At 34.0% G+C, this 71,777-nt stretch overlaps 7 protein-coding genes and 1 pseudogene across 8 annotated transcripts in view; 4 read left to right on the plus strand and 4 right to left on the minus strand.

The window, feature by feature from the left end:
- The window catches only part of LOC140834143 (sulfite reductase 1 [ferredoxin], chloroplastic-like), a 4,396-nt gene extending 488 nt beyond the window's left edge, over window positions 1-3,908 (minus strand). The window contains exons 1-8 of the mRNA XM_073198813.1: window positions 3,627-3,908; window positions 2,077-2,859; window positions 1,690-1,986; window positions 1,377-1,574; window positions 821-955; window positions 566-682; window positions 312-470; window positions 1-29 (exon numbers count right to left, since the gene is read on the minus strand). The exon at window positions 1-29 is cut by the window's left edge and continues 488 nt beyond it. Coding sequence (XP_073054914.1) covers window positions 1-29; window positions 312-470; window positions 566-682; window positions 821-955; window positions 1,377-1,574; window positions 1,690-1,986; window positions 2,077-2,859; window positions 3,627-3,809 — 1,901 coding nt within the window. The 5' untranslated portion in view covers window positions 3,810-3,908. The remainder of the gene's footprint in view (window positions 30-311; window positions 471-565; window positions 683-820; window positions 956-1,376; window positions 1,575-1,689; window positions 1,987-2,076; window positions 2,860-3,626) is intronic.
- A 3,293-nt stretch (window positions 3,909-7,201) lies between these two features.
- Window positions 7,202-11,899, minus strand: LOC140834144 (dicarboxylate transporter 1, chloroplastic-like). Its single transcript, XM_073198814.1, has 4 exons — window positions 10,612-11,899; window positions 9,024-9,245; window positions 8,173-8,688; window positions 7,202-7,278 (listed from the first exon to the last, which is right to left on the minus strand). Exons 1-3 carry the CDS (start codon window positions 11,725-11,727, stop codon window positions 8,326-8,328), a joined length of 1,701 nt encoding a protein of 566 aa, XP_073054915.1. The 5' UTR covers window positions 11,728-11,899; the 3' UTR covers window positions 7,202-7,278; window positions 8,173-8,325.
- Window positions 11,900-14,856: 2,957 nt separating this feature from the next.
- LOC140835461 (uncharacterized) lies at window positions 14,857-19,896 on the plus strand. Its single transcript, XM_073200954.1, has 5 exons — window positions 14,857-16,978; window positions 17,072-17,275; window positions 18,017-18,342; window positions 19,141-19,665; window positions 19,777-19,896. Exons 1-5 carry the CDS (start codon window positions 14,857-14,859, stop codon window positions 19,894-19,896), a joined length of 3,297 nt encoding a protein of 1,098 aa, XP_073057055.1.
- Window positions 19,897-27,634: 7,738 nt separating this feature from the next.
- Window positions 27,635-30,616, plus strand: LOC140834146 (aldehyde dehydrogenase family 3 member F1-like; annotated as a pseudogene).
- An 829-nt stretch (window positions 30,617-31,445) lies between these two features.
- On the minus strand, window positions 31,446-35,721 carry LOC140834147 (E3 ubiquitin-protein ligase BIG BROTHER-like). Its single transcript, XM_073198815.1, has 9 exons — window positions 35,560-35,721; window positions 34,982-35,073; window positions 34,612-34,767; window positions 33,844-34,081; window positions 32,902-32,936; window positions 32,744-32,788; window positions 32,539-32,666; window positions 31,830-31,938; window positions 31,446-31,754 (listed from the first exon to the last, which is right to left on the minus strand). The coding sequence occupies exons 3-9, from the start codon at window positions 34,750-34,752 to the stop codon at window positions 31,704-31,706; spliced, it is 747 nt and encodes a 248-aa protein (XP_073054916.1). The 5' UTR covers window positions 34,753-34,767; window positions 34,982-35,073; window positions 35,560-35,721; the 3' UTR covers window positions 31,446-31,703.
- A 7,458-nt stretch (window positions 35,722-43,179) lies between these two features.
- LOC140834148 (uncharacterized) lies at window positions 43,180-47,422 on the plus strand. Its single transcript, XM_073198816.1, has 6 exons — window positions 43,180-43,340; window positions 43,465-43,604; window positions 44,716-45,068; window positions 45,644-45,740; window positions 45,830-46,117; window positions 46,242-47,422. The coding sequence occupies exons 1-6, from the start codon at window positions 43,193-43,195 to the stop codon at window positions 47,223-47,225; spliced, it is 2,010 nt and encodes a 669-aa protein (XP_073054917.1). The 5' UTR covers window positions 43,180-43,192; the 3' UTR covers window positions 47,226-47,422.
- Window positions 47,423-48,212: 790 nt separating this feature from the next.
- On the minus strand, window positions 48,213-51,612 carry LOC140834149 (ADP,ATP carrier protein, mitochondrial-like). Of its 2 annotated transcripts, none has more exons than XM_073198818.1 (4): window positions 51,481-51,612; window positions 49,469-49,983; window positions 48,994-49,368; window positions 48,213-48,681 (listed from the first exon to the last, which is right to left on the minus strand). In XM_073198818.1, the coding sequence occupies exons 2-4, from the start codon at window positions 49,961-49,963 to the stop codon at window positions 48,385-48,387; spliced, it is 1,167 nt and encodes a 388-aa protein (XP_073054919.1). In that variant the 5' UTR covers window positions 49,964-49,983; window positions 51,481-51,612; the 3' UTR covers window positions 48,213-48,384. The 2 variants fall into 2 exon arrangements, with proteins under 2 accessions (XP_073054919.1, XP_073054920.1); XM_073198819.1 differs by having other exon boundaries at window positions 49,469-49,990; window positions 51,481-51,609.
- A 12,504-nt stretch (window positions 51,613-64,116) lies between these two features.
- On the plus strand, window positions 64,117-67,068 carry LOC140834150 (zinc finger protein WIP2-like). The gene is made up of 2 exons (XM_073198820.1): window positions 64,117-64,910; window positions 66,434-67,068. The coding sequence occupies exons 1-2, from the start codon at window positions 64,332-64,334 to the stop codon at window positions 66,869-66,871; spliced, it is 1,017 nt and encodes a 338-aa protein (XP_073054921.1). The 5' UTR covers window positions 64,117-64,331; the 3' UTR covers window positions 66,872-67,068.
- Window positions 67,069-71,777: the final 4,709 nt, after the last annotated feature.

Raw genomic sequence — 71,777 nt, forward strand, 5'->3', positions numbered from 1 at the left:
TCTACCATCTCCAAAAGCTTCTCCGTTCCCTGGTCAAGTAGTTCATTCAGATGCTTGAAATAGCAATCAATTCATATTCAACAGAAGAGACGAGAAAAAGTTAAATTCTTCCGAACGACTAGCATATTTTCATGTATTATATTATATTATTATTATCAACGTTGTTGTTGTATATACAAAAATATGACTTCACTCTCTAAAAAATTTCAATTTTTCTTCTGGTTCGGCCACCATGCAATAAGCGATCAGCAGGTTCTTGAAAATGTTTAGAGCTAATGTAGTTTCATAACCTTGTATTTATCATGACTCACCATGCGAACTGTGAAGTCGCCAAATGATTCTTTAGAGACTCGTTGGCGTTTCCAGTGGTAAAATAGAGGTTCGAGAACTTCCTCAAGACTATGAAGCTTAACCTTATCCTTGAATACTTTCGCTAAAGAAGTTTGGTTTGGATTTCCACCAAGCCAAATCTGTACCACAGATGGAGCAGTAGCACTTGTTTATGTTAAAGAATTTCAATTAGTTCGAGGAGTTGTAAAGCGATGATGTGGTTATTTCTGTTTACCTGGTAACTATTTGGTCCATCACCAACCAACCCAAGCTCAGCCATATACGGTCTAGCACAACCATTGGGGCAACCTGTTATCCTTATTACCACGGATTCATTATACTTGAGACCAACCTGAAAAGGAGATTTTTTTTTTTACAAGCCTCATATGACAACTCCAATTGTATATCTTGTTGAACTGGAGCTTCTGTGTAATGTCGGTTTAGTATTTGTGGAAAGAAAGAGGTGGAAGATGTCAGTGGAAGATGTCACCTTCTCAAAAACAGCTCGAATTCTCTTCAAGATGTCAGGAATTCCTCGTTCAGCTTCTGTAACAGCCAAAGGACAAAGAGGAAATGCAGGGCATGCCATTGCTGTCAAGTTGAGAGGATCTACAAACCTTGGTTGCTGTTCCAAAAGGAAAAAAAGTTAGCGATATATAGCCTCCTAAGAACTCAAGAAATCAGATTTCTAGAAAAGAATAGCAGCATAAACTTCAAAATAAAACCAATGCAAAAATTCCAATGGAATAACTTTTTAAGGTATTGCAAATTTTGAATGCATCATTTTCCCACTCTCTCCTTCCTGCAGCCCCAAAATTTGTTTTTAAATAAAATACCAACAAGTGTAGATCCTTGGGAAATACTAATATATTTTTTAAATCTTAATTACAATGTTCAAATACAGCTCCTGCAACTGAAGCTGGTTCGCTCGTGCATTATGCGATTTCCAAAAAATGAGACAAGTAGCTCTGTTTTTGCCGCACACAAGAAGAATACTCTCAAAAGTTGCAGAAATTTATAAAATCTAAACTCTAAATATATTTTACCAGCAAACCACCCTGAGCAAGAGCTATAGTGATAGGTCGCTTCCATGCTTGTCGGACATCGCACAAGATAATATTTTGGTTTGGCGTGATCCGCATATTCAAGTTATACTTCTCAATAATTTCCCTTAAAATCGTCTTCATTGTTCCCTTGATTCTGCCATTATCCACATGAAGACCACAAAATAAACCACCATCTCCCTGCAAAACAAGCATTTGAACAACCAATTGCAGAAAAGGCCAATCGCATAATAGATGGATTAAAAGATCAAAAAGTTTCGGGGAAGAGCTTCATCTCATAAAATGTCAAGCCAACCTGCTCGTGCCATCCGAGATAGTTTTTAAATTCCCAATCGGGTAGCTCATGGCAAGGTTTAAACTCCTTTCCATAGTATTGTTCAACCACACTTCTGAACTTTTCAATCCCCCACGAACTAAGTAAGTATTTCATTCTACTATACTTTCGGTCATCTCTCCTTCCATTTTCTCTTTGTGTGACAGCGATAGCCTTGACTGCATATAGTATATCATCTTTCGGCACATAACCCAATGGTTCTGCCAATCGAGGGAAAGTAGATTCCAATCTATGTGTTCTTCCCATCCCACCACCAACCTGCAAATATTATCATGTACAACCACCAAATCTCATAAAATAGCAGCTGAAAATTTATGGGGGGAAAAAGAAAAAAAGAAATGTATTTACATATATGTTAAATCCCTGTGGCTCTCCATCAGCATCAGATACAACAACAGCTCCAATATCATTAGTAAAAAGATCCACCGAGTTGTCTGTGGGAACAGTGACTGCAATCTTAAACTTTCTTGGCATGAACTGCGTTCCATATATGGGCTCAGGTGAATTGGGAAAATTTGTACCATTGGAGTTATCATTTCGGGCCTTCACTACTTCTGGGGATTCAGCAGACATGAACTGTTCTCCATCCACCCACATATCATAATAAAACCCTGACTGTGGAGTTAAAAGTGCAGCAATATCTTCTGCAGTTTTCTGTGCTAAAAGATAATCCTTTCGAACAAATGGTGCCGCCGGGGCAAGAACATTTCTGTTGAGATCACCACAAGCACCAAGTGTCGAGCCCATGCTCTTGATGATCGCACTCATAACTGTCTTAAGATCTTTTTTTAAAACGCCATGGAGCTGAAACGTTTGCCGAGTCGTCAAACGAAGTGTTCCAATCCCGAACTGATCAGCTAGATCATCCATAACAAGATAGAGTTTGTTAGAAACCTTTCCACTCGGGTTCTTTGTACGAAGCATAAATGAATAAGACCTAGTGCCACGTTCATCTCGGTTATACTGTTGATAGCTACCATGGAACTTGATTATTTGTGTAGCAGCTTCATTAACATTTGGAGAATCAGTTAATAACTCCTCATTGAGAGGATATCTTATGAAGTTACTGTGCTCTTTGATGATTTCAACCTTACTGCGCTTAAGCTCGACCGAGGTATCGGATTTAAGAGGCTGCAAAAAAAGGTAGTAAAATAAAAAATAAATGTGTCAGCAGCATAGAAGTCAAATTGGTTACAGGGAAGAAACAATGATCCAACAAACAAGGTTGGATAAGTCACATGGAACAAATAAGTTGCAGCACAAATATAACCAATAAATTGTTGACTACATGAATCAAAATTTCTTGAAATGCAAGTTCTCTTGCAATATTGACCATACCATCATGACAATAGCAATCATATATTTTATATGTAAAACGTCTTCATGTTTATGGCAACACAGAAATAATCCAATGTTGCACCCTCGCATGGCCGAAACATCACTACATCGTGTCTTAAGAATGGCAATGTTCTACTTCAGTAAAATTAAACAAATTGAAAATTTTTCTCATTGAAGTATGGGGCGGCAACATCCCCTGCTCCCGAGTTTGACTGGCAATGTAATTATTCTCACTTCCATCTACCAAAAACACAAATAACTGCACGCATTTTCCACCCCCTCCCCCAACAAAAATAAATTAATTAATTAATTAAAAAAACGTATTTATTCGATAGACTACAGAGGCATAACATCCAACTTTCGTTCATATTAAAAAAAAAATCAACTCAGTCATTAAAAAAAAATCCAACTTTCAAGGAATTTGTTTGCACAAGCTAAGAATACTATTCTTTTGCCATCCTCAATCCGAAGAAGCGAGGATGACCAATCTATAAACATGGGGAAAAAGAGCAACTCTCTGCAGAACAATGACAATTGAGAAGCGAAAATGGAAGCGCTACCGTGGAAACAGCTCTAATGGCAGTGGTCGAGCCCACATTCGAAGCAGGGGATGATGATGCGCGAGGGAATTTCGTAAGCAGAATCAAACTGGACACATTCTTCAAACCACTAAAGCTTCTGGCAATCTGCAGCTTCGGATCCTTGACGATTGCTGCGTTCGCTACCCCGAACGAAGTGGTCATGTTGCGGAAAAACAGCCACAAAAATCCTCGGGGGAGCTAGGGTTTCGATCGGTCGATAGATATCTTTGGCCGATCAAGAACTGGGAGGTGATGTGAGTTGAGTGACTCTAATACATGAATCTGTCACGTGGCTGACACTAGAATCGCATTTTGTTTCGTCGCACCTCCACGCGCTCCATCGACGTTGGTCAGCACGCTCCCGAAAATTCAAGAAAACTAAAAATCAAGTTACCATTCCAATATCATCATATCATATATAATATCATATATAATGACTTTCTTACCATTAAATTTCGAATTTGAAAACTAGTTTTAAATTTAGGATTTTAGTATATATTTTTTTTTGAAAGTATAACAAATTCATTACTTCAGAATATCTTGATTTACAATACTGAATAACCAAGCTACTATATCACCAGAATACCAAACAACAAAAGAAAAAACATCAGAAGCTTCACGATCTAATCGATGAATAGCCTTGATAGACAAGAAAACATCCGACTTCAGCATATTCAGAATGTCGATTTTGAGCACTCCACTCGGACCTAGATCAACTAGGGAGCTGCTAATGGCTTGTACATCAATTAACGAATTTGAGAGAATAGTAACATCATGAAGACAAGATTCAAACAAAACTCCATTCCGAACCCGATGGCACATAACTCCGCATCTTTCACCGATCCCGGATGACGAATAAATCATGTCGAAGCTCCTAAAACTCTATTATTATTATCTCGGATCACAGCCCAAACATTAGTATGATATGCATTTTAAGTCAAATCGAGTCTTTATCGTACTAGTTTAGTTTTGAATGAAAAATTTGATTGAAATTAAATTATTGAAGGTGTTAATAGGTATTTTTAAGTTCCGATTATGTATAAAAACTTCGACAAAAAATTTGTTTTTCAGACGTTTTTTTGGAATACTGACCAAAAAAAAATGAAAATATTACTTTAAACAAAAAAATAAAAAAATTGGAGCGCGTGACGTGAAGAACACGTGTAGTAAGAGTCAAAGACGTAGTAAAAGGAGAAATTGAAGAAGGCATCAAAGACTTGGTGCATTGAACTTGGACATATCCATCTTTTCTTTTTATTTTCTGTTCAATATATTTTAAGTTCGAAAATTATTCCAACGAGATTTTTTTAAAAAAAAATTTGTTAGTTTGATATTCAAATTATATATATATAAAGGCAAAAACTTGTGTGAGACGGTCTCAAGGATCGTATTCATGAGATGATCTCTTATTTGGATTATCCTTGAAAAATTATTATTTTTTATGCTAAGAGTATTACTTTTTTTGTGAATATGGGTAGGGTTGACTCGTCTCATAGATTAAGACCCGTGAGACGGTCTCACATGAGACCCACTATTATATAAAAACTATTAAGTGGTGAATAATTAATATTTAAAAAAATATGACCATATGCTTTCATAACTTGAGAATTTATGTATTGCACATATATAATATAAAATATATGAATATTATATATTGATTTATGATTAAAATATTGAGTTTTAAAAAATTATTTATTTACTTATTATTTTGTAAAAAAGTTGAGAAAAAGATGAAAAAAACGAGTGTAGGATGTCAGGGGCAAACATATCAGACAAAAATTTGTGTGAGACGATATATTTATTACCGTGAAAATGAAAGGAAAGCAGGAACCTTCGGCTCTTCTTATGGGGCGCTGGCCTTTGGTTACGGGCAATGGCTGCCAATACAAACAAGACGAAATATGGAAAACCAAAGTCCCTCAAATTTATTTAAAAAAATTTAATAAAAACATTTATTTAAATTATGGGGAAATACTTAATTATATTTTTATATGAGGAACTCGATTTCATTCTCATTAATCATTATTCGTCTAAAATCATAGGGTTTTGGAGATTATATTAATAATTATAAAAAATATCTATTTTGTATTTACTTTTTTTCCATATTTGGAAATGCATACGATAATTCCTCGGCGTCATTTACCCAATAAATACATAAAAAGGACATGGAAATGGCTTATAAAATGTATTTTTCAAATTATTTTTATGTATAAAATAACATTATATTACTAAAATTATATATATATATATATATATATATATATATATATATAAAGTAATATGAAACCAAGCTAGCAATCTTTCCATTTGTCATTTTGGTAAAAACATGTATCAATATGAATAGGCCTCCAGTAATTCATTTTGGGTTTTTTTTATTAAATAAAATACCTCTATCCGACATAATTTTGTTTTAACGTGGATTCAAATTCATGTCTTAAAATGAATCCAAATTCATATATCGTCTCCACTGAGAGAAATTTATGTCACTATATCACAAAATGTTGACATAAAATCCGTGGTTTAAGGTAGTTAGTTGTGAGAATTTTAATAAATAAGCATAGAGGAAAAAAAAGAAAAAAAGGAAAGATAACATGGAAAAAAAGATATAGGCAAATTTTGTAGAATACTTGTTTTAAACCCAAAAATAGATTTTAAGGAGGTATATAAAAACGATCAGCCAAAAATTTATTTTGAAGTTAAAATGCGCTTACGATATACCAATAAATGTCGAGCTTCGATTTCAATATTATCATTGGATGTCGTTTCAATATAGTGTTTTTTTATTTTGAATTTAAACAAATGTTCAACATAAAAGTTGTAGATTCGAAAAATAACCAATAAGTTTTGCGTTTGTATCTTATTCATAATGGAATTTAAGATGGTATCCTATCAATCCGAATACAATTTAGTATTAAATTTCCTTTTGGTAAATATATAATAATTATATTATTATTATTAATATTATAGGAATTAATTATGATTTGGGTTTTGTCAACAAAAATAAATACCGTGAGTAACCGAAGTACGGAACGATTATATGTACAAACCAATTTAACATTTGATTTGGAAAGTGAGTGAGTCTCATGTAAAACCGTTTCACGCATCCTAAGTTGTAAGACGATCAACCCTACCAATATTCACAATAAAAAGTAATACTCTTAACATAAAAAGTAATATTTTTTCATGAATGACCCAAATAAAGATCCGTCTCACAAAATACGACCCGTGAGACCGTCTTACACAAATTTTTGCCTTAATGGTATAGACTTATCTATGTTATCCCGAAATTTAAAATTTTAAAATCGTAATACGTATAAATAAATTAGTAGTTTAAACTTTAAAACTACAACATTGGTATTTGTTAGAACATTTTAGTTTAGGCAATTTTAACAAGGATGCTAATTCAATGAATAAAAACAGAGCTTAGTCGAACTGAATTAAGAAAGAAAATTGATTATTTATGAGCATCTCTGTTTCTGAACCAAAACTTTTAACCAGACTCTACTGACGCCTAAGCAAAACTGATGCAAGTCTATTAGCTGGCTAAGGATTCCTTCAAATCTCTCCTAAAAGTATAAATGTACTTAATTTAATTTGGAATTTGACTTTGTTCCATTACAAGAAATCTCACCTTACACAGAAGCCCAGCCCATTTTTTTTAATTTAGCGACGGTTTTAGCGACGGTTTTTGATAACCGTCGCTACTTTTGCGACGGTTTTAGTAAACCAGTCGCCGATGTGGATCAGCGACAGTTTTATCAAAAACCGTCGCAATTATTAGCGACGGGTATTGCTAAAACCGTCGCTATATTATTAAAAAATAAAAAAAGGTGGATCGGCGGTTTTAATTAGCGACGGTTTATTCAATAGAACATCATTACCACTTTGATGTTTATAATGCAGCAATAGATTTCATTTTGATGGAGTTAAATACTCGGTTCAATGAGTCATCGGTGAAACTTCTTTCTCTTAGTATAGCTTTAGATCCTAAAAATTCATTTGACTCATTTAACAATGATGATATTTGCAAGCTTGCGAAGAAGTTTTATCCTGGAGATTTCACAAATCAAGAAATTGTTGTTTTGAAGTATGAATTGATACATTTATAAACTCGATATGATGCAGAATTTAAAGGTTTCTACACTTGTTGAGTTGTGTCAGCAATTGACCGAGAGTGGACGGTCAAGTGTTTATGTTATGTTGACTAGATTGATTTATCTTGTTTTGACATTATCTGTGTCTACTGCCACTATTGAACGGGCTTTTTCAGCAATGAAGCATGTGAAGACGGCACTTCGCAATAAAATGGAGGATGACTTTCTTGCCGATTGTTTGACACTCTATATTGAACGAGATTTAGCTAAACATATTGATGTAAATTCTATTATTGATGAATTTTATGTTTTAAAATCCCGTAAGGCACAACTTCGTTGAACGATATAATGTACTTTTTTTTTTTAATAATATATAACTTATCATATTGAGTTCAAGCCACCCCAACTCTTATTCCTGGATCCGTCCCTGCCTTACACATTAATCTCGCCTAAACTTCTGAAATCTTTGGTTCAAAGAAGATGAAGTTCGAAAGGTGAATGCCCGCGACGGCAAACAAAACAGTAACCGATCGAAACAGACCAAAATTTATTGTCCGAGGGAGAGTTCATCTAAGGAGCTGGTTCTACCACAAGCCTATGGCTTTCCACCAAGCTCCACCCAGCCCGAGCCATATAACAAGATTAACCACGGAGATCAAGAATCCGTAGCCCCACCATTTCGCGAGTGGCACATAGCCAGCTCCATAGAAGATGGGTGCTGATCCAATCCCGTAATGAGTAATGCCACCCATAAGATTTGAGAGGAAGGAAAGGACAATGGCACCAAGATATGGTGGAGTACCCAATGCACTTGCTACGGATAGAAATGCCGTAAACATGGCCCCGATGTGTGCAGCCCCACTTGCAAAGAAATAGTGAGAATAGAAGTACAGGAGAACGAGAATACCGAAAGATAGTTGCCACGAAAGGCCCAATCCGCCAACAAACTGTAAATGAAGGGGAAAAAATAGAGAAGATACATCTTAGAAACAAACGAATTATATAGAGTAGAGGGCGGGAAGAAAATTAAATCTTAAACTAGGAGCTGCATTAGGCTACTCATAGATAAAGACGAAAACATAGATGTAAACCCGAACATCAGTTGCACCCAAAAACATGCTTGTGTTAACAGTAATAAAAATTATAAAACTCAAATATTTTAAGTTTTGCAAAAGCTCGATACTACGCTTTAAAACTGTGCTATACAGGATGCCAAGGTGAATAGAAGGGGGAATCGTTGATCCCCATCTCTAATGTAAGATGTAGTGAAAAGTGAACAAACCTTAACTACAGTTTGGCTGAACCAAGAAATGAGTCCATATTTGTTTAGATATCCAGCCATTGCTATCAGTGCTGCAAACCATGTAAGGGTGTCCCAAGCAACTGATTCAGCCAGGCATTCTTTCCATGTGACGACTCCGGTTATGAGGAGGACGGATAGTCCAAGAATTGCTGCAGTAACGGCATCGACATTCAGCTTGCTTCCAAAGACCCATAGCCCTACCTGATATGCAGGGAAAAAATATTTACAAAGTCATCGTTTTGAATAAAATCAGGCAAATGAAAGTCATGGTAATTTCTAGAAATTTATTTATCGAAAAATGCCATCAAGATATTCTTTTGTCTACATAATACTATCCGCTGAAAAATGTGAAGGTGTCGTCAAAGTTCTGAATCTGTTATGGGATGTGGTTTCGGAGGGAACAACATCCTGTTTCGTAAAATTTGAGGCGATGTTGCTAATACAGACTCGGATACAGTTGTGAAAGATTAAGGCAAGGGATCAGAATTAAGAGAGCCATGAAATTGAAGTGAATTGACGAATCAAGAAATAAGTAAATCAGATAACGAAGTATCTCAAGTAGCAAAAAGCGAAATGACTTGTAAAATTAGAAATAAGTTTTAAATTTACCGAATGACAATAATTATTAAACAATTTTGAAAAACAAGCACTGACCTTCACGTTTCTCCATTTTTTTACTATTCTTTCATAGGCAGATATGGGTTCGAGCCATTTAAATGCAACCATATCAGTTATCTTAATAAAGTCAACCACAAAGGCATCATGACAATGTCTACTTGAAAATTACGGGTGAAGTTCATTGAATAGAAAGAGTAAATAATATCAATAATTTTGTTGAAAAGATCAGGATAGGAGCACACAAGTAAAGAAGTGAAATATCAAACTTAACAGTGCCCCCCAGCCATGGATGAAAGACAACCAATTCAAACAAGAGCCACATTTTGGACACTGCGAACGGAAAACAGCTTTGCATAAACTAGAATTAGTCAGAAAAACTATATAAAAAAAATTTATCAAATTAATTTTATGGCATCTAAGTACGGGATCACAGAGGAATGGGAAGTTTGAGAGAAACCATGTTATATACATGCTCATCTACTGAATGATTAATGATTAGCAGCTCTTTCTTTCCCTTCCATCACATTTAAACAAACATCTAGATTGCAGTTATATACATGTGTGTTTGTGTGTGTGCGTGCGTGGTGAAGTTTTATTTCAGTTTACATTGAAAAGTGAATCTTAACATATTTACTTTCCATCGTGTACTAAAATCTAATGTTGAGAATAGATGACAGGTGTAATGGTGAAAGCATATAAAGCTTCTGACATTATCCAATTTAACATGAAATTAGCTGAAAATATGCTAGTGACATCTTGGGAATTCGAAGAGCCAAAAGCTTTGTAACACTTGAATGAACCAAAATAACACTCCCTAACAAATTACACATCCAATTAACAAAAGTTGTGACTAACTAATAATGTAAACATAGTATTAGCAGCATAAAGGAAACAAAAAGTAATTAAACGAAAAATTTATAATCCAAGTTAGATTTTTAAGTTGCAATACCGTGAGTAGTAATGTTCCAGTCATGATTATCTCATTCTTAGTCATAGGCCCCATCTTCTCCAACCTCTCCTTAGCCAGCTTCGGGGCGTCCGGGCTACTCTTCACCGTAGGTGGATAGATCAAATACAAAAGAAATGGCACCACAATCAACGAAACCAATCCAGGCACTATCGCGGCTTTAGCCCAATCCATCCAACCAATGGACATATTAATAGTACTAGCTGTCAAGTTAGCAGCCAAAGGATTTGCAGCCATGGCTGTCAAAAACATAGATGACGAAATCACTGAAGTTTGGAAACATGTAAGCATTAGCCAAGATCCTAACTTGTTCTCAGTCCCATCACCAACACTGCTACCACAAGCAACGCAAAGGGATTTCACCAAAGGCAAAAATATGCCACCGGCTCGAGCAGAGACAGAGGGAATAGCCGGGGCTAAAAGGGCTTCACTAAAAACTAAACTATAACCTAATCCTAAAGAAGAACTCCCGAATAAAGACACGAATTGGTAAGCAATCCTGTTACCCAATCCAGTTTTGATAAACCCGCGTGCAAAAAAGAAAGCCAATGCAATCAGCCACGGAATGGGATCGCCGAAGGCTGAAAAAGCAGCAGCAAAGCTAAGCGTTTTCGTCAGAACAGAAGCGCCGAGGCCCATTAAAGCTACGGCTCCCAAAGGCAATGGCTGCGTTATGATACCAACTATAGTGGCCAAAAAAATGGAAAGCAATTGCCACGCAATTCTCGAAACCCCAGAAGGCGGCGGAAGGAACCAGATAATAACACCCGTAGCTATCGAAGCTATGAGTGGTTTAATGGCAGCACCCTGCCACGGCTGGGGAGCTGGCACTGCCGGCACCGCGGAAGTGGAAGCGGACACAGTTGAAACAATCGGATCACGTTTGATTAGGAATCTGTGATTTTGCTTAGCGAACTGGACTTGATCTTCCTGTCGAGTAAAACCACTAAACGGGTTGTTCTTGGAAATGTCAGCGGATTTGGCGACAATAGATTTAAATCTAGTGGAGGGATACACGGCTTTCGGTGTTCGGGATTTAGGGGAGGAGCGGAGGGGAAAGTGAAGGCTTAAAGAGGTGGTAAGGGCCAAAGACGCCATCCTTTCACGGCGTTTAGCGGCGGCGTGGTGGTGGTGGTGGAGGTTTGAATGTCTCGCCTCCCTGCGTGTTCGTGATCAATGATTCAATTCTACGTGGGAGATAGAGGTGGGGTGCAAATACGCCATTGGAAATGTTTAGAGTGAATCTCAACCGTCGGAATTGAATCTAACTGTGGGAAAGGGATCGAAATGGCCAGGTGGAAGTTGAAGTAGTTTGTCCTTGAAAAATCCGACTGAGATTTGCATTCTCCGCAAAAGCATTTGGACTAAGCAATTTGTCGGAAATTATGACAATTAACAAGGTTTTTTTTAAGAGTAGGTTTCTTGTGAGATGGTATCATGAATCTTTATCTGTGAGACGGATCAACCCTATCGATATAAAAAAAACAATATTTTTAGCATAAAAAATAATAGTTTTTCATGGATGACCCGAATAAGAGATCTGTCTCACAAAATACGACTCGTGAGACCGTCTCACACAAATTTTTGTCTTTTTAAAGTATGAGAGTGTTCATTATTTTTTTATTTAAATTATTAAATTTATAGATCGTGGAGAAGCTAATATCTAATATAAGTTATTTTTAATAAAATACAAAAATAATTAAAAGAGTAGTGTCAAAAAAATGTTATATATTCATAAAAAAAAATATCATGATCACTTTTAAATGTTCTGAATCATGATGCCATCTTTTAAATTATGATTAAATTAGGCCGAAATATATATATATATATATATATATATATATATATATATATATATATATATATATAATATATATATATATATATATATATTAAAAATTAAACATTAACCTGTCGATCATTTTGTTTCTAACTCCCCGATTTGACTTCTATATTATATATCAATCACTATTGATAACAATTGGGTTTTATTAGATATTTTTGAGGTATTAATTTCACACTATAAATGAAAGATATTTAACCAAAATTTTGCACTATTTGATTATGATTTATCACCATTGAACATTATTGAGGCATTATTAAATATTAAATGAGTACATTTTTCCCAAATTATCGACTTAACTTTTCATAGTAATTTTGTATTATCTGATTAAAAAATATTCACAATAATTTTCTCTCACCAAATAATTTCGATTGGGTTAGAAACACAGAGATTTGATTATTGTCAGTTGGATTCTCTTCGATAAATCAATCAATATGAACTATAGACTGACTGATATTGTTCAAATAAATGACTTATCAAAAAAATCAGTTAAAATTTACTGAATTGTATTTTAAAGTATAGATAAACTCTTTAGTAATTAATGAACTTGGTTTCCACTCTTCATCATCGGATGCTAAGAATCAACCAGGCAAACAGAAGTTGTGGAATCATGCTCATGCCCAAACAATATCTTGAATGTCAAGATCTAAAATTTTTTAAAACTCCCGCTGCATTTGGGTGTGTAGAAAACCGAGATCCAACAGTTATCATCTCCCAAACCCCCGTAAGAGATAAAATTTTCATATGGATAAATGTATTTGTTAAATGAAAAATATAAAAAGGTGTGCAACGATCGGTTCGATACACAAGTGAATTCATTTAGCTTATTTGAATACACTTGTAATACTCTTATCTAAACAGCCGAGTTTATAGATTTATGTTGCGTGTTTGAATTGATGTATTTCAAATTTTTTGACTTACTTGGATTGACAAAATTGAAGCAGATGTCAAATTAATCATATATAATGTAATGTAATTTTAGTAGTAATTATGATGATTTCAAATATTTTCAAGATATGAGTTATTTGAAATATAACCCAACCTTCATCAATTATTCCTTTCTTGGATTGAATCTTTTCATCCAAATAAGGCCGTTCTTGGGTGAGAAGATTTGAAGTCGTGTACAATTTGATTGTTTATGTTGCGCTTTGATTCATGGATTTGAAGCTAAGAATTTGGACTAAGCAATTTGTCGGAAATTATTACAATTAACAAGGTTTTTTTTAAAGCATGACAGTGTTCATTATTTTTTAATGAAATTATTAAATTTATAGATCGCGAAGAAATGAATATATAAGATATTTTTAATAAAATACAAAAAAAATTAAAAGAAGAGTGTCAAAAAAATTGTTATATATTCATTAAAAAAAAATATAATGATCACTTTTAAATGTTCTGAATCATGCGACCATCTTTTAAATTATGATTAAATTAGGCCGAAATATATATAATAAAAAAAGACTAAAAACTAAACATTAACTTGTCGATCATTTTTGTTTCTAACTACTCGATTTGACTTATATATTATGAAAGGAATTTTATTCCTTGATTTTTTCCTTGATATATTTTCCTTATCAATTACTTTCCTTTTGATAATATCCTTAGTATTTTTGCCTTTCTGGAGTATGATTTCGTGTGGACTCAAAAGACTCAAGATATTATCTATAAGATATAGTATCCTTATTTTCCATAGAGTTTTTTCCTAATGAAATTGGTTTCCATGTTTAATAGGAAAAAGGATGAAGTGGGTATAAATAAGAGGAGAAGATATTGAACTCGGGGCTGGTGCTTTTGGAGTGAGAGACGAATTGATACGCAGAGACGTTTTCCGAGAATAGCAAATCTCGTGTCGTTGAAAGCTTGTTGCTGTGAAGTGCTGACAACATCTGAAGACAACACCTAATCACTGTTTTGATTAGAGTGTTGAGTTTTGAAGATTTTTCACTTCTCAGTTGATGCATCCCATATTGTTTTGATTATACGGTTTGTTAGAGGTTTAGGATGCAATTTGTTACTCACCTTCTTGAGGGAGTTGTTTTATTCTTTCACTAGTATTGGTTTTTGTAAACTTACAAGTTTTTCTAGTGAATTATTTTGCTCTAAGGCACCGCACAAGTATTTTATACTTGTGCATAATTATCTGACTCGTCTCTCGTATTACTATTGTTCCAGTTACATGTTAGTGTGTTAAAAGTATAATTTCCGTTGCATGTTGTCGTGGGTGTTACAACACCTTCGAACAACACCTACATTCTGATACACACAACATTCACCCTCGTCACGTTCACACTGTGGAAACTCAACTTTCAATTGGTATCAGAGCCTCCACTTGACGTTACTAAGTGAGATTCTGTTTTGTTTTGTTTTCAGAGTGAAAAGGAATTATGGAAGGATCAACAAATACTGTTTTTAGGCCTCCCGTGTTGGATGGATCAAACTATGCACTGTGGAAAGTTAAGATGAGGGTTTTTATTAAATCCATTGATGAAAGAGCTTGGCAACGTGTACTTGATGGTTGGAGTCCACCGAAACTCGAGGATGCTGATGGAGACACACGGCTCAAACCTGAAAGTGCATGGACTGTCGATGAAGTGCAATCTTCAAACTACAATTCCAAGGCTCTCAATGCGATATTTTCATCTGTTGACACAAGGATGTTTAATTTAATCACCATCAGTGTATGCGCCAAAGATGCTTGGGAGATACTCCAGAAACACTGTGAAGGATCTGCAAGTGTGCGAAAAACTAGGCTAAGAATGGTGACATCAAAGTTCGAAAGTTTGAGAATGGAGGACAAGGAGTCCATCCTTGAGTGTGACTGCCGGTTGAGACAACTCTCAAATGAATCACATAGCATAGGAGATCCCATACCAAACGAAAGATTGGTAAACAAGGTTCTGAGATCTCTTCCTGAGAGATTCAATGTCAAAGTTTGCGCCATTGAGGAATCTAAAGACACTTCAAACATCAACCTGGATGAACTCATGAGTTCCCTAAGAACTTTTGAAATGAATCTTGATCTGCAGAAAAAGGATAAAGGGAAGACAATAGCCCTTGAAGCCTCAACCGAATCATATGATGAAATTCTTCAACTATCTAAAGAAGTGGATAAGTCTGATTTAGGTGAAGAATCGATCTCTCTGTTTACTAAAAAATTTGGTGATTACTTGAAAACTATGAGAGAAAAGAAGAGAATTGGGCAAAAATCTGAGCTGCCCAATAACACCACTTTTACAAAAGCTCAAAAATTTACTCCTATGAAAGGACAGGTTCGACCAAAAACCGAAGTGCAAAGTCAATCTAATGTCAGGAACCTGGACTCAGTGCAATGTAGAGAGTGTTCGGGATATGGACACTATGCCAATGAGTGTGCCAATCGTCTTAAGAAAAACAAAGGCATGACTATCACCCTGAGTGATGAAGAATCTGAAGATGATCAAGGATCAAATGAATCTGAAAATCACACATCATTATCTACTGTGATCAAGGAGAAACGTTCAATGCAAATCAATCTTTTGGGTGTTGCCACAGGTGTTGCAATACCTGGTCGCAACACCGCTTCGAATTCTGTATGTCTTAATTCGACAGTCCTTGGGGAGTCAAGTCAGTCCGAAACACAAGAAGTTGATGACGATGAAGTCACCCTAGAAAGTGTGCAGTCAATGTACGAAGAACTGTATGAAGACTGGATCAAAAGAACAAAAGAAAATGCAATTCTCTCCAAAGAGAACGTTGAGCTGAAGTCACAAATATCACGACTTGAAGTAATCTTGAGCAAGAAAGATCTGGAATTATGCAAAGTCAAGGAAGAACTTAGAGAAGCAACTCAGGTACTTGCCAAGATGAATTCAAGTTCATCCAAACTTGACTCACTTTTGATGATTGGACAGAATGATAAGGCTGGACTTGGTTATTCGAATAGTCTGTTCGAAACTGGAGAATCTTCCAATGCAAAGGAAAAACCAACTGTTTTTGTGAAAGGAAGTGTTGAAACCCCCAATACCACACATACTGAAAAGAGTGCTCCATCAAAAGTGCGAATGTCTATCAAGAAGTCTAAATCTAGAAAACGCCACTTTATCTGCCACTACTGTTTCAGACCTGGACACATCAAACCCTACTGTTTTAAACTGAGAGAGGATTACAAGAGATGGGAATCTGAACAGGTGTCGTCACGGGTGTTGTACAACACCCGGCGCAACACTGCCAACAAAAAACCGATGGTAAAAAGGGTTTGGGTACCAAAGGCACAGATTCAATGTTCTGTTATTTATACTTCATTAAAGACTAACATTGCAGGAATATGGTACTTTGACAGTGGCTGCTCGCGCCACATGACAGGTTCTAAAGACCATCTGATTGACTTTGTTGAGCTTAGGAGTGGTCATGTGACGTATGGTGGTGGTGTTAAAGGAAGAATTGCTGGGAAAGGAACCTTGAATGTTGATGGATTGCCTAATCTACACAATGTGCTCTATGTTGAAGGGCTTAACTCAAACTTAATAAGCATAAGTCAACTTTGTGACGACGGTTTGCATGTTAAGTTTGATAAAGACAATTGTGAAGTGTTTGATAAGACTAATACTCGCATTTTGACAGGTACTAGGTCTGCTGATAATTGCTATCAACTTGGAGAAGACATAGTGAGCAATCATTCAAAGGTGAGCGAATTAAACATGTGGCATCAAAAATTAGGACATGCAAATTTCAAGACATTAAAGAATCTTGGTAAGTACGATGCTGTGAGAGGTATGCCTAATCTATCCTCTGGAATTCCGTATGTTTGTGGTGCATGTCAAAAAGGTAAGCAAACACGTGTTCCCCACCAAGTGTTGCAACACTTTGGGACAACACGGTGTCTTGAACTCTTGCACATGGATCTTATGGGTCCAATGGAAGTGGAAAGTCTTGGAGGTAAGAAGTATTCATGTGTTTGTGTAGATGATTTCTCTCGCTTTACTTGGGTAAGATTTCTTAGAGAAAAATCCGATACATTTGATGCTTTCAAGAAACTACATGCTAAGATTACTAATCTACATAATCTGAGGGTTGGTAAGATAAGGACCGATCATGGTAAAGAATTTGAAAACTCACACTTTGTATCATTTTGTGATAAGAGAGGGATAACTCATGAATTTTCGGCCCCTAAAACTCCTCAACAGAATGGAATAGCCGAAAGAAAGAATAGAACACTGCAAGAAATGGCTAGGGTCATGTTAAGCTCTAAGAATATTTCAAAGAGATTTTGGGCCGAGGCCTTGAACACAGCATGTCATATTTCAAATCGTGTGTACTTAAGGAGTGGTTCTACTATGACATCCTATGAAATCATCATGGGAAAGAGGCCGAAACTCAAGTATTTTCATGTCTTTGGGTGTGTATGTTATGTTTTGAATGATCGAGACCATCTTGCAAAATTTGACTCTAAAAGTGACAAATGTTTATTTCTTGGTTATTCATCCAATAGTCGTGCATATCGCATGTATAATCTGAGAACAAGAACGACTATGGAATCTATTAACGTTGTGTTTGATGATCTTGCAGATCTAACAGGAAAAACAATTGAGGATGAAGTTGATGGGCTCCTGAATACAAGTGAGACACTGCCTAACACAGATGTTGGACCCGGTGTTGTGACACCTGAGACAACACCTGCATTGGCAGAATCAAATGTTGAACCAGAAGAGAATACTGAAAATGATGATGGTGTAACCAATGATGGGATTGACATTCCGAGCAAGATTCAGAAAAATCATCCATCATCTCAGATCATTGGAGAAACATTTGAAGGAATGCAAACTAGAAGAAAGGAGAAGGTAGACTATCGGAAAATGATGGGACTAGTATGCATGACTTCCGTGTACTCTCAAGTAAGTCACTCCTGTTTTGTTTCACTCGTTGAACCCAAAAATATAAGTGAAGCCTTAAAAGATGAATTTTGGGTTGATGCGATGCATGAGGAACTTGAACAATTTGTTAGGAATGATGTGTGGGATTTGGTTCCCAGACCTAATAATGTGAATGTTATTGGAACCAAATGGATTTTTAAAAACAAAACTGATGAATCTGGAATTGTTGTGAGAAACAAAGCAAGGCTAGTTGCTCAAGGGTATACTCAAATCGAAGGAATTGATTTTGATGAAACGTTTGCCCCTGTTGCTCGGATTGAATCGGTTAGACTTTTGCTTGCTATTGCGTGTCACATGGACATAAAATTGTATCAAATGGATGTGAAAAGTGCCTTTTTGAATGGCATCTTGAAAGAAGAAGCTTATGTGAGCCAACCGAAAGGATTTGAAGATCCACACCACCCTAACCATGTCTACAAGTTGAAGAAGGCATTGTACGGGCTTAAACAAGCTCCACGAGCATGGTATGGCAAGCTTACTGAATTTCTGCTTGACTTAGGCTTCAAACGAGGTGAAGTTGATAAAACTCTATTTATTAAAAAGTCTAAGCATGATATACTTGTGTGTCAAGTTTATGTGGATGACATCATATTTGGTGCTTCTTCTCAAAAGCATGTTGATGATTTTGTTGAGTGCATGTCTACCACATTTGAAATGAGCATGGTAGGAGAATTAAGTTTCTTTCTTGGATTGCAAATCAAACAAATGCACGATGGTATCTTTCTATGTCAATCCAAGTATGCTAAAAACTTGTTAAAGAAATTCTCTGCCGAAAACACTAAGCACATGAAAACTCCAATGGGGTCGACTGAAAAATTGTCCAAAGACGATGTTGCTGCAGGTGTTGACAACACTCAGTATCGCAGCATCATAGGCAGTCTTCTTTACTTAAGTGCTAGTCGTCCCGACATCATGTTTAGTGTATGTTTGTGTGCTAGGTACCAGGCTGATCCTAAAGTCACTCATCTAAAGGCTGTCAAAAGAATTTTGCGATATATATCTGGAACAGTTGACTTAGGTTTATGGTACACCAAAGAAACAAACACCAATTTAGTGGGCTTTAGTGATGCTGACTGGGCTGGAAATTTAGATGATAGGAAAAGTACCACGGGTGGGTGTTTTTATCTTGGGAACAACTTGGTGTCATGGTATAGCAGAAAGCAAAATTGTGTGTCTTTGTCCACTGCTGAATCCGAATATGTTGCAGCTGCTAGCTGTTGTTCACAACTGTTGTGGATGAATCAAATGATTAAAGATTATGGATTCAACAGTGACACCTTAATTGTATATTGTGATAATTCGAGTGCAATTAACATTTCAAAAAATCCAGTGCAACACTCTCGAACAAAACACATTGACATTAGACATCATTTTATTCGAGATTTGGTTGAGAAGGGTATGATTCGAATGGAATTTGTTGGAACTGAGAACCAACTGGCTGATATCTTTACAAAACCATTGGATTTTGAGAGATTCTCCAATCTAAGGAAGTCTCTCAGCCTGTGTGCACAATGATCACTCACAGATGTTGTCCTGGGTGTTACAACACCTATGGACAACACCCAGCATGCATGTGCATTTTACTTTTAGGATGCTAGGCATATTTCATTCATTCAGTTTTGTGTGAAGTCTGTACAAAGTGTCGGTTACTGAATGGTGTGCTCTCAGTTGAGAATCAAACTTTCTAACAAAATCCTTTAAGGTGTGGAGTGTGCTCAATATAAGTCATAAAGCTGTTGCGGATGTGTGTGTTCCACATGATTTTATCCTATGCAGATAATGACTTGAAAAACTGTTGAGCAATAAGGTGAAAAATAGAAAAGAGGAGAATATTTGAACAAAAAAATTGTTTGGAAGAAAATGGAAAAAGCTACCTAGAAGAGTCCCATGAAGACCGTTCTTCTAGTGTGGGAGCTACCACTTCTAAGTCAAAATACAGATGGAAAAAGCTACCTAGAGGAGTCCTATGAAGACCGTTCCTCTGGAGTGGGAGCTACCATGTCTAAATTAAAAGGGTTCAAGAAAGTTTTAGTCTCACGAGTGAGTGTTGCCAAGAGGTGCTGCCAACACCCAAGTACAGGCTGATCACAGTTTGGTCACTTGCATGTATATCTCAATTTTTTTTTTCACATTTTAGGCATAAATTTTAAGTTATTCATATTGCTGATATGTAAATTTATCATGTCCAGTGGACTATCAGTTCTTGACAAATGAAAGACGAAGAAAAACCCCAACCAACCCAATCTCGAAATAAATTGTTATCTAACGGTTAGTGGGGTAATTCGATGTGGCGTTTCATTCTGCCTGATTTTTTTTAATGATTACACTGGCTCGGAAAGTTACCGTTGGATGAGCGTAAATTCTGATTTGGAAAGAAGCCGCGGTTACGGGTTGAGAGAATGTTACCGTTGGAGGGATATGCTTAAATACTCAGGAATGGATGATGCAACAACTTTATCGTCTGTTATTTTCTCGCACAATATATAATTTTGTCCTGCTCTCATTACTCATTTGTTGCGAAAAGTTATCTCTGTCTTCGAATTTTCTTGTGACCCTTCGCTCCACACTATTTCTTGTGTTCTTTATTCTACAGATGGCTGGCTTCGATCGTCAGATATCAGAAATGAAATGGCTGCGAGTTTGGGGGAAAAATCACCTGACTCAACACCCTCAGCCGAAACCAATGTGGAGGGGATGGCAATGGTCAGTGTACCAGAAGAACCAGTGCCACTGGAAACTATTGCTCCTGGTGCACCCGGGAATGCAATCGACATTGAAAATCCACCAGATTTTGAGGCTGTGAAGAGAGCTTTCCCCCCTGTCCCTATGCGTCGCACGTCAAAGAGACAAGCAGGGTTTGACCCCGACTTTGTTCCTACAAAGAAACCAAGGGCATCCACCGTCCCTTTTATTCTGGACCCTGATTTCTCATCTGGAGACGACTCCAATGATGAGGATTTTGAGCTGGTGGCTCGCCCTAAACCAACTACTGCTGCGAAGGAAAGTGGCTCGTCTTCTGGTGTCCAACAACATCACCCAGTAATGGACAGTCAAGATGCTTCTGAAGAAAGGGTTCCTGATGAGCCTGAAGACGATGAGCAATCACTGGCCGAGTTTCTTGCTCAGCTTAAAGAAGATAAAGCGGCCAAGAGACAAATGGCTCGGGAGGAAGAACCTGATTCAGAAATGATGAAGGAGTTTGAACAAAACCGGCCTGGCGCTTCTGACTCCTCCTCCTCTTCGTCTGTGTCTGATTTTGAGTCAGAGGAACAAGGTGATGATGCGTCTGAGGACACTGACTCTGAAGCTAACGAGTCCTTCTAGAATGCAGCTGCTGATGCACCCGGTGTTGAGGAGGATGTTGACAACACCTCCCACAACACTGACTCTGCTGATTATGATCTCAGTAAGTCTTTCTCTCCGAAGTTTTACTCAGAAGAGGCCTTGGCACTGTGGCCCATATTTATTCATCGAGAGTTGATTGAAGAGAAAAACATTGACTTTGATGCGTATGGAAAGCATAATCTGATTGAATTTTTGAAGAGCCGAAGGCTGCTCTCAACTGTCACTGCAGTCATGCCCTACTGTCGCAGAGTGGTATTGGAGTTCTATTGCAATCTTTTGAGGAGTGTGGCCGATGAAGACTCGGTGAAATACGGCAGAGTGTTCGTTCGGGATCGTATTTACAATTTCTCACCATCCGTGATCAATGCATTTTATGACACCCCAGATGTTGAAGAGGCTGAAGAGGACTTGGATATTCATGATGTTACCACTTTGCTTACTGGAGGTGTGGTCAAAATTTTCCCTGATCATCCCAAGAAATTGAGTGCTGCAAATCTCACCTCCTTCTTTTCTGTTCTACATAAAACTTCTATTTGGAACTGGACTCCATCAAGCAACACAACCACCGTGACTCGCTCACAGGCCATCATGCTATTCGCTATTGGAACCGGGCATGCCTTTAACTTTGGGAAGCTAGTTTTTCAGAATACAGTGCAATACGCTCAAGGGGATTTCAAGAAAACCAAGCTTCCTTACCCTTCGCTCATCTATGGCATCCTGGAAACTCAAGGATTCATTCCGGATATTGATGAAGAGCTCTGCCCTGTTGGTGATTCCCTAAAGATTTCCCCAGCTTACTTCAAAGGCAACAGAAAAGTCGATCTGCCTTGGATGGGTTCGAGTGTTGCTGCAGATGTTGGCCACACTGGTGAAACAACATCTGACCCTCTGCCTGACATTTCGAGTCTGCCCCCGACACCTCCTGCTGGCTATGTTACACTGTCCCTCTCCTACATTCGTGCTCAAATCGCCTATGGTCGACAACAGATTGATAATGCTAGGGCGACCATCGAGCATTATGAAAATCAAGTGGCTGATTATGAGCTTCTGCTCGCGGCAAGTCTCCATTCTGGACAAAAAAGGGGAGTAGACACTGCTGCTGGGACTAGTGGGACAAAAATGGCTGATGATGACGCGGACAGGAGTGAAGGAAACTAACTGATGCTTTTGTGGTTATAGTTCATAAAATTCTGACATTGGTGTGCCGTAACTGCTTCTGTTATGTTCTTAGTTCCCCCTTGATATTGAACTAATCGATGTTATAATCTGAGTGTTGCAACATCTAACCTACAACATCTAACTTGCAAATTTTACTAGGTTTGTTTTTCAGGGGGAGTCAACAACTGGTTGACTAATCCAGGGGGAGTTACCATTTTTACTGGTTTTCTCCAGAAAGGCAAAAAAGGGGGAGATTGAAAGGAATTTTATTCCTTGATTTTTTCCTTGATATATTTTCCTTATCAATTACTTTCCTTTTGATAATATCCTTAGTATTTTTGTCTTTCTGGAGTATGATTTCGTGTGGACTCAAAAGACTCAAGATATTATCTATAAGATATAGTATCCTTATTTTCAATAGAGTTTTTTCCTAATGAAATTGGTTTCCATGTTTAATAGGAAAAAGGATGAAGTGGGTATAAATAAGAGGAGAAGATATTGAACTCGGGGCTGGTGCTTTTGGAGTGAGAGACGAATTGATACGCAGAGACGTTTTCCGAGAATAGCAAATCTCGTGTCGTTGAAAGCTTGTTGCTGTGAAGTGCTGACAACATCTGAAGACAACACCTAATCACTGTTTTGATTAGAGTGTTGAGTTTTGAAGATTTTTCACTTCTCAGTTGATGCATCCCATATTGTTTTGATTATACGGTTTGTTAGAGGTTTAGGATGCAATTTGTTACTCACCTTCTTGAGGGAGTTGTTTTATTCTTTCACTAGTATTGGTTTTTGTAAACTTACAAGTTTTTCTAGTGAATTATTTTGCCCTAAGGCACCGCACAAGTATTTTATACTTGTGCATAATTATCTGACTCGTCTCTCGTATTACTATTGTTCCAGTTACATGTTAGTGTGTTAAAAGTATAATTTCCGCTGCATGTTGTCGTGGGTGTTACAACACCTTCGAACAACACCTACATTCTGATACACACAACATTCACCCTCGTCACGTTCACACTGTGGAAACTCAACTTTCATATTATATATCAATCACTATTGATAACAATTGGGTATTATTAGATATTTTTGAGGTATTATTAGACTATAAATGAAAGATATTTAACCAAAATTTTGCACTATTTGATAATGATTTATCACCAATATTGAACATTATTGAGGCATTATTAGATATTAAATGAGTACATTTTCCCCAAATTATCGACTTAACTTTTCACAGTAATTTTGTATTATCTGATTAAAAAATATTCACAATAATTTTCTCTCACCAAATACTTTCGATTGAGTTAGAAACACATAGATTTGTTTATTGTCAGTTGAATTCTCCTCGATAAATCAATCAATATGAACTATAGATTGACTGAGATTGTTCGAACAAATGGTTTATCAAGAAAATAAGTTAAGATTTACTGAATAGAATTTAAAGTATAGATAAATTGTTAAGTATAATGAACTTGGTTTCCACTCTTCATCACTGGATGATAAGAATCAACCAGGCAAACAGAAGTTGTGGAATCATGCTCAGGCCAGACAGCGTGATAAAGGACAGATCTCATCCTCAGTGCTTCAAATTGTATGTGGCCATGGTTTTTTTTTTTTAGTGCTTGCATTTTAGTTTTATTAAAAGAGTTAAGAATTATTGATTGGAAAGACAAACTTAAGAAACAAATTATTTATGGGGGATGTCCCTTCTCCAATACACAATATTACAAAATGTGATTTTGAACCCTTTTATCCACAACGCACCCAGTTGATTTTCTTTTTCGTAACGTACATTGCGCACTGTTGATTTTATTTTCTGCAACGTGAATTGTACGCTATCGATTTTATTTTCTGTGACGCGTAGTGCACTCTATATATTGTCTTTTCCACAGCGTGCATTGCGCATTGTCAATAACCTACGACTTTCAACATATTTTAATTGTGACGATTTCCGCGCTGCGAAAAGTCATTTTTGTTGTAGTGCTGGCCATTTTGTTAAAAGATTGTTTAATATTGAATATATATTAACACTAGTCTAGTCGGAGCATTTCTACACTTGAAAACAATTTTCAGAGGTCTAGATATCTCTAGTCATTCAAGAAAAACATTCAACTGTGAAGGCCGCCGACTTAAGTTTTAAAAGAAAATTTAAAAATATTTATTCACCACCAACTAAACACATTTTTTATCCTAACAAGTGGTAAAACTGGTTTTGGAATTTTGTCGCTATCTCCCAGCTCAATGATCGAAATGGATTTATTCATTATGTGTTACAAAAGCTAAGACACTGATATAAAAATCATATTCATGAGTCAAAATCTAAATCGGATCTTACGAAAATGAAACAGCGAACTGATATTGTTGATTATGCAGTTAACGCAAAAAAATTCCAACTTGCATATAGTAACGTATTTTGAACATGTTTCTCTTTTATACGAAGTCGAAATTGAGCAAGTACTCGTAATTCTATGGAAGCTAAGACAAAAGGATACAACTTTTATGTTAATCATTTTACTCAAACATCGATTAATCAATATGTATAATTAAGAAAAATGACTAGTAAGATTGGATGGTAGGGTATGGTGCGCCCCTATCAAGAGGATATAGGTTCAATAATTCCCTACCTCTGTCATCCCAACTTTGAGCTTACTACACAGGGTTTCTCCAGTATGGTTATTTGATTAGCGTGGTATGCAGGCTACTGCGTTGATTTTTTGGGTTCAATCAGAGCATATTAAAAATTACGACGGGGGCTCCAAAGGTTTAAAAAACTGCAATTTCTTCAAAGTAGTCAAATTTTTAGTTTCATTTTCATAAAGGATTATGATTTAGCGATATTCCAAAATATATACATCTTTTCTAACAATAGAACATCTCCCACTTCGTTTCAGTAGGATTATTTACGTTCGTATAATCCTACTTACGTATAATATGCATCGACTAAAATTGCTACTGATTATTAAATATTTTTTTTCCGTATTTCATAATTTTTTTTCTCATTAAGAAATATTGAAATTGAGTTTCATGACTGTGTTAACATTTTCAGCAATTGAATTCTCAATTTCGGTAGGATCACCTAGTCTGGTGGTTGGGGAGTTGAAAGTGATTTGGATTTGATTTGAGTAAATAATCAATCAATAATGTGCCAAAAAATGTTGACTTAGCACAATTTGAAAGCCACATAAAAAAGTTCTCGTCTAGCACTAGATTGCAATGAATTTCAAATCTATCGATTTCAAATATATTTTTGTCGTTTAGAAAAATAATATCTTAAATTTTCAAATGCACCTCTTAAATGTTTATATGGCATAACAAGTTAATAAAGATGTATTTCAAGTTCACTCAATAATGATGTCATTTGAAATTTATTCTACTTTTTATTATTAATGTATAAATAAGTAGGGTGTATATTTATAATATAATATATTATTTTAACGTAAACAATATAACCGATCGAATTCTATTGATTTCAAATCCATCTTCTGGAGTGCATCTTAAAGTTTGGATCATTTGGAAAAAAAGAAAAAAAATTGCTTACAAAATCTATCACATTAATATAAAATTAATTTGATAAATACACTATCCAATACATATAATGACATAATTGATAGAGACTAGCGGACAATTATTGTTCTTAGCCCTCAAAATTAGAAAAGGATGACCCCATGCGAATTAAATGATAATTAATTAACTAAAATGGACCATCAATAAAGCCAACTTCCTATTCTAAACATATAGTTTTATATATAATTGATCTACCACCAAACGAAAAAAAAATCTTTAAAACCCTACACGTTGGTGAATTTAGCAACTACCATTTTAGTTGGAAGAATTTAATGCAAACAAAAACTTGTGTGAGACGGTCTCACAGATAGTATTTTGTGAGTCATCCATGAAAAAATATTATTTTCTATGCTAAAAGTATTACTTTTTATTGTGAATATCGGTAGGATTGACCGGTCTCACAGATAAAGATCCGTGAGACCGTCTCACAAGAGACCTACTCTTTAATATATTTGAATTTCGTTACATTTTTAAAATACTAGCTGAGTGTGATTGCGAGCACAAATATTTTCGATCAACATCATTCGAAGATGCAAAAAAGCTATCAATTCACCATGGATGTCTACTTTCTCAAGAAGAAAATCACCCACTTCAGTTCTTTTCTCCTTGTCACCTTTCTAGCATGATCATCATAATTGTTTTTTTATAGAGAACATAACCATTATTCATAATCCAACTTTTTACCGTTTCCAAAACATCATTTATGATACTCACGGGAAATTTAGGGTCCGATTCCAGCAAGTGTCAATAATCCAGACACAAGTTCCGAAATTACCCTGAGCCTGAAATCACAAATAAAATCGTTAGGAGGGTGTCCTGGCGTAGCCCCTCCGACGCTCAAGTCAGATACTGAGGATATATGGGGAGCAGTTAAGGGTGCTGCTGAAAACGATATATTGAATCTCAAATCATACGGTCGAACCTGGTATTTATAGGAGAATACCTGGACTTGTCATGGGCCATTCACCTGTGGGCCTTAGAGATGGGCTGAGAGTTTGGGTCGGATCTTGAGGGTTCATCCCTGAGGTATCAATTTAATATAAATTTTTTAATCCAAATGCCTTGTGCCTTATGCCACGATGCTACATCACTACTCTAACTGATGTGATATCCAACGGTCCAATGCATTTGGGGTCGTGAAGTCTATGTCTGAATATATGGACCTCATGACCTTAAATGTGTTTGAATCTTAGCATAAATACCAATGACTTGAGTCTGTTTTTCAGAAGTGTTATCCAACCAAATCCCAGTAATGGAAGATCCCACTGAACTGGATTTGGAATGGAAGATGAAAGAGTTGAGGGACACTTTCAAATCAGGGAGAACAAAGGAAGGATCATGGAGGAAATCACAGCTCAAAGCTTTGCTATCTTTTCTTGAAGAGAAAGAGGATACCATTTTGAATGCTCTCATGCAAGACCTTGGCAAACATCCAGTGGAAGCCTACAGAGATGAGGTACATACATGATACATATATACATACATATACATATACGTATACGTATAGGTATACGTAATTATTGTGTGAGTGTGTTGATGTCTTGTGCAGATAGGACCCTTGATCAAAACCGTGAATCATGCTTTGAAAAATTTGAAGAAATGGATGTCAAGAAAAAAGGTCTGATTTCTTGTTCCCATCTCAGAAATCTGCTTGATTCAGTTAATATATGTATGATAGCATTACGAATAAGTTTTATTCGTTGATAACACAAAATGGACTGTAAATTACATGTACCTAATGTCTGATTTTGCAAATAAATTGTGTACTGAATTTACAGATTAAGTTGCCGGTCGTGGCTTTCCCTGCGAAGGCGGCATTAGTCCCCGAGCCCCTCGGAGTCATCCTCATCATATCATGTTGGAACGTTCCTTTTGGTACATGTTCAATTTTCTCCATAATTTTCGCAGTTTTCGGTTATGTAGTGAAGGTGGACAAATTGGTTTCAAAGTTTGAAACCAAATTGGTAAGAAAATTCATGGTATGATAGATAACAACTTGCTTGATTTTACTCAGACGGACGAGAATTTCTTCTATAAAATTTGTTTTTTTAAATAATTTTCTTTATTTAAATTCTGATTATCTAAAAAAAATTATGTAATTAGTAAATTCTTTTAATTTTGGGAAATTTTAGGAATATCATTGGAAGCTCTGGTAGGAGCAATTGCTGCGGGGAATGCAGCAGTCCTAAAGCCGTCAGAACTTGCTCCATCTTCTTCTTCAGTTTTGGCTGATCTGATGCAAACTTATTTGGACTCTAATGCCATTAAAATCATTCAAGGTGGTCCATCTGTCGGTGAGAAGCTTTTGCAACTCAAATGGGACAAAATCTTTTTTACAGGTATATTTGTCTTTCATTATTTAATTAATTTGTCACGAGAAAATATACATATGACGAGGGATTTATTACGATCGAGTCTTGAACTTCAGACTCCGTCCCAGAAAAAAAATAAAGAGATAGCGAACTAAGACTGAAATTTTAGCTAACAAGCAGACAAAATTCATATTCTTGTATTCACATAAATCTATGATTGCATTTTTAAACTCCAAAAGGTAGTAAACGAGTTGGTCGAATTGTTATGACCGCTGCGGCCAATAATCTTACCCCTGTCGCTTTAGAGTTGGGTGGAAATGTCCTGCAATTGTTGATTCTCTTTCAAGTTCTTGGGATAAAAAGGTAATTTCCCAATTTTTATATTAATTTACATATATGTTTATTTTAAATTTATTTTTTTTAAAAAAAAAGTTAATGGGTTTCATTTTTCTTGATATTATGCAATATTAGATGGCAGTAAAACGAATAGTTTCAGCAAAATTTGGGACTTGTGCTGCCCAAGCTTGTGTAGCCATTGATTATATCCTTGTGGAAAAGAAGTTTGCACCCATTTTGGTATAGTTGGCTAGCTGAAATTTCAAATTATATATTGTGACAAATATTTTCGATTCTGATTCAAAATTTTGTTAATTATTCATTCAGGTAGAAATGTTGAAGGCTGAAATCTTGAGTTCTTTCGGAGAAAATATAAAAGAAACAAAATCCATGGCTAAAATAGTCAACAAGAACCATTTCTCACGGTTGCGAAATCTGTTGCACGAACGCGGTGTTGAAGATTCTGTTGTTTACGGCGGTAAACTAGACGAAGATAACCTGTAAGTTCGATCCATTCATTGTTTTCTTAATGGTAGGCATGAAAATTTTGAGAATTATATAATTAATTCTATATATTTTTATTGAAAAAATAAATTAGAAATGATAAAAATATTATATTCTGTCCAATAGAAAATTTTATATAAGATTTTGTCCAAATGATATGGAAACTTAGCCACTATTTTGTGTAGGCTGATTGAACCAACTCTTTTGGTTGATCCACCACTTAAAGCTGGAATCATGACTGAAGAAATCTTTGGTCCATTGCTTCCAATAATTACTGTAAGCTACACACACTCATAATTTTTTATTTTTTTTGTTCATATAGTTTAATTGAAATTTTATTTCTATAATTTTTATTTTTTTAAAAATGAATACAAATTAAATGGGACTTCCCTGAACTTTTATTTATTTATTTTTCTCAGCTGGAAAAAATTGAAGATAGTATTGATTTCATAAACTCGAACCCGAAAGCACTCGCGATATACGGATTCACGACAGATAAAAAGCTGATGGAAAGGTTGTCGTCCGAGACATCTTCGGGGAGCATTGTTTTCAATGATGCAATTATTCAGGTAGTAAAAATTTCAGGTATTTTATTCGACCCCGACATATATAAATATTCTTGATATTAAATTTATATAGTTTTTTCGAGTGCAGTATATAGCCGAAACATTCTCCGTTCGGAGGGGTCGGCGAATGTGGCTTCGGTAGCTACCACGGGAAATTCTCGTTCGACTTGTTCTCGCACGAGAAGACGGTAGCTGATCGAGGTTATCTTATGGATTTTTGGTTCCGATATCCTCCATGGAATGAACGAAAGCTGTGGCTTTTCAAATCTGCCTATAGGTTTAATTATCTTGGAATTGTTCTCATCATGTTGGGGCTCAAAAAATCATAATAATTTGAGAGAGATTTGTTTTAAATTACGTATTTATTTGTGGTGTTGCAAACTTACAATGAGTTGTGGATGTTTGCATTTTGCACGATGCTTGGTTTCATTATGTCAATCTATTTCTGTATATCTAAACTAAAATCCAGTAATGACACCCACGCCTTGGATTGCAAGATTAAAACTCGTTGGGCGGTAGTCGAATGCTAGACTAGCACCTAGCGTCTAGGCCGCTTAGGCCGGCGTAGCGCTCCTAAGACCATCTGAGTTTTAATATCGTGTTAAGTCGCACCTCGAACTATCGAGGTTGAAACGTTTATATACTATGACAATGCATATTTCTTATGTAAACTTTTAAGGCTCCGTTTGGTTTGAGGGATAAAGTAAGTTTATATTATTTAACCTACTTTATCCCTCGTTTGGTACGCGTGATTATTTAACCCACCTTATCCCTCCTATGAATGATTAGGTTATATTAGGTAGGTTAAAATAATACCTCCTCACCCCCTAGGATTATTTATCGTACTCTTAATCCATCCTATTTTTCCAATTTTACCCTTCTCCTAAATTCAAACTCACCACCACTTCCCGCCGCCCCCCGCCGGCCGCCGGCCGAGCACCGGCCGACCGCCGGCGCCGACCATTTCCGGCGCCGGCCGAAATTTCCGGCCGGCCGTTTCCGGCGGACCATTTCCGGCCGCCGTTGCCGCGAAAGAGAAGGGCAATTTCGTCTTCTCATCAAAAAATTCAAAATTATCCTACACTTAAAAATCTTACCAAACATAATATTATTTTACCCCATATTAATCCATCCTACCACAATCATTTTCTTTATCATTTACATACTAATTATTAGTTTATCCTATACTTCCAATCAAACGTAGCCTAAGTGCTGTTAGTTTCACTGCCGTTAGAGTCGATAAAAACATAGTCATTTAGAGCAAAGAAGTACTCGAAGATTTCTCAAAAGAGGACAACATGTTGCAGTCGATAGATATACTCCAACAAATTGTATCAAGTCCCAGCACCATCGATCTTATATACCAAGAATTTTAATACTCGAAAAGCAACATAAATAGACAGAAAAATAAGGGTGAATAAGGATTAAAAAGAAAATTATAAAGTGGTAATAAGATACTATAACCCGAGCAAAAAACACAAGAAGAAGAAGAAGAATACGAAAAGAAGCGACCATCCAATGCACAGAAGAGCATACATTAGTGCTTCGGAACATCAACAATCACCTCCTTGTAACAAATGGGACAAGCCTGTTGTATAGTAGATTTATCAGTATCTATTATGGTTGGAGGAATTGAGAAAGAAAGGGAAGCACGGTGGCTTACTTTGTTAATGCTAAGCCATCTGCTCCCACAACCAGTATGATAGAGATGTTTGCACGGAAGGATAATTCGCTTATCGCCTCTTTTGTACTCCATTTGGCAAATTACGCACCTTTGTAACCAAATGAAACGAGTAAATACAGCTCAACAATATTAAATATAAAAAATAAATTGTACACTAGTGTTGAAAGGTGTCAATGTATTGATCAGCAGATGCAAAAAGTATGCATTGAAGACAGGGAGGTTATTTCTACATGTTGAGAATTTTTTCTCCTTCAGTCTGGTTTATTCAAAACAGAATCAATTACACTGTATGGGGGTAGATAGTGACAATCCTATGGTTAGCTCTAAAAAAGTATCATTTTGGTCATCTACTCTGAGAAAAGTTGAACTTTGGCAAGACATGCAGATGATGGAAACCCTCTTTGACTAGAACTGTCGACTGTCAAAATCTGATGCAATTTTCCTATGTCGATGAAACGTGGACAGTATCAACACAAAAGACTATATATATCCCATGGAACAAAAGTAATGCTATCAACTTTTTAGCATAAGCTATTCAAGCATTGGAGACAAATCAGATAAAAAAAAAATAGAAATGAATCTGGAAAATTGGAATGACAATGAAACAGGGACAACAGAAAGGCTGTTAACAGATTTTTTCGACACAGACTTGGTGGAGATACTTGGGAGTAAGAGCCTACATTCTTACCTTTCACCTCGGAATTTCTTTCTAAAGAATAAGGTCCATTTGAACTTTGAAATTGGAAGCAATGCAATTTGATCCTGGGAAAGACCTCTACTTTGAGTTCCAACTGCTTCACCTAGCTCAAGTAACTCCTGTAAGGAGTATTAAAATGCATAAATTTATGTTTCTAGGGCATGCCGAATCAGAGTAATAAACAGCGTGTTCAAACCTCATAGGTCATATTATCAGGATCAATGTTGTCTTGCCAAACAACCTTCATTCATGCAAAGAGGCAAAAAGAATCATTTTCGGTATTTTTCTCTCTCAAAATTTTTATAAAATGCGGATAACAGAGAAGCTTTGACCATGATAGGGAAATTCACCTACCTCATAATCACGAGCAGCCTGAGGATTCCGAAGACCTATAATTACAAAGAAAGAGTTTTCTTTAAAGTATGGTTGTCATTCATTGAAATGAGAGACTCAATTACGGAAAGAAGACAACATTAAAGTAAAACTCCACAAATAATAATATTGCATACATTGAAGCAGCTTGCATGAATAAAACGCAAATTTCTTAACGGAATGTACATTCATTGTGTAGTCGTCAATCCTCTCCTTACCCCAATTTTTTACATCACAAACAAGGGCACCAATTGTTTCTCTTTTTTCCGAAAAAAATTTATACAAGTTAAACCACGTAGCATAAAATTGCAGGTGCATCTGACCAATGCCGGAACTTTCTGTAAAACAAGAGTCGTCGTGCAAAGAAAAGGAACCAAGCTGTGAACATATTTTCAAGGACTAATTGATTGCTTCCTTTCAAAAACTAACACCCATAAGGCATGTACAGATTACACCAAAAACTGTAACACTGATACGAAAACAAAAAATAACCGAAACCAACAGTTTCTGGAAATTGTGGTTTGGTTCCAATCCAAAGCGGAAAATTGCAGCGTGGAACACCCAATCCACGGTTTAAACTAAAACTTAAATAGATGCTAAAGCTTTGGTTTAAGTTAAACCATATATCAACATGAATAGACAATGACTTGCTCTTTTTATGTTATTATATTATATGAAATGAAGAGTTTTGTTATCTCATCACTTAAAATTTTGGTAGGATAAAGTTACAGAAAAAAATAGAATAAAAAAATGGGCAAGAAAAAAAATCGCAATTTCAGTTAGGTTTACATGTATTTGCATTTCGGTTTTGGAAAGGTCAGAAACCGAAGTACCGAACTAATGGTTTTGAATTTTATGACACCTAAAAACCACCCACACCTATAACCGGAATCAAGAAAAGAAAGGAAATAAACCAGAACTCACACTCTAAAGGACTAGCATGGGAACCGGTGCTTGAAATTTCAGCCTGGTGTGCATGCGAAATAGTAGCTTGATTGCCAGCCAGACCTGATGGGTTTTCCAAATGTCCGCCATATTCGTTAGTCCCTGAGACGTGATTATTAACCACACAGCCGTGCCCATATTCATAATATGACAAACTTCCCGGTTCAGATGCAGCAAATTTGTATAGATTAGAATTGGTTGCTGGGTAAGCATTCTCCTGCACACAATTCAGCCAATCACACACGTTCCTTCACCACATGCATGTTATTCATGGTTCGCTCAAATTGTGAATGAAACTTATTTGATATCCTAGACCAACTCAATAGCAAGAGAAACAAAAGACACCTCGATTACATCGATTAGAAGGTATAAAGTTCAACCATTCATTTCTTAACATAAAATCTCATCAAATTTAATGCTATTTAATCACATGAGCAACAGGAAATTGGTTAAAACACTCTCACTGACTCAGAGTAGCTTGATTTTAAGTAGAATGGATGATATATAAGTCATCTTCGGCTAACAGTTTTACATCAACTTAGGCTTTCACACAACCAAGCCATCTTGAACAAGCATCAAGACACTCAAGCACCTCCTACACAGCATGAGCTTAGAGTTTATTAATTAATATATCCTCACAAGTTCTCCAAATATGCAACCACTATGAGCAACGAAGAAACTATGTTTAAATCTTAATATAAACACCATCCTATGAGAAAAAAGGATAAAATGTTTCTGGTACAATACCTGTACGTATGGAACATCGGCAAAAATGTAATTGACATGGTCATAAGTAAGACCTCCAAAAAAATCCACAAAGCTTCCAATTGAATTGTAAGGCATCGAATGGTCTTGGTAATAAACATCCATCTGAGTGTTCCAGCTCATTTTCAGAAAAAAGTTCTGAGCATCCAAAAAGCAATGATCAAACATTTAAACCTTACAGAATCCAATTAAGGTTGTAATACTGAGAGCTAATAGCACAAGCTGGAAGAACCACGTGGGCCCATGTCCCAAAAAAATACAAATTTCGTAATTAATTTAACCCAAATATATTAATTCATCCAACCAACCACATGATCCTAGTTTCTCCGGGCATAAACACATTTTTTTTTACCTGTGATTGATTTGTTGAGTTTGAGCCCCGACAAATATTGTTCGAAATGCAGAAAATAACAAGATTTCTGAAAATCAAGACTGCCGATTTACCTACAATGAAGACATCAGATGTTATTATCTCTTCTTCTTTTTTTGCACTGAATAAAATAATCGGAAATCATGGCAAACGACATTACGAGAACAAATATCTCCCAACGGAGAGAAATCCACCAAAAAAAACTTAAAAAATTACTCAAGATAATCGTCGTGAACAATTAAATTCATAGAACCGAAAAAAAAAATCCCATCCTTTTCACAAAAATATAACAGCAGCCAGATGAATAATACGAATCAAAGTGAGCTCATTTCAAGATTTCTTCAACTCCCTCGAAAATGGAACGAATCACAACGAAATCCAACACAGGAGGAAACCCACAAATCAAAACCAATACCACGTCCAATTCACGTCAGAAAAGAAAAAAGAAACCCAGCAATCAAAGGCTCCAAAACCAGACCAAAACTCCGATTTCGTGTAAATCAATGCTGCAATAGATACACAAACCGAACATGGAAAAAGGAAAGGATTAAATAACCGACATTCATGGCTTCCCGAATGAAAATCTTGGGCTGATCAAAGAGAGAGACACCCCTTTTCCTGCCTCATTATCTCTCCAGAGCGAGTAGTGTGTGAAAAGCGCATGAAAACGAGAGCAATGAGTTCACCCTTGTCTCTTTCCCATTATGCATTCAACAAAAATAATATACAGTGAGATGATAAAGAAGACACAAGATGATAAAGAAGACACAAGGTACGACAACCGTTGCACGAGGTACAATCAACGAAGGTGTATAGTTATGGCGAAAGCGGAAAGTGTCTGGATTTAGCAAAATGAAATTTTACGGCCAAATCACTTATTTTTGGAATCCAATACATCAATATTTTAAAAAGGCAAAAACTTGTGTGAGACGGTCTCACGGGTCGTATTTTGTGAGACGGATCTTTATTTGGATAATCCATGGAAAAGTATTACTTTTTATGCTAAGAGTATTACTTTTTATTGTGAATATGGATAGGGTTGACCCGTCTCACAGATTGTGATCTGTGAGACGGTCTCACATGAGACCTACTCTTTTAAAAATTAAAGTTAACATATAAGTAAAAATTTGCCTGAGACGGTCTCACATGTCTACATCTTTTTTTCACACAAATTTGTCTACATCTTTTTTTCACACAAATTAAAAAATTTATGAAATTTTTAATTATAAAAATTTTCTATTTTTACTTTTATTAATGAGTGTTTGTATAAACAATTTGTTATATGTTATGGTCGTTAGTTTATTATAAGTAAAAATTTGTTTGAGACGGTCTCACATGTCGTATTTGTGAAACAGATCTATTATTTGGGTCACCCATGAAAAAGTATTATTTTTTATACTAATAGTATTACTTTCTATTGTAAATATGGGTAGGGTTGACTCGTCTCACATATTATGATCCGTGAGAAGGTCTCACATGAGACATACTCTTTATTATAATAAACAAATTAAATATCCTTCTCTGATGGAAAAATAGAAGATATCGCTAAATATGATATATACATTATATTTGGAATATTAAAAAATTAAAAATATTTTATATAATGAGCAGATTTACTCAAATAAAAGATTTGTATCATAAAATTGACTTATGAAATTGTCTCTCGAGAGATATTGTGCTGTATGATTGTGTTTATGTAAAACTGAACTTTTACTTGATTTGTGAAAGATAAAATGCATTCAATCTCATGTCCAAGTCAAAATTCTTTTGTGTTTGTCTATAAGGTATTAAATGTATTTCTTCTCCTATGATCATTGAAATATTCATTAATTTATATGAATATATTAAAAAAATTATTTAAAATCGACACAAACTCTATTTCGATGTTGTAATAAAAAAAAAATCCATACATATTATGTAATCAAACAATGTAAATAAACCAAACATATGTCATCCTAGGTTTAGTGATAAAATTTAAAAAAATAAATTTCGATTTGGGATTAAAAAAAAAGTAAAATAAAAATGTATTATAAATAAAATACATTTTTTTACATAATTCAATTAGGATAAATTCGTGAAAAATTTAGATCAACCATAATTTATTAAACATTAATCGAATTTTTTTATTTAAAAATAATTTATATAGATTTAGTTTTTTTTTTAAAAATGAGAACCTTTAGAAATAGTGTTACCTTTAATATATAAATAAATAAATTAAAAATAGTAGTAAAATAATTGTTTGGTGAGCAAATTTTGGTAGCCTAATTAATGTTTGGTCAGCTGAATAGCTGACGTGGCCATTGGGGGCTCGATCTTGTGGGGTCCACTGAGTACTTTGACTGGGAACCGGAATAATCGGTTGGAAGTATTCCGAGTAAAAGTTAAAGTGGTAGGAAGGCGACCGGCGGGCCCATACAATTATTTCGGGTAAAAGTTAAGGTGAAAGGCATGGCTCGGTTTCTTCTACTTTACTTCTTCCTTGTCTTTCACCATTAGTTAATTTTTTTTAATTAATTAATTAAATAAATGGGAGAATTGTGCTTCTAAAAAAATTATAATCATAAGCCAGAAATAAATTGAATATTTTATAATTCAGAAATATAATATTTAGAATGTTCTATGGTTGAACGAGTTGAATTATAATTTTTAATACGAACAATCCAAACATAATGTTTGAAATATTAATTTAACTTTATAAAAATTACTACACAGGAGTAGAACTCACATTAAAGTACAAGTGAGTGAAGCTCCTCACATGCATTTCAATCGAAGGTCGAAAATAACTAAGTTCGAGATTATCTTGACGTTGAGTCTAGTTATAGTTGTATCAGGTTTGACTACAACTCGTTAAAATACAAGCGACTGGAGCTGGTCACATGCATTACATTTCAATCGATAGTTGAAAATAACTAAGTTCGAGATCATCTTGATGTTGAGTCTAGTTATAGTTGTGTCATGTTTGAGTATTCAAGTTTGAGATCTCTTAACTAATTAAATTTTTATTTGAATTATTGTTTAAAATGTAATCTTTTTTTATTGACGGTTTATTTCAACAATTTATAAAATACTTAAACACGATATCGAGCTAATTAATCAATACTCTAGAAAATTTAACCCATGGAACTCCGATTTAAGGGATAATTGTTGGCATTAGTCCATTTTTTTAAAATGATTTAAATTTAAATTGAACTTGTATTTTGTGGAAGCAAGGAATAAAATAGATGTTGGGCCCAAAGGAAGTTGTAAACCGTTCAACTTATTTGTCACCGAAAGTAATATTCTTATATATTATATGCTTACCAAATAACTTCTTTTTTTTAAAAAAAATACCAAATATCTTCTTTTAGTTGGCCTATAAATAATCAATAATAAATCTTAAACACAAAATTCTTATGAAACAGTTTTATTGATCAATTTTGTGATACATATCTTCTATTTGGGTAACCCATGAAAAAAAAAATTAATTTTTATATCAAAAATATTAATTTTTTATTGTAACTATGAACAGAGTTGACATGTTTCATGGATATTTATTTGTGAGACCATCTCACAATATACTTATTCAAACTTAAATAGGTATAATTATTTTCTTAATCATAATCACACACACACACACACACAGATATATATATATATATATATATAGATAGATAGATAGATAGATATACATTTTAGCATTTTCGGGAGGATGATTGTCGTGTGTGTAAAATCATGGATTAAATACGGATTTATGTGTGATGGTTAATATTATACAAGCCAAGTTAAAGTAAAGAAATTAAATGCTAAAATAACTTATATTAGAAATAGATTTAGTATTTGAAGGTAATGTTGCTAAAAATAGTGATCCGAAGGGTCAGGAAAGATATCCAGGAGGTCAGCTCGCGTCGAAGAAATCTTGAAAACATGAGCAAGAATGTTAGAAGGGTGGTATAAGGGTTTTTCTGGCGTAATCCATCTGCGAGAATAAAAAATATAGAGGCTCTTGGTTCGGGTGATTAGCCGGATGATTATTTTATCCGCTAATCACCTTTTGGTTGATTTTATTAATCAGAGGCCCGTGTAATAGGAAGAACCCGCACTACTGTTGGACAATTACTGATAATTTAGTATACTTATCCACTCTTAATCTTCCGATTTTTCCACCCTCTCCTAATTCACTACCACCACTGACGACCGTCGCCGCCGAACCGACGACCGCCTCCGCGACACCGGCAACGGTCGACGGTTTGTAAAAAATCCGTCGCTAATAGCAACGGTTTTTCATAACCTCGCTAATAGCGACGGTTTTCAAGTCGCGGATCTAAAAATCGCACGTTTCTCAAAACCGTTGCTATAACATCCGTCAAATAGACACGGTTTGTACAACCGTCATGCGACAGTTTTTTCATAAACCTCCTGATACTTTGTAAGAAACGTCGTCAATGAACAATCATTAAAATTTTGTGCTTACAGGAGAAGAGTTATCATGCGAGTAAAGTTATATCTTGACTGTAACTCTTGTTTGTGTAGGAGCTTATTTAGGACATGAGCTCGTCTAACATGAAGCGAGCCAGTCTAGGCTTTTGTATGGGAGCTCGGCTTGGGAGTTTGGCTACAAATTTCTTAATAGCCATAATGATGGGTATTGGGAGGTTGGCTGGGACCTCGATGGTGAGGTTGGCTATGATTAGATTGTCAATAACGGGTATGCGTGAGGTCGACTAGGACCTCGACAATGATGTCAGCTCGGGAGGTCGGATAAGACTTGATTGTTAATAACAAGTATTTGGGAGGTCATATGGACCTCGAAGGTGGGGTCGACTCAAGACGTCGGATATGACTCGATTGTTAATAAAGAGTATTCGAGAGGTTAGCTGAGATGAGCTCCCAGCGAAACTTAGTAACTGGGTTGGAGGTGAGCCTTTGGATGGCTTTTTTTTATCTAGGCTGCAGAGAGTGGGCTGATCTCGTTGTGTGGAATATCACAAGTCTCCCTTGAGTCAAGTTGATGTCATAGACTTGAAGCTTGTATGTGAGCCCACATGGCACGAACTCGACATGAAATTTGAGCTTGACATGAGCAGTTCGCGTAACGTCAAGGTGAACTCAACCTGCATTGATGACTTTTTTTTTCTATGTTAATAAAAACATAAAATTACCAATAAAGAAAAATGAATAGGAATTAATTTAAGGGAAAAATCTCTTGCTTGATATATAACTAGAGCCTTTTTTTCACGTTGTGTGTATACATATATTATATTAAAATTAAAACTGTTAAAACGTATTTTATAATAATTTTTTTATGTTGTAAGTGATGTTTTTATTTAATTTTAAAATTAAAAAGTATACATACAGATTAAAAAAAATATTTTGGGTTTATAAAAAAAATATCATGACTCCTTCAAATTTAATACACAAAAAAATCCTATTAGTTAATCTCACGATGTAATTTTCTAATACAGATCTTCGACTCGACCTATAAAAATAATGTCAAAAATATTATTCTTTTTACTGAATTTATAAAATGTATCGTCTTTCTCACATATATAGATACGCGAGACCGTCACACACATTGAAGAGAATAAATATACTCACTTTAATATCTAGTATAAACATACAAATACAAATATGGATCCGAAGGAGATATGAGCAATGTCGAATATGATAAAATATAGCGTTAGGTGTAATTTAAATATCAATTATTTTATATTATAATTTTCACTTTATGTTATATAAGTATATTTGTATGTATGTAATTTAATATTTGTTAGGACCGCAGGTTGTCATGAATCATGTGAAGGGTACAAAAAAGCTGACGTTCAATTGAAGGATCGATACGACTTTTGGAGCTTTGTCGATACACATGACAATGCCAATGTCACAAGTTATCATCTTCCAAACCCCCGTGAGAGATAAAATTTTCATATGGATAAATGTATTTGTTCAATGAAAAGTACATAAGGGTGTGCAACGATCGGTTCGATACATAAGTGAATTTATTTAACTTATTTGAATACACTTGTAATACTCTTATCTAAACAGCCGAGTTTATAGATTTATGTTGTGTGTTTGAATTGATGTATTTCAAATTTTTTGACTTACTTGGATTGACAAAATTGAAGCAGATGTCAAATTAATCATATATAATGTAATGTAATTTTAGTAGTAATTATGATGATTTCAAATATTTTCAAGATATGAGTTATTTGAAATATAACCCAACTTTCATCAATTATTCCTTTCTTGGATTGAATCTTTTCATCCAAATAAGGTTGTTCTTGGGTGAGAAGATTTGAAGTCGTGTACAATTTGATTGTTTATGTTGCATTTTGATTCATGGATCTGAAGCTAAGAATTTCAAAGCCACAACCACAAATCCTTCGGATTTATGGATTCGTAGCTAATGATTTCAAATCTCTAATGACAAATTCATTGGTTTATTTGCGTTATCTATTTGTAAATGAATTTCAAATTCTAATTGGTTACTTTTTGAGTGGTGGATTTCAAATTCATCTTAATATATAAGTATTTCAAATCATTTATTCAACACAAAACTCTTACGAGACCGTCTCGGAGGTCAATTTTGTGATACGGATCTTCGACCCGACAGAACTGATCCATGAAAAAATTATTACATTTTATGTCAAAATTAATATTTTTCACTGTAAAAATATAGGCTAAGCCGACTCAACTCAATGATATAGATTCGCGAGATCGTTTTGCTGTAGACCTAATATTCCTTCAAATACTCCGTCAAATCTAAATGCAACCTTGGTTAATTTGATTAAATCCATTGTCAAATCCTCCATTAGCTATTTCCTGAATCATTTAGATGAATATCAAATACATCTAATTTCAAATTCTTCATTCAAAATACCAAATTTTATAAGAGTCAAATATAAACATATAAAAAGAATTGAAAAGCTATAAAAACTAATTGAGTCCCTGTTGGTTCCAAGTTTGGACCATGTCGAAATTCTCCCCAAACATATCGGTAACAAATGTGGTTCATTGTTTTACTTCACTAAATATAAATTTCAATTTTTTTTTAACTTTTTAATTCATCAAAAGCACGCTATCGAAGTAAAATGTTACAAAAAATTAGAAGTGACGCCCGCGTTTTTTAAATTGTGAAGTAAAAAATAATGTTTTACTTCGTCAGTGTTATTACCGAAGTTGATTGATATATAATACTTCATAATTAATAATCGCTGAAGTAACCAGTGGCGAAGTAAAAACAAAAACTGTACTAGTGAAGACAATAAGATTCACACATTTTTTTCAAGTATTCATTTTCATTATGTTGTTTTCGGTTTTGGTCCCCCAAATAATTTCCATGGTTTCTATTTGTGGGCAAGAAAATGGACTGGAGAATCTGGAACCAAGTCAAAACAAGCACAACAAATCCAAGATTTTTCAAAACTAAATACTTATGAAATCGGATATATATATATATATATATATATATATATATATATATATATATATATATATGTATGTATCATCACTTTCATCAAACAAATGGGACCATATCTAAGCTCACTCCTTGTAACATCATCATATCATGAAATAACACGACTAAATTAAAAAATAACAACTTTGAATACCATTGCCAAATCTTGGCCAATTGGAAAATTAACAATTAATTTAAGATCAAAATTCGAGTCGATAAGTTCATATAGTATCAAGGTTTCAAATTTGAGACGATATCTCGAGTTCGATCCCCAATTGTAACAAAACCTCACCCCATATATATCAAAAATAACAAAATTCGTACCAAGTTAAAAAGCATAAATTATTTGGAGGAAAAATAATTGTCTTCTGATGGCAAATTAATCGAAAGATAAAACTTAATATTGTAATAAATTTGAGTTGCACGATTATCGCCGATCATCATTTATGTAAAACAATAAGCTTTCGATCTAACAATAGATATAAGAGAAAAATATAACGTCATATATGTTCGATTCATATGAATTACAAGTTTGCGTAATTGGTTGTAAAGGGAGAGTGAATAATTGATGCTATTGTAGTGAGGCTAACGAGGATAATCAAATAAAATTAGTCGATAGAAATTGGAGGAAAATAAAATTGGGCCTTGTCTGGCCATTAGAAACAACTAGTAGACCTGGGCTAGTGTGCCTAGTCTGGCCCAATAAAAAGAGTGGCCCTCAAATAAATTTGCAAGATGCTTGCGGAAGCACATGCGTGAAAATGGCTCCGAAAGCTAAAGAAAAGGCGAAACCGGCCGCCTCCGCCGCCGCGGCGGACCCCGCCGTTGCCATTGAAGATCTCTTCACCTCTCTCAATCGCCACATCGAACGCTCAGAATTCGAGCAAGCCATCAAAGTGTCGAATCAAGGTTTTTATGACGTGTTTTGCGAATTTTTGCGTTTGAATCAGCTTGCAGGGTACTGTAATTGAATATTTGTGTGTGTTTTTCTTGACAATTGTGTAATTAACTTGTGGTTTTTTGGAGGATTTAGTTCTTAAAATTGCGCCGGGAGATGAAGACGCGATTAGATGCAAAGTGGTGGGGTTGATTAAGAATGATTCCATTGACGATGCATTGTTGACTATTGAAGGTTTTTCGAAGAAATCTTTGATTGATTTCAGTTTCTTCAAGGTACTTTTGGCCGAGTGGACCTCTTAATTCTTTGTAGCAATAAGGTTGTGATTCTGGAAAGGGTACCCGAGGAGGAGTTTAGATGACTGACACAATTGTGCAAATTGATGTTAGCCTGATTGAGATAGTTATTCTCAAGCCAGCTGTCATTTTTTTCGGCATAACAAGTTATCTATTTGGTTGCATAAGCTCTGAGAAAAAAGAAAGCAAAAATTCGGTTCTTTATTTTGTTGTATCTTTGTCCATGCTTAGCGGAATTCAATCTTGCTGTGTCGAGAAGAATCTCAGTATTGAAGTTGTAATATTTCGGGAATGAATATTTTCGGAATATATTAATGATGCATGTGGTATGAGAAATGTTTAGCATAATCTGAACAATAGGACCGTGTTGAAACATTTGGTGATAATTTTGGAACTGCCTTACTAAGGTTAAATGTTGCATCCTTAAACAGCGTCATTCAACTCTGGTAATGATATTTTATGTGTTGCAATGAGTTGTTAGTGCGTCATGATTAAATTTCTGGTAAGTGAAGGATTTTGATACGTTTTCTTCAAAAGTATTTCAAGTGTTACCTTTGAATAAAATCATTGGAGAGGGGGAGAAAGAATCCAAATAGAAAAAAGTTGATGGCACCAGCTGAAGTGACCTTGTTTATTCGCTTTGAAAGTAAAACTAGCATCATTCCTATTGATATCATTGAAGTCGGGATAAGGATTGACAAGTCTTAACTTGACCAGTACATTGACGATTTTTAAACCTGTATTCAGTTTCTCGAGGACTGTTGCCGTTGGAGATATGTCACTCTTTATCAGCAATAAATTAGATGGTAAACGATTCTAGATTGGGTTGAGAAACTTTTGTTGGTCGATGTGGATACAGGGAAGTATATGCAATGTATTACTGATACTTTACGGCAATTTTTTTTGTTCTATTTTTTTCTCTCAGTTTTGTATATATTGTCATAAGTAGAAGAATCCACTCTGTTTGAGTAGCTAGCATAAGATGATATTTGCAAACTTCAACACTATTTCATTTGTCGCTAAGGTTTTTGCATTTGTTTATCTAGCAGAAAACTCTTCATATTTATGGACTCTGAAATTTTCTTAATAGGCGTACTGTTTGTACCGGCAAAATAAGTTGAATGAGGCTTTGGAGTGCTTGAAAGGGAAAGAAGATAACACTGCTGCCATGTTGTTAGAATCGCAGATTTTATTTCGTCTAGGAAAAATGGATGCTTGTGTGGATGTTTATCAAAGGCTCCAGAGGACTAAGATAGATTCGTTAGAGATAAATTTTGTTGCTGGCTTGGTTTCTGCTGGGAGAGCTTCTGACGTTCAGGGGACAATGGATTCTCTCAAAGTTAAAGTGACCAGCAGTTTTGAACTGGCATATAATGCTGCTTGTTCATTGATAGAAAGAAACAAATATAAAGATGCTGAGCAACTGTTGTTATCAGCTCGAAGGTAATATGCAGCTGTCTTGTAGAAACTCAAATAAAGAATTTAATCTTGTTCTGTTGTTTGCTTCCATCTTTTTGGTGTTATTCATAATGTGACCTACGTCATCTTAAGAACTTGCATGTGCTTGTTTCTCAAATAAGTCTGTAGAGCTGAGTATCAATGCAAGTTTTGAACTTTGGCTCGAGTTGAATTGCATCAAACTTTTCTTAGTTTCGTTCAGTACTGACAATGAAATGCAAAATTTACACAAATTTTATCATTTGGAGACAAGTTTGTTATATTATCAAAGACGTAATAGAATAATACGGCTGTATCATGTTGAATGGGTTGATTTGTTTTTTTTTACTCGGCAATTTTATTCTCATGCATCCTCAGAAGTGGAGTTTCCCATTCTTTTCCATGTATGTTTATGGATGATCTTTTATATTATTTTATATTTCTTTGCATAAAATCATTAAGGTAAATCACCGCCCTTCATACATCAGAAACTTTCTTAGAATTCAGTGTTGTACTGATGGTGACAATAAAAACTTACATTGGGAACTTTTCATATATTCTGACCTCAATATCTTTTTAAGGATTGGGCAGGAAACATTGATGGAAGAGAATTTAGCAGATGATGATATTGAGATTGAATTGGCTCCTGTAGCTGTTCAGTTGGCATATGTTAAACATGTGAGATTGTAATATATTATATTTGAGACACTGTTATCTTCTACTTCGATGGTGGTAGTGTAGCACAGTTTAAATGTGTTTTCCTACAGATCCTGGGTAATACTCAAGAAGCCTTTGAATCTTATTCCAACATTATCAAGAGAAATCTAGCAGATGAATCCTCACTTGCAGTATCGACAAACAACTTTGTTGCATTAAAGGGCCCCAAGGACGCGTCTGATGGTTTGAGAAAACTAGATAAATTGATAGAGAAAAGTGAAGGACCTCTGACCTTTCATCTTGCTCGGGATCTTGACCTAAAGCTCTCGCAAAAACAAAAGGAAGCAATCTTTGTTAACCGTCTTTTATTGCTGCTACACTCTAATAAAGTAGATCAGGTAAATACAATTACTCGATTTGTAAACCTCTGATCCAAGGGTCTTCCTTATGGATAATCATTTCAACCTCTGTCCCCATATCTCCCGTGTTATCGAATTTATTTAATCGAGAAAGGATCTGCAGGCACGAGAACTTGCTTCTGCTCTACCAAGCATGTTTCCTAACAGTATATTACCTGTGCTACTTCAAGCTGCTGTACATGTAAGGGAGAACAAGGCCAATAAAGCCGAGGAGCTACTAGGGCAGTCTGCAAGTAAATTTCCAGATAAGTCGAACATCATCCTACTCGCCCGTGCACAGATTGCTGCAGCTGCAGGCCATCCTCAAATAGCGGCCGACTCTCTACTGAAAATACCTGATATTCAACATAAGCCTGCAACTGTTGCGACCCTTGTCTCTCTTAAAGAACGAGCTGGAGATATTGATGGTGCTGATTCTGTGTTTGATGCTGCGATTCGGTGGTGGTCGGATGCCATGACCGAAGACAATAAACTTGATATCATCATGCAAGAGGCTGCTTCATTTAAGCTCAGACATGGAAAGAAGGATGAGGCAGCTCGTCTCTACGAGGAACTTGTGAAAAACCATGGGAGCATCGAGGCCTTGGTAGGGCTTATTCAAACTACTGCTCATACCAATATTGAGAAGGCAGAAGCTTATGAGAAGCAATTGAAACCGCTATATAATCTGAAGGGAGTTGATGTTGAGAGTTTGGAGAAAACCTCTGGTGCAAAGCATGTTGAGAGCAACGGTCCTACTTTGGGCGTTGCTGAAGCATACGAATCTAAGAACAAGGAGAAACCAAAGAAGAAAAGGAAGAGAAAGCCAAAGTATCCAAAAGGGTTTGACCCTGCAAATCCGGGTCCCCCACCGGATCCAGAAAGATGGCTGCCGAAGAGGGAAAGGTCTAGTTACAGGCCAAAGAGGAAGGATAAGAGAGCAGCTCAGATAAGAGGTTCGCAGGGTGCAGTTGTTAAAGATAAAGAGTCTTCTAGTAATCTGAACTTGAAGTCGAACCAAACGACCAACTCTAAAGGGCATACTCAGAATGCAAGCACCGAACGATCCAAGAATTCATCAAAATCCAGGAAGAAATCCAGAAATTGATGGGGAAAACCAAAAAGTTTGTTTTTTTATGAAACAGGTGAAAATTTCAGTGAACTTTATTTCACTTATAATGCACGTAGAGTAGTAACTTGGGACTCTAGATTCAAATTGCGGGAGACCACTTGTTCCACCATTGGGTTGTTTATCATTGTATTAACATAAAATCTTGGTTTCTAATGAGACTGTATTTTGTGTTCTTTCTGATACTTCTTTGCTTTTGTAGTCAGTTCCGACGTTATTGAGAGATGTTCCATCATTGCTTGCGTTGTAGGATTCGTGTTTTGTGACATGGGTTCCTTCCGATATGATCTGAGTCTCCAATTCAGTTGGAATACGTTAATAGCCGCATTTGGAAGTTGACATTTAGTTGATTTGGAATTCAAATTTTTACCACTAATCATCTTAAATTGTTCGTATAATTTATATTCATGGACTTTCTCAATCCTAAACAATTTCTTTTCAGATAAAACTAAAGGGTCTAACCAACGTATTTCAAATCCTTTAACTAAGCGAGCGATTCGATTAAATTCATTCTTTCAAGCCTATTTCTCAAATGAAATCCTTTGATTGAAACGTAACTTCACGTTTTCGTAGACACCTCTAATTTTCTAAGGTTACTAACATAAACTATTATTTTTCAACGAGGTTAACTTCTTGTTAAAATTCTAGAATTCGCTCTCAAATAGCACACACTAAGAATAGTGGTGTTTTGCTAAGTTTTTATTATAAAAAATATGTATTTAAAAACAAAAATCAGAAAATATGTCTTTCGAAATTCAGATTTTTTTCAGAACTTGAAAAAAAAACTATTTTTCTATTATATATAAACATAAAAAATGAAGTTGGCACAGAATGTTCAATATCACTGGAATGAAATCATGAACAACAGAAGTTTTAATTTATTTTAATTCTATAATAGTATTCTAAATAAATATGATGAAATAACCACAAGTTTGAATGCATTTCATCTTAAATTCAAATCTCAGGAAAAATAAACACGATCCATCAAGATGGTAGCCTCTTCCATAATAGGAACCAAGCAATGTTTGGACGATTGAAATTTAGATTATTCAAATTGCGCTCATATTTAAAGATTCTTAAACTGAACAGAAAGATTTTCATCACCATCTATCTTTCCAAAATTCAAAGAAAGGTGAACTTAACCTCCACCAGAGCCATATTTCTTACCCAATACGACCATTTGAAGTTTGTCGTATCCAGCAAGAACACCAGCACCAGCGACAGCACGAAGAATGTTGGCACCCGCACCTTTGAACAAAGATTTGGCACCTTCATTCTTGAGGATTTGGGCAAATGCATCCATCGAGCTCTTGTACTTCACAGCTTCACCAGACGTCATCATCATTCTTCTACGGACGGTATCAATTGGGTAAGAGGCAAGACCGGCACCATTAGTGATGAGCCAACCAAGGGCAAAGCTAGCAAAGAAACTATCCTGTAATCATGAACAGGTAAATCTTAGTTGCTGACATCTAGGTTCCACAAAGTATTTGGTCTATGTGTTACATCGAAAATGCATCCTTAGTTGCATTAAGTTGCAGAAAATTGGATTTTGATAATATCAAGTATTTGTACTGAATTGAAAAAAAGGAAACAAAACTTGACACCAAATCACAGCCTTATACGCTATCAATAAAATTTCATACCTCGAATTTCTATATGTTTTATAAATAAATAATTGAAATAATGCAATCCAATTAATTGCGAAGACGATGCATAGAAAAAGAATTATTGTCGAGATACTAACCTGTAGCGATCCAGTAAGGACCACAGGTTTCAAAGAGTCATACATTCCGAAGTATAAACCACGGTACACAATAATACCAACACATGAGATGTTGAATCCACGGTAAAGACCAGCAACACCATCAGATTTCAAGGTCTTTCTATAGACATCCACCAAACCGTTGAATTGCCTCTCACCTCCTCCCTTCTTTGCTGCCTTGGCATCATTAGCAAGACGTGTACGAGCATAATCCAAGGAATAAACAAAGAGCAACGAAGAAGCACCAGCTGCACCACCTGATGCAAGGTTTCCAGCGAACCATTTCCAGTAGCCATCGCGGTCCTTCTTGAAGTTGAAGAGTCTCTTGAAATAGTCCTTGAATGCAAAGTTCAGAGCCTGTAATACATCCGGATGACATTTAGTAAAGTTTGCTAATAGAAAACAGAAAAGGGATGCATATATACAATGATCAAATATACTCATAAATCAGGTGAACCTGAGTGGGGAAGTAACGAATGACATTAGCAGTGTTTCCTCTCCACAATGACCCAAATCCCTCATCTCGAATGGTTCTCTTGAAGCATTCTCCAATTCCTTTGTACGGTTCTGAGAGCCTTCCAGATTTAATCATTTCATCTTGATTCTGAATCAAAAGCTTCACACGTTCAATAGGGGCAGCAGCAGTTTTTGACACAGCAGCTGAAACACCACCCATAAGAAAGTCGATCGCAAAGCTGGCAAGGCCTTTCTCAGCGGGAGCTTGAACAAAAACTGGTGAAGCATGAGCCGAAATCAAGGATAGATCCTGAGTGGCTTTACAAGTCATTGGATTCCATAATCCTGTATGATTTCCATACGCAAATCGTCTCTGATATGTAGGCCTCTGGAAGCTACCATAGCGAGTTTGAACACCTTGTGACAGACTGGAACTCATGTGCAGCTGATTAGCCAACTTCTGGGCAATGGTAGGGAGCTGGTCCTGATCTACCATTTTAACTTTAGAAAGAATTCCTGCAGACTAAAAATAAGTGGTCAAAACAAACCAAGATAAAAACAATAGATAAGAACTAGTAGCATGTCATTTGCAAGGACATTTAAATTGTTAACAGTAACACGATATAGCACAAACGTCAGATAACGCCTCCAACTCAAATTTCCAGAAAAAGAATGCACTACCCAGAATACTGATCAACTATGTCTCTTCAACCACATTTACAGATATGGTATGCCCCTCTCAGTATTTTAAAATAAACTGATGATTCATATTCAGCGAGTTAACAATCTGATAGTGGTAACACAATATCTTCACTTGCAATATGGACGTTAAATGAAATTATGAAAGTACATAGGTTACAGCATGTAAAACTTAGTGTACTGATCAATCCCAAACATATGAAGCAACATAATCAATGGTATCGGCCATAACTCATATCGACCTACGCATCACAAAGGAAAACATCCAATCAATTTACCAATATCAAGTCACTGAACATATCACTTTCTCTGGGATAAAGTAAATACTAAGGCATGCCTTTCCGAAGCCTAGCTGAAGTTTAACAAAAAGAACAATGCATATCTGGACAATTCACGCAGATTTAAAAGAACACTACCCTGGTAAAATTTACACACGAAGGTAATCAGGCACGGACTGCCTACTTAAGAAAAGCACAGAATTTCAGTACCAGTTAACAATTTCTTTGCATTTCAATGAGATAACATAAACACACAATTAAAAGCTCTTTATCTTAAATCCAAAGTATTACAGTGGACCACCCATAAATGAAGCAGTGAGTGCTTTGCATTTCAATGAGATAACATAAACACAAATTGAAAGATCTTTATCTTAAATCCACAGTACTACAATAGACCACCCATAAATAAAGCAGGGAGGACTCGTAAAATCAAAAGTAACCAGACAAGAGGGCGAGCATAATCACTGCAGCTTACAAACTTTAACATGAGGAACGAAAAGCAGAGCCCAAATTACATTACAAACAATATGATCAAAATAAACAAAAGTAACACAAATAAATACAAAAGCATAGCCAGAATACACAGATTGCCCAGTACACACAACCAAAGAGCCAGAAACAATGGTTAACAATAAATGACAAGCATATCAGAGGTACAAAAATACTTCCCACTCCCAAAAATATGATTAACCTTGCGTCAAATTCAAATACTCGGATCGTTCAACAAAAAACATTCAGATCTAAACTGACCGATCTACGCAGACCTTATCTCAATAATAGTATCATAATTATTTTATCTATCCACCACGGATCCAACGAAGAACTAGAAGAAGGATCAAGCATTAATACTTCAAGCAATCAATAGGCAACGAATCAAAAGCAGCCGAGCGAAAACAGAAGAAACAACAGCCGGACAAAATCGACAGGCAAGATCCTCATCAAAAAAGAAGAAGAAGTAAACAATTCAAAATATAGACACAAAGCAGGTAAAATTCCATCAAATTCTGGCGTAACTCAGTACGATTCGACGAATTACCTGCTAGGCGGTCGCCTCGGTCGGGCGAATGAGGAATCTGAATGGAAATGGCAGAGCGTGGTGGTGTGCTGTCTTGCTAGTGGCCAGTCCTCATGTTAAATGCTTGCACTCTTTTGTTTTTTTCCAAAAGTTAATTAATTTTGTGGAAAAAAAGGAATTATATTGAAATTTAAAGTTATATATATATATATATATATATATATAATATAAAATAATATTTTTTGTTTTGGAATGATATGATTATGAGTAGGTCTATTGTGAGACGATCTCACGAATCTTTATATGTGAGACAGGTCAACTCTACTGATATACAAAATAAAAAGTAATACTCTTAGCATAAAATGTAATACAATGATATCATTGCATCAATTATCATACACTAGCGAATCGTGACACGCAATGTTTGTTGTCTAAAAAAAGAATGAAATAGTTTTTTAAAAAAATTTAAATAGAAGTTATAAATTGGAAGAGTGGGATATAAAATAAAATATAAAGAAAAATGATATTATAATATAGTAAAATATTGTAATCTACATTTTAGATAAATTCAAAATTACAACACGCCTCTATATAGTTAGGCGAAAACTTATATGAAACGATCTCACATATTGTATTTTTGAGACGGATCTTTTATTTGGATCATCCATAAAAAAATATTACTTTTTATACTAAGAGTATTACTTTTTATTGTAAATATCGATAGGATTGATCCGTCTCACAAATTAAGATCCGTGAGATGGTCTCACATGAGATTCACTAATATAGTTACTACTCTTGTATTCAAATAAGGGATATGTGTAATCAAAACAATTTATTCATATTAAAAGTAAATAATTATATTTCAATATCTTAGTTGGACAAAATCATCGAATTCTATTTTAAATTTTATCGTTGAATCTGAGACATGTATTATATCGTGCTTTGAAACTATTATATACAATTAGACAAAATAATTAGATGGAAAAATTAATAAAATTTTTATCCAAAAATTTAAATTATTTGAAATTAGATAATTTTGATAAAATTTAGTGTATAATTTTTCACTTTTTGAACAATATAAATTTAATCATATGTATTAATATTTTATGTTTAATAAAAAAAAAATCCACGTTATGGTGCTTTTATGCCAAATAATCTAATTATAGGGTGCATTGTATTAATGGTGTGATTTTTTTAAAAAAAAAGAAAAGAAAAAGAAAAACTATCGGGCTCTGTTATTGGGTTATTGTGCTCGTCCTCTGAAAGCCCAACTGAAATTCTTAAATAGCAACCCAATAAGGCCCAATAATTCTTTTATATAAAGTTGTTGAATGCTTTTTTTATTTTTTATTTTTTATTTTTTATATGTAAGGACTTAATTACTCAAAATATTATATATAATTTTTTTCCAGTGTCCATACAGAGACATTAACAGAATTTAAAATACTTTTCATTCAAACTAAGAGTTATTTTTTTCTTAATTTGTTTTTATTTCTAAAATTTTCAGATTAGTAGTGTTTAATTCCTATATTTTTAATTTTAATATCATGCCTAGCATTTTTTTAAACTTAAGAAAATTAATCAGAATATAATTTAAAAAAATGGATTCTAACCACATGGTTTATTTTTAGATGAAACGTTGAGTTATTTTCTTAAAAATATTTTTCAAAGTAAAACAAATGTATTCGTGTATATGCAAAGTGAACAAAGTTCAAAATAATATTCTTAATTTGAAAAAATAATAGTTATTTTTCTAGAATTTATCAAAATTGTATATGTGTGTAAAACACTATAAGACCGGATGCTGACCAATTTATTAATATTATAGCTGGTTATAACGACACAATTCAAATATTTTAAATCGTTGAACAATTCAATTGTCACAGTTCGATCGATATCCTAACAAGAAAAAATATCACATCATAAAATTCTTCTTCTCAATGATTGTACTAATTGCAATATATGATCATCAAACATACGACCTTGACTCTTATATCAATTACATGATCGAACATTTTTTTCACTTTCTCAAAAGTTATAGCTCATGGTAACAACACAACTCAAAATTTTAAATTCTACGACAAGTCAAACAACTATATATGATCGATCTCCTAACATGAACGATTATTATACTAAAAAAAACATTTACTTTGTTATTATACGAATTCACATGTGAAGGAATTTGCAGTGAATCTCAGAAGGGTGAAAGGAATAAAGTGATCTTGAAAGAAAACAAAGAGAAAACAATACAATCTTGATATATAAATAATTAATTGTTTTGTACAAATTACTAATTTATATAACTTAAAATATTTAAAAAATATAGAGATTAAAAAAATCTGATAATGAATAACGTTGTAGAAATGCGTGTCTGGAAATAAGAGATAACAAGACAGAAATGTTTGTGGATATTAGGACAGGTTTTGGACAAATTGATGTCCAAATAATCGGAGCAATATATAAACAAACATATTTCTTCCTTATTATTTTTATATTATTTGATTAGATTAGACAAGGTTGGAGATTTTTCTTGCCATACCCTCGTGCAGTCTTGGGAAAACCAAAGGATAAATCATTAAATTTATTTCTGTATTATCCAAAAAAAAAAAATCAAAGGCCTCCATTTTGTATAAAAAAAATTTACAATTTTTTAAGAGGATGCGTCATGTGACACCGTCTCATAGATATCTGTAAGACGAGTCAATTCAGTTCATACTTGAAGTGAAACGTGATATTTTTGACATAAAAAATAATATTTTTCCGTAGATCTGATAGAATAAAATATTCGTCTTAAAAAATTGATTCGCGAGACGTCTAATAAGAATTTTTGTATTTTTGTAATATATATTTGTCTCTGATTTTGATTATATATGTTATTAAATTTCAATTTCAATACTCTATTTATTTATTTTCCATTTACCATCTTTTTCATGGTGGTGATGAAGATACATTGACCCGCCGACATAACAATTATATGTATAGTGTCGTATTAGTACTTGATGAACAAAAATTACAATTACAAAAACATTGAAAGTTACATGACATAGATTCAACCAATTTGAAGATTTTTTATTAAATAATATTGATGACTTAAAAGACAAAAATTGTACTTTTTTTCATTTTTAACTCAGTAGAATTTATAGAACCAAAAAAAAAAAAAACCATTTTGTAAATTTATCTAAATAAATTTTTTTTTTCTAGTAAGACTTTAATCCGATTTTGTCAGGAACACAAATATGACACCGAAGACAATATTGGTATGACGTCGGACATTACATGTTAAATTGAAATGAGAATTTCAAAGAAATTCAAACTAAATTATTTATTGTATGCTATAAAACCAAACCATTGAATAATTACATAATTAAAAACGATATTATTAGCTAAGGTTATATTCATATTACACACAGATTGAATGTATAATGTGTGTGGTTAATTTGATTGGAAATGGTAAATAATCAGACGAAACAGTACAAGAATTGATGCAGATATGTGGTGCTTTCGATATTTGGCGATCACCTTTTTCCATTGTTTTGTCTTTGATAACACAAACAGGCAATTTTTTTCGAAAATTGTGTAATCTGAAAATCTTGCAAATATAAATATAATACCCCACTTTTGGCGACATTAATCCCTATGCATGATTCTTTATAGTATTTAATTATTGACAAAAATTTATGTGAGACGCGCGGTCTCACAGGTCGTATATTGTGAATATCGGTAGGGTTGACCTGTCGCACAGATAAAGATCCGTGAGACCGTCTCACAAGACACATACTCTTAATTATTTTGTCACACACACACGTATACCTTCGATTCCTTAAAATTTATTTAACTTTGTGACACACACACACACAAAGACACACACATATATATATATATATATATATATATATATATATATATATATATATAGTCGATTCTTTGAAATTTATTCAAGTTAAGTCCACCTTTGTGAGTTCCAACAATGTGAATTTGTTTAATACTGTGAGAAAAAGGTTTCTAAAATAATATTGGCATGCGAAAGATATTGGATCCATGAAAACCATCTTGGGGATTTTTTGATTTATTTAATGATTATATTTTTAATAAATCTTATGAAGAATCAAATCATATATATATAGTTAATAACTTAATTATACAAAAATCTCACTGCCATATATTTTTTTATATTTCAGTCTGTATAAAAATTATTTTTGGGTTAGGTGTCTGACGAACACAAAAACTTAGTTTTAGGTCCCTAGTTCCAACTATTTAAAAATTGATTTGATTTTACATGTAATCATATAAAATTTTTTACCAAGTGTTATAGATATAGTTAGTTTTAATTATAATTGCAAAGGATAGTTCAATATTTTTACAATGGACGTAAAAGTAACATTAATCTATTATTGATGATAATTACAAAATCTCAGTAGTAAAAAAATGTCAATATTGTCAAAATTAAAGTCGATGTTGTTGATTTGATTTTACATGTATGTTCTTCCCATTTTATGAATTTTACAAATATATATTTTTAGCATCTTCTTTAATATTTTATAAGTTATGTAGATGAATGATAATGTTCTTCAATTGTGTTTTTTACCATTGAAAAATATTAATATTCATGTGATATTTTATGTTTTAAATATATTGTCAGAACATTTTACAATGTGTAGGATTGTTAGGTCCATGAATCGGGAGAATGACATGTTTCACAGTTAGTCTTATTTTTTCTATACCATCGATCTTGTCCCTAGCAGGAATATTATTATCTATTAAGGGATTTTCAAATTGTCACTTATCCTAGTACTTATGTCACTCATATATGCTTAACTCAACATCCCCGCCAAGAAGTATAGATATATGTTTATTGGGAGACTCAAACTCATGATCTCGTTATGATATCAATTGCAAGGATATGATGCTTATAACTACTAGGTCCAAACTTATAACTGTTAACCAAAACATAACTTTATTTCCTTATACTTGTTGTGGCAGTAGAAAGTCTCATACTAAGTGATGAATGTGTTAGAGTAGATGACTTGCAAGCCAACGATTAGCTAGGAAATTTATCGACTCAAGTGAAATAAACAATCTTTATTTTAATATAATTTAACTTTTTAATGGTTTCGTTATACTTTATCTGTATACGCATGCAATCAACATAGATAAAGTCCTTGATTATGCTTTAATACAAATGAATCGTAATTCGATGTTGAAACTCATTTGTAAACACTGCATAGTCTAAATTCGTTCCTAGTCGATTCAGCCGCCTAAAACATGGATAAAGGTCGCTTGAGCTCGAGACTAGCATCCTGTGATGTTGTGTACTACGTTTCTTGGTAAAGGCATGGATATGAGTAGTCATATGATGATTATACCGAACAACCCTCAATCGGACTTTCCAAGTGGTTATCATTCATCGAGAGGATAAGTATGTGGTTATGATTGTACACCATTAGTCCTTACGACCCAGGACAACACTGAGGCTCTATATGCTAGGGCTGTGCTTTGACTCGTTTACTGGCTCCAGGAGAGTTATCAAGTGGTGAGGTTGGGTACAGTTGCGACACATGTAGGAGCCAGTGCATTGTAGTCGGGGATTCACCGCTCACCTACATGTGTGGATATCATGTGTGATCTGATGAAATAATAGTGCATGGAATCTCTGGCCAGAGTATGAGATGTACGTCAGAGAAGGAATTCTCAAATAGTACTCGCGATGCCATTATTATAGTTATCACATAGTTATCGAATTAATATGCAACCCTCGATACACTAATGGTTGCAGATTCAATCGAGATATATGAGATGAAGGGACCGTACTGTTCGTTAATCATAATCGACTGGTTCTTGCAGGCACTATCAGTGATACCTAGGGGATCATGGGGTGATGATTCTATACGCTCTTACCATGATCCGATGGGTGCAATCAGAAATGAGTTCTGACATTCTTGATCAAGGTATTGATGAAAAGAATGGGGCTAACTAGGGTAAGCCCGAATAAAGGATTATGTCCTGAGTCACAAAGAGTTGTGAACTCACGGCTAGCTGTATCTCTGAACCATTGATGGTCACACAAGCACTGGATCGTTTGTTCCTATTGAGAGAATAAATTCAAAGAGTTGAATTTATATTATGATATAGTAAATTCAAGGAATTGAATTTATGATAGTTAAATTTTTAGAAAATAAATTCAAGGAGTTGAATTTATAAGATATAAATTCAAGAAGTTGAATTTATGAAATTTGGAGAGAATAAATTCAAGGAGTTGAATTTATAAAATTTGATAATTTAATTTATTAAACTCAAAAGTTGGGTTTATTAAATATTAAATTTTGAATGTGATAAAATTCAAGGATTTGAATTTATAATTTAAATATTAAATTCAAATTTTGAATTTGTAATGTATTTAATTTATTAAGCTCAAAAGTTGAGTTTATTAAATATTAAATTAAATATAATGGGAAGTATGTTTAATGAGCTTGTAGAAGTACAAGTCCAACATACTAAATAATTAAAGTTCTTAATGAACTTTGATTAATTAATTAAACTAGTTGGACTAACCCAATTAATTAATCAAGTACATTAATATTAATTATGTGTATTAGGTTTTGGCTTAATTATAAATAGGAGTGATCAAGCCATAACCCTAGCCACCACACTTCCAAATTTTCAAAATTCCTCCATATTTTCTATCAAATATTTCGGCCACCCCTCTTAGGGAAAAGTTTGAGCCGTCTCTCAAACTATAATCTCCAACGTAAAAGTTCATCTAAATTTCTAGTGCAATTTAGAAGAGCAACAAATATTCCAGTCGTAGACCTGATTCGGAGATCGAAGAACGTTCGTAGGGATTTACAACAAGAGCTAAGTCCGCTTATACCGGCGTAGTTGGAGCTAAGTGAAAATTGTTCACCAAATGTAAAAGTTTAAACATCCTATGTATGTTGATTATATAGACCATACGAGTGTTCAAATGTTTTGATTGTCAAAATAAAATAAAAATTTTAAAACTTCCGCTACGTTTGGGCACGAGAAAACCGAGATCTAACAGAATGGACGTGAGAAACTGTACCTACTTTGGTGCCGATGGGTCGAGTTGGGGAATAGTGTACATCACTACTGGTATTATCTCATATCCTCGAGATCGGTTCTACCATTTTCTTAGTATTATCCATTAAGATCTAATGTACCTCTTATACGACTCACTTAACCAATCAAATCAAATCAAATCAAATCGCGTCATGTCAATAGCTTGACGAACTAGAGCTTTCTAAGATGTCACCTATCACACTATTTTTTTCATTATACACGCTTAACATAACACTAATATAAACATAACACTAATATATAAAGAAGATAAATGTCCCAAAATTGTTTCTGTTTATTATAAGAAGTAGCTGTACGTGTCTGTGTTCATTCTATTATATTTTCACTTGAATGATGAGTGCTGCATAAATCCTACGTACGTACGTAGGAAAACGCCAGTGAATTTATATTTTTGACAGTTTGGGGATATTAATTAATATGAGGGTCTCACTTGCTTTTATTTCTTTGACTGACTCAGCGTACCTAGCTACGTATATATCAACGATGGAATCATATTAGTCGACATCGCCGTTATTTTACAACCACACAATTGAAAACAACAAGTCTCGTAGCATAGTATAAAACAAAACCAGTCTATTATTTATACAATCATAAAATCGTGGTCTTTGCAACTTAAATAAAAAAATATGTGGAAGCGATAAACATAAAATAAGCTTTAAAACTTCTGGGATAATTCAGGATCTTCTACCACACCCAAAATTGGTTTTGCTTATCATCATCCATTTGTTCTTCGTTCTTATCTGGGTAGGGAGGAAGTAATGGGTGGGTATTTTGAGAAATACTAAACAAGTAGAGGCCGTTCGAGACATATAGCAACAAATACATATATTTGAATTCAAATTGTACATAACATATCATAACTTGAATCATAATGGATATTCATACTTCATAATCGTAACATATCTTGCTCGTATAACATATTCGTTTAGCATACTCATATATCACTGAAAGTCATCTCATTTCCATGATTTCCTGATATCAGTCTCCTATATGTTAATCCTCTAAAGAGTGAGGCCATGTCGAATATGTTAAACCTGAGGCCGTACAACGGTTACCATCCCACCGTATAAAGGTCATAGTTCGGAAATCCTTTCCCATATCCAATCGAATCCTAACAATGCTTTGAACATATAATTTGACAAATCTTGAAGAAAATATATCATGAACAAGTAATTATGCTCGAACGAACTTTCAAAAACTGAAGGGAGATTCCTACACAAATTATAATTTTTTTATACGCAATCACACTTCAAAGAAAAAAGCGTGGCAACAAAAATTAACTTATGAAAGAATATATACATAACAATAGCCTACTTACAAAAGGACAAGTGTGCAAATTATAATATATCAAAAACTCACTTACTATATTTTGAAGGCTAAATCAAAACGTGGAGGGTTGCTGCACTGGGTATGATCGAACTTCTTTCTCGGTCCGGATTGCGGCATAGCTTTGCTACTCGGAAGAAACTGGAGAGGAGAGTTTCGAAAATTCAAGAGAGAAATTTCGAATTTGAGGTGTGAAGTTTTCGAATGAAATGGGTTGGTATTTATAGGAGTGTGGTGAAAATCTTACCATAATTCGGTTGATATTCCTTCCAAAATTTCGAGATAATCATTCCATTATTTGAGATATCCAATCCATACTTAAAATCGAGCCATAATTAATAAGATTTCGAGCATATACATTGAAATTTCGAATTTATGCTTCTGTACTGGATGGATGAACGTAGACTGCTTTCTTGTACATGTTCGTGATGTATCTGGACTGTATTGCAAATTTGCTAGCTTCCTTATTGAGAAAGCTGTCTTGTATGCAATATTTTTTGTAAAGTTGATTGATATCCAGCTTTAATTGAAATTAATACATGATTTGCATTAGATTTTGAATTTCATGTATTTATTGACTTGTAATATCCAATACCATGTATTATTTAATATTTTCGAATTTATTATAACTCAAAAATAAATTCTTATACATGTCTATATTTCAAAATCACACTCACAAAATTTTGGGTTCTCACAGTAGGCTTGCCAAGTTTGAAGGCTATGTTACCATGCAAGGTTTGGTAAAGTACCTAGTTCATGAGATTTTCGAGCATATTCGATAAATATTTTATTCGTGTTTCAATTTATCGAACTCAAATAGAACTCGAACACGTTCGAACTTCTTTTGAGCCAAACACAAGCGCAAATTATTTTGTTCGATAATTCGTGAGTCTTAATATATGAAAAAATCTGGAACCGTTTTTTAAAAATGTTTTCTTCAATTATGAAAATTTTTACAAAAGTTTTATCAAAATTTATTAATTTTAATTTCTAATATAATCATTATAGAAAATTGTTTTTTCCGTCTGTTCTGTTTGACTTCTTGCTATTTTAGCGCATTATATAGTCAAATTATAGTCTTAGTCCAGTATATTTAATTTTTGGCAATTTCGATCCGATTTTTGCTTGAAAAACTATGGTTCTCGAAGGCAAAAACTTGTGTGAGATGGATCTCTTATTTGGGTCACGCATGAAAAAATATTATTTTTTATGCTAAGAGTATTACTTTTTATTTTGAATATGGGTAGGGTTGACCCGTCTCACCGATTATGATCCGTGAGACGGTCTCACATGAGACCCACTCGTTCTCGAATTTGTTAATTTGACATTAGAGTTTGCTTATGCTGCATAAATAAAACGAGGAAAAACGAAAAATGATCCTGTATCACCCAAAAATTTATTTTCTACCTATTTATTTTATAAAAATTACTATTTTCAAAAGCATAAATATACGTTTAAATAATAAATAAAAATGCCAAAAAAATTGTTGTTTATTTGTCCTCAAACGGTTGCTTGACTTCCATTGTAGCTTAATTGATTTTTTTAATTAGAAAAATAATTATTTTTAAAATGAATATGTGTAAGTTTAATTTTCCCACCATTTTGAAATATCATTAATCTTTAATCCACATAGGCAAGTTCGATTTGAAATTGTCAAATTCCGTCAAACATGGTTTTTTAGATAAAAAAATACCAAAATTACAAAAATAAAAAAATTATTAGACTAAAACCGCAATTTAATCATATAGGCTACGTTTGGTTGGAAGGATAGGATAAACTAATGATTAGTATGTAAATGATAAAGAAAATGATTGTGGTAGGATTGTAATATATGGTGTAAAGTAATATTATGTTTGGTAAGATTTTTAAGTGTAGGATAATTTTGAATTTTTTGATGAAAAGACAAAATTTCCCTTCCCCTTTGCGGCGGCGGCCGGCGGCTTGCCGGCCGGAAACGGCTGACGGGGGCGGCGGCCGGCGGCGGTCGGCGGTCGTGGCGGCGGCGGCGGCGGCGGTCGGCGGCGGGAAGTGGTGGTGAGTTTGAATATAAGAGAATGGTAAAATTGGAAAAATATGAGGTATTAAGAGTTGGATAAATAATCCTAGGGGGTGAGGAGGTATTATTTTAACCTATCTAATATAACCTAATCATTCATAGAAAGGATTGACTTGGTTAAATAATCACGCGTACCAAACAGCTGACTAGGGAGGATAAAAAAAATAATCCCGCCTAATCACTCAAACCAAACACTCCCTAACAGAGTAAAATCGTACCAGAACAAACACAACGGAGTAAAAATAATTTTTCCTAATCTTTATTATAATTTCAAAAAATTTAAATAATTTGTGAAAAAAAAATATGAGTATGGCTTCTTGTGAGACGATCTTACGAATCTTTATATGTGAGACGGGGTCAACCCTACCGACATTCACAATAAAAATTAATATTCTTAGCATAAAAAATAATAAATTTTTCATAGATGACCTAAATAAGAGACATGTCTCTCAAAATACGACCCGTGAGATCGTCTTACACAAGTTTTTGTTAAAAAATATTATAATATATAATGTGACGTAGGAACAGTAAGTTCGATGTGCATGTAAACGAAAGACATAGGACATGTGAAAAAGTGGAGGGGTCCCCCTTCACACTCCCTCTCGTACTGTGCACAACCCGACCACAGCTCGCCTATTAATGCACTTGCCGGTATCAATTCCTCACGAATTTTTTTAATTTTTTTTATTATTCTAAATTGTCGTTGTTTCCCTATTTACTAAATTTATTTTCCATTTCCTACACATAAAATTTATTTGAAAGAACTTGTAACTTCATGCAGATCTTTGATCGAACCCGAATGTTGTTAGTCGTCACTCGTCACACTCTACTTCATTCGTAATTTTTTATACATTATATGAAGTTTGAGTAACGTATAACAATCGTCTCGATGTTCATTGATATAGTCATTAGATGTTTGAAATGGAAAAAAAAAAATTATTATTTTATGAATACGATACATGGCTTAATTGTTGATATGGAGAAAATATATGATATTAAATTAAAATAAAATTCGAAAAAATCTACATATATCCTAATAATTAATCACCTTGTTCAATTGTTACATGGATTATAAAATACTGTCCATATGAGACACAACAGCCAAACCCCAAATTCCTGGCCATGTCTTAATTGGAAGTCCTTTGCCACGTGAGGTGAATTAATTAATAAGTTGTTAAATATTACACTACAATTAATTTATTAATTAGATTTTGTAACGTTGGAGAATTATTGTCCTAATTAATTTAATCAAACTATCTCCATCTTCCACTACATCATTATAATCAACTCAACTCAAAATTAATAATAAATATAATTAATATCATCATTAACCCACCAATGATCACTGCAAGAAGACCATTTCTAAATGTCCTATTTATTTATTCTTGAGTGGGAAATATTGGAATAACAAATTTATGGCGAAATTTCTCACTTTCCCATTATTTATTTAATGAATGTTTTAATAAGATGTTTAAAAAAATATTGGAAGCATGGAATGCATTATTTAATCAAGGTTTGCAAATACTTAAAAAAAGTGACAACTGACTTTTCTTTTCCAAAATTTTGCAAATTTGTAAAAAAAAAAGTTTATAATCAATTTTTTTAAGCATTTGCAAACACTACCTTAATGAAAAAAGAATATTGGCAAAATAATGTAATAAATAATAATAATATAGATATTGAACTGTATATTTAATTAGAACGAATGAAAATAGATTAATGTAGTATTTATACTTGGAATAGGTCTTTTATGAGACGGTCTAACGAATCTTTATCTGTAAGACGTGTCAACCCTATCGATATTCACAATAAAAAGTAATATTTTTTTTATGGATGAACTAAATAAGATATCTGTCTCACAAAATACGACCCGTGAGACCGTCTCACACAAATTTTTACCTTATACTTGGGACGAAAGAAGTGTGTCTATCAGTCCGTTTGTGTGTCTAATTTGTTGAATGTACTAGTATAACCAAATATTAAATAAGGTCAAATTCCTTGGTAAAGTTTATAGTTTTTAGCACAATTTAATTGAATGTAATATCTTAAAAGAATATAATCCCACCACAAAATCCGTAAATTAATGTTCATGGAGCTTGTGAAGTGATTTAATTAGTACCAAATGACATAATTCAATTTGCCCACTTTTTTTCACCGTTGAAAAGGGGTTTCTTGTTCTTTCAAAGTCCCAAGAAATCAATAGCATCTTTCTCCCTTCTCTCTCACAAATCCCACCATTTTTTTCTCATTCCAAATTTCTCTTTTCTAGGGTTCTTCTCTATATATCACCCCATCCACCATTTCACTTGAATTCTGCAAGAAATCAAATCCGGGTCCTTTCTAGTTCAAACCTTTTGCTCGAATCACTTCTGACAATTTCTTTCTCCAATCAGCCATGGCTGATCGTTACACCTATTTCTTCAACAACAATGGATGGATCAATCTAAACCCTATTCACCACAATTTCACCTCTCCTCCCACACAAACATACTCTTACAACCTCAACTTTTACCCCACCAACGTCAGCCAAAATCCCATGTTTCATGAATCTTGGGCACCCTCCTCCCCACCGCTGAAAGAAGCTCTCCCACTCCTCAGCTCCAGCCCTGTGAAGGATCATCATCAAGAATCATCTGCAATGGAGGTGGACAAAGAAGTACCGGAAGAAGACGATGAAGAAGATGAAGCTGTGAAGAATGTAACTTTGGATTTAGGGCTGTCGATTTCCGACAGTACTTTGTCTGATTATGATTTGATTTCAAAGGTCTCTTCTTCCTCCGTTGACACAGTGAATATTAATAACAACAGTATGGATAAACAACAAGTTACTGTAGTAAACAGTGGTGGATATGGGGTGAACCCACTCAACAAAGGTCAGTATTGGATTCCAACTCCTGCCCAGATTTTGATTGGCCCTACTCAGTTTTCTTGCCCTCTTTGCTTCAAGACTTTTAACAGATACAATAACATGCAGGTATGTGTACGTATGTGTTCGTGTGATATATATATATATATATATATAAGGTGGTTAAAGTTCTGAACTTTCTTTCTTGATTTTTAAATCAGCTCTAGCTAGCTATTATCTGTGTTTTTTTATTGAGCTTGTGGGATCAATTCAATCCATTTGTGATAGTATTTCTGGTCATTAAAAGCCAAATGTTTTGCTTTTTCTTTTGTGTTTTTTTTGCGGTTCTTTTGATTTTATTTTCTTTGCAGAAAAAGAGGAAAAAAACCCACATCTCTCTTTGTCCGCACACATCTTTTCTGGTGTAATTTCAACCTTTCACTTTTGAACTTTGATTTCTTAGCTGGACCTGATAAGGTGAACCAATGGACTGATTCTATGGGGCCTTAGGGTTTTCAAATTTTAATCCTTTTTGTACTTTATATTAATCTTTGGAATTTTTTTTTAAAAAAAAATTGATTGTTTTTTTGAAAATTTATCCATCCTTTAATTTGATTCTTGAGTTGAGAGGGTCTTGGGGATCTGTATAATCCCACCTGGTCCAGCTGAGAACAGGTCAGTCACCCTCTTTAATTGATTGAACAACACAAGCATAATGCTTTTTGTCCTAGAAGTTTGTATTCTGGTTCAGATTATTTTTTCAATAAATTCAGGAAAAAGATAAAGTTTCACTGAACCTTAATGCAGCAAAAACTGTCTATTTTCTTACACTAATTTTCTTTCTGATCCATCGAGATTCAAAAGGACTTTTCACTGATGAAAACAGGAAAAAAACCAGACATAGTATTACCCTCTTTGTAAACCAGAAGTTCACAACCAGAAAAACTGCACCATTTCCTGAATGTTCTCTACCACTTAGCTAGCTACCTTCCTTCTTCGTTTACGACACAAATAACAAAACTTTGTGTAATCTTTAAATCCAGAAATCGGGAAATGGGAACTTTCCGGATGTAAGCCCCTTTCAATCCAGGTCCCTACAAACATATAGCTAACAATATCATTTAAAATATGTATTTGGATTTATCTATCTACTCCAGGGATAAATATATGTATGTGTGTGTGTGTGTGTGTGTGTGTGGGTGTGTGTGATATACACATACCCTAAAGCAAAGTTTCATGACAGGAGATTTGTTGATTTGGAAACTTCCTTGTGTATATTACAAAAGCAAAAACAAAAAGGAAGTCTCGAATCTTGAATCCCATTTCCCACCTTAGAAAAAATAAATAAATTAATATTTTTTTTCGCTTTTTATACTTTTACTTAATCCGCCATGCTCCCCACCATAATCCGCCATGCTCCCCACCATAAGTCCACCCCGTAAAGAAACAAGACTGATGAATAAAAACCATAACTTGTAGGTTAGATTAATTCATTCCCTCATAACTTTGATGTGTAAGAGGAATGATACATAATTGATTATCATGGGTCGTTCATTAAAGATACGCATGCCATCTTTTTGATAAGATTCAAGATTCGGCCCCGATTTCTTAACAAATTTCACAAACTGGACCTTTTCTTTTTCCTCCCACAGATGCATATGTGGGGTCATGGATCTCAATACAGAAAAGGGCCCGAATCATTAAGAGGCACGCAGCCAACAGCGATGCTAAAACTTCCTTGCTACTGCTGCACGCCTGGTTGCAGGAACAACATAGACCACCCAAGATCGAAGCCACTCAAAGATTTCAGGACCCTTCAGACACATTACAAAAGGAAGCACGGAATCAAGCCATTCATGTGCAGAAAATGTGGGAAAGCTTTTGCCGTGAGAGGGGATTGGAGAACCCATGAAAAGAACTGTGGAAAACTGTGGTATTGCACTTGTGGATCGGATTTCAAGCACAAAAGGTCTCTGAAAGATCACATAAAAGCCTTCGGAAATGGCCATGCAGCTTATGGGATCGATTGCTTTGAAGAAGAGGATGAACCAGCTTCTGAGATCGAGCAAGATAATGAATTTTCTCAGTGAAAATTTGGAAACCGGCCGGTGCTGAATTAATGTTGGGTTCTATTAGGTTTGAATCTAACTGAGCCAGAAGAAATTAGCGTAAATTAAGGAAAGATGTTTTCTTTCTCTGTTAGCTGTCTGGCTTTGTTGTTGCATGTGTTCTTGTATCGAATAACAGTGTTAATTTTGGAGGTTTATGAAAATGGTGCTTTGGAATATTTCAATATTTTTTTATTTTATTGAAACCAAAAAATTGAGATGAATAATCATGAATGAGTCTCATTCTGATACCTTCTCACGGATCCTAATCTGTGAGACGAGTTAACCTTATCGATATTCACAATAAAAAGTAATACTCTTAGCATAAAAAATAATAGTTTTTCATGGATCACCTAAATAAGAGATTCGTCTCACAAATACGACCTGTGAGACTATCTCACACAAGTTTTTTCAATAATCATAAGAGAAATATTATATTTTAAAAATTCTTATCAGGGGCCATTCATACTTCATATAATTTTATGTGGATTTTTCTGTTATTTCAAGTATAAGTAAAAAACTTCATTGTATATTCTCAAGTTTATATATATATATATGCACGCACTAGTATTTTTGTGTACACCGTATGTATAAAATAGTTAATATAATATAAATGTATATATTTTACCATCTAAATTAAATCGACAAATAATATTGTTAAAAACAAATATATTAGAAAGAAATATAACACAATATATATATATATATATATATATATATATATATATATAATTAAACATTTGTCGATTTAACAAAAGTTATAACCGATGATAATGATATACAGCAAAAACAATTATTGAATCTCGAAAATATTTCTCTCAATAATTCCACTTCCTATATTCAATAAGAATATAACTCGTGACCGTGATTCTGATACGAATTATAGGACGAAACACTTATCAATATATCAAAAATTATAGTTAGTAGTAACTCTGCGACTCAAAATTTTCAAACATACAACAACCCAAATATCATTCCGATTTTTCTACTTAACAATTACAATTATTGCATCTAAACGTATAAATTATGAAATATTTCAAATACTTAAAAAATATTTACTAATTTTTATTCTTTTAATTTTCAAAATAGGATAGATAATTTTAAAAAAAATATAGTGTTTCAAGTAAAACAAAATAGGTATTGCTATCCATATCAAAATTATTTATTTTAAGAATATTTCCTTGATTAAGGGTGATATATATTGAATGTATTTTAAAATTTAAAAGTCCAAAGAATTTTTTTTTTTTTTGAATTTTGTCATCTTTAATGTGGAATTTGTATACTTTATTTTATTATATGGATGCATGTCGCGAATATATTAACTAAAAAGTCCAAAACATATTTTCTTAATTCAGAAAACCAATTTGGCATTAGTTTAGAAGAACCGTAAATTGGATAAAAAAATTTGGGATAAGAAAAAAAAAATAATACCTTTTTGGTATGTTTAACACGATGATATTGTGTCATTAACGCAATGTTAGATAAAGAAATCACATTTTACTTGTCTATTCTCCATTTTTTAAAATAATTTACGATTTCAGCTCGTTAGCTTGTTCAAATTTCCAATTTTAAGTCATTTCACCAAAGTGTTGATATCGAGATGTAAATCACGACATGTCACCAAAAATTGAAATGTGATATCAAATATTATTAGGTATCTAGTGTCATAGCATCAATACGATTAAAAAGGACAAAAATTGGAAAAATATCAAATTAATAGAATAAAATCGTGAATTATCCGATAATATGAATAAAAATGAAAAACTCGAAAATTATCTACCAAAACTATCTTTTCCCCTTTCTGTATATTCATACGTAAAACCAAAAAAATCCAATCAATTTTTCAAATGAATTTTATTTATATGATTTAATTAGGGGGGACAAACCTTGATAACTATATCATAATCAATTTTTTACCTACTTTATTTTTATTTGGATTTATTTTTGAAAATGATACATTCGCAATCCTTCAATAAATTTTATGATTTAATCTAAGATAATTCTTTTTCCTAACGCAAATCTTTACTGCTATGATGATACAATTCCCCAAAGAAACCAGTTTTTACGAGGTATATGAATGTACTTACATCATTTTTCATCTAATTTTTTTTAAATGAAACGAATATATATATATATATATATATATATATATATATATATATATATATATAATATTTTGGTGTTTGGGGTGAAATAAAATAATTTTTACGAGCATAAAAAAATTGAAAATGGGTACAAAATAATATTAAAAAAGTAATTGGGGGCAAAAGAGATGGAAGTTTGAAAGGTAGTTGTGATTTGACAAGGGGACAGAGGTGGTGAATGATGAGTCAAAGCAAAAGACCTATGATATGTCTTGTCAATCGCATTATTCCTTGCACTTTGTTCATCCACCATCTTCCATCCTTTGTACTCTCTACCACCACCAAATTTGGATTTGGTTTGGTGTATACATAAATATTCTAATTAATAAATCAATCAAAAAATATATATTATATTCTTACAAAACACATTATAAAATAATTATCTTACAATTTATCTTTTTGAGACAAAATGTTCATTAACTATTAGAAATATTTTTTATATACATACATAATGAGATTATCATTCATCTGATCATAACTCATTCGATCAAAAACAATCTCTATTATTGAGAAGGAAATTCGAATTTGTACAAATAGCTAGGGCGCACAACGATACCAAATCAAGTTATGCTCTATGTGTCAAACTCAAATTTAGTTAATTAACTACCCAATTCATAAAAAATTCTCTATTTTTAAAAAAATTCTCTAATTATATTTAAGCGTATTGAATATGTTGAGGTGTAATAATTGTTTCTGTTAGGTAAAAAGATTGAACTATGACATTTGGACTGCAATACAGTTTAAAATATTTTAATTGTACCATTACCATGAGCTATAAATTTTGGTAAAGAGACAAACGTTCGGTCCTAAAAAATCACTATGGAATTTTAGTTTTATAATCTAAAGTTTCATATATAAATCGAATCTAATTCGAGTCAATTTTACAATACGTTAATTGATATAGTGAAGCTAAAAATAATATACCGTCTTCGGATTTTAAATTAACCAACAAATTATGCAATTTAATTGGTTGGATTAAACGCAAGCATGATAAACGACAAAAAAATATTGATTTGAAATAAATAATAAAATCAAACCAAACTCCAAAAATAAAAATAAAAAAAAATTGTCTTGATGGCTTTATCTCTACACATGTATACTCCATAAATTTAAAACAAAACCCAAGACTAATGTTCAAATTCATAAAATTAAACGTGATAATGATTGAAGAAATCTCAACGATTTTGATACTTGGTCTTGCTTGAAAATTGAATTCTTATCTCCATGCCCTCAAACCCTAGCCATCGTCTCTCAAGTAAGGATGGCAAGCGAGTCAAGTTACTTGTGAGCAGCTTGTGAGCAGCTGATGTTGGAATTTTTGGGGCCATAGATGTAATTATAAATGTTTGCATGTCATCAATTAAATAAGTCATAAATTTATGTGGTCTAGTTTAGAATAAGAATTGACTTGAGGACTTAAATGTCATGATATTATTGTGTGGATACCATATATGATATTTCTGATTTGTTGAAGGGCCAAATTAGAAATAGTGAAACTTGTTTAATTATAAATAAGGGTTATGGTCCCAATTTTGCAGAACAACGTATCGTTCTGTTTCCCATCAACAGAACTCTTTGGTTTTTGGAAGAAAACTGCAAGATTGAAGATCATCACCGAAAATCGACTGCAAACTCATGGATTCCGGTACGCTTCCGCAATTATGATTAATATATATGTTATTTCTTGAGAATTGAATAGTATTTGAGGATTGTGTGTTGAGATGTGAAATCTAATCGATTTCTTCAATTGGTATCAGAGCCATCTATTTCAAATTCTTAAGAAATAGTTCGATTAATTTTTACGAATTCGGGAATGTTCATATTTTTTGTTTTCGAAATTGAATTTCTGCGTCGTCGGTCGAATGACAAGTATGGTTGAAATTTATTCAAACTTTTGGATATATTCATGATTATCGGTTAATGGCATGATTAGTGATAACAAAATTGGTTTTTTGTTTTCCTTCCAAATGTTATGTTCGAATCGGTACTCTTCTGGTATATATATATATATATATATATATATATATTTTGGAAATGATAACCTGTTTTGTTTCCCCCATTTCATGATTTAAATTTTTTGAGTTTTCGGTCCAATCAATATTGTTTTGTTCCCACAATTTCATGAGTTTTGATTTTTCGGTCCAATCAATCCATTTCGTTAAGAGTATTTCATGTTCTAAATTTTTGCATTAAAGATCTTATCATGATTAATGGGTTTCGGTGAGAACAAAAATAAATAAAAAATTCTTGTGAAATTAAATCGGTTATTGACACGATTTTGTGATCAAAAAATTTTGTTTTCCTTCAAAATGAAATTGAATCGGTGTGTCGGTTGGAAAATCATTGGTTTGATTGTTTGACTTCAATTCCAAATTTTCTGATTACGGTTTTGTGATAACCGCCCTTATTTATCACAAATGGTTTAAAATATATTGCTTAATTATTTGTGTAATATTTCATGGTATTTGATTAAACTTTTGTTCGGTTGAATATCATGGTTCTTTGATATTTAATTTTTTCAAATAAATTAGGTTTCAATTATATGTCACCAAAGTGATTTACTATAATTGTAATTTAATTTTTATTTGAAGTATTAAGATATATTTTTAAGTTTTTTTTTAAAGTGCAAATGAGTATATTTATATGAGTGTTAATCGACCCAAAGGAAGATTTATACTTGACAAAATGATTCATTTGCTTGTGATAATAAACATGTAACAATTATAAGGTTTTAGTTGTTTATT

This window comes from Primulina eburnea, chromosome 6 (assembly GCF_022965805.1).
Source record: "Primulina eburnea isolate SZY01 chromosome 6, ASM2296580v1, whole genome shotgun sequence".
Taxonomy (NCBI): Eukaryota; Viridiplantae; Streptophyta; class Magnoliopsida; order Lamiales; family Gesneriaceae; genus Primulina; species Primulina eburnea.

Coding starts and splice junctions, on each gene's coding strand:
- LOC140834144 (XM_073198814.1), bottom strand. CDS start 11,727: ATGGCGTCTTTGGCCCTTACCACCTCTTTAAGCCTTCACTTTCCCCTC. Junction 9,246..10,611: donor CTGGAACATTACTACTCACG/GTATTGCAACTT, acceptor CCTGCATATCAG/GTAGGGCTATGGGTCTTTGG. Junction 8,689..9,023: donor TCAGCCAAACTGTAGTTAAG/GTTTGTTCACTT, acceptor CTTCATTTACAG/TTTGTTGGCGGATTGGGCCT.
- LOC140835461 (XM_073200954.1), top strand. CDS start 14,857: ATGGAAGGATCAACAAATACTGTTTTTAGGCCTCCCGTGTTGGATGGA. Junction 17,276..18,016: donor TTGTGGTGCATGTCAAAAAG/GTAAGCAAACAC, acceptor ATGATCTTGCAG/ATCTAACAGGAAAAACAATT. Junction 18,343..19,140: donor TGACTTCCGTGTACTCTCAA/GTAAGTCACTCC, acceptor AACTTGTTAAAG/AAATTCTCTGCCGAAAACAC.
- LOC140834147 (XM_073198815.1), bottom strand. CDS start 34,752: ATGAGCTGGAACACTCAGATGGATGTTTATTACCAAGACCATTCGATG. Junction 32,937..33,843: donor CCATGCTAGTCCTTTAGAGT/GTGAGTTCTGGT, acceptor TTGTAATTATAG/GTCTTCGGAATCCTCAGGCT. Junction 31,755..31,829: donor GATGGCTTAGCATTAACAAA/GTAAGCCACCGT, acceptor ACTATACAACAG/GCTTGTCCCATTTGTTACAA.
- LOC140834148 (XM_073198816.1), top strand. CDS start 43,193: ATGGCTCCGAAAGCTAAAGAAAAGGCGAAACCGGCCGCCTCCGCCGCC. Junction 45,741..45,829: donor AGTTGGCATATGTTAAACAT/GTGAGATTGTAA, acceptor GTTTTCCTACAG/ATCCTGGGTAATACTCAAGA. Junction 46,118..46,241: donor ACTCTAATAAAGTAGATCAG/GTAAATACAATT, acceptor AAGGATCTGCAG/GCACGAGAACTTGCTTCTGC.
- LOC140834149 (XM_073198818.1), bottom strand. CDS start 49,963: ATGGTAGATCAGGACCAGCTCCCTACCATTGCCCAGAAGTTGGCTAAT. Junction 49,369..49,468: donor TTCGTTACTTCCCCACTCAG/GTTCACCTGATT, acceptor GATGTATTACAG/GCTCTGAACTTTGCATTCAA. Junction 48,682..48,993: donor TCCTTACTGGATCGCTACAG/GTTAGTATCTCG, acceptor TCATGATTACAG/GATAGTTTCTTTGCTAGCTT.
- LOC140834150 (XM_073198820.1), top strand. CDS start 64,332: ATGGCTGATCGTTACACCTATTTCTTCAACAACAATGGATGGATCAAT. Junction 64,911..66,433: donor ACAGATACAATAACATGCAG/GTATGTGTACGT, acceptor TTCCTCCCACAG/ATGCATATGTGGGGTCATGG.